The sequence below is a fragment of the Salvelinus alpinus genome, chromosome 38 (genome assembly GCF_045679555.1).
Source record: "Salvelinus alpinus chromosome 38, SLU_Salpinus.1, whole genome shotgun sequence".
Lineage (NCBI taxonomy): Eukaryota > Metazoa > Chordata > Actinopteri > Salmoniformes > Salmonidae > Salvelinus > Salvelinus alpinus.
Genome location: NC_092123.1, coordinates 7,882,077 through 7,953,550, shown reverse-complemented (window position 1 = coordinate 7,953,550; position 71,474 = coordinate 7,882,077). Strand labels below are relative to the sequence as shown.

At 43.5% G+C, this 71,474-nt stretch overlaps 3 protein-coding genes across 5 annotated transcripts; 2 read left to right on the top strand and 1 right to left on the bottom strand.

Moving 5' to 3' along the window:
- The first annotated feature begins 16,344 nt into the window (after positions 1–16,344).
- On the top strand, positions 16,345–18,459 carry LOC139566181 (growth/differentiation factor 8-like). The gene is made up of 3 exons (XM_071387185.1): positions 16,345–16,752; positions 16,911–17,281; positions 17,512–18,459. The coding sequence occupies exons 1-3, from the start codon at positions 16,410–16,412 to the stop codon at positions 17,890–17,892; spliced, it is 1,095 nt and encodes a 364-aa protein (XP_071243286.1). The 5' UTR covers positions 16,345–16,409; the 3' UTR covers positions 17,893–18,459.
- Positions 18,460–34,719: 16,260 nt separating this feature from the next.
- LOC139566372 (signal transducer and activator of transcription 1-alpha/beta-like) lies at positions 34,720–57,731 on the top strand. 2 transcript variants are annotated; one of them, XM_071387497.1, is made up of 24 exons: positions 34,720–34,874; positions 38,934–39,061; positions 39,266–39,410; positions 39,583–39,678; positions 39,830–39,916; positions 40,053–40,131; positions 40,233–40,324; positions 41,255–41,406; positions 41,528–41,686; positions 45,028–45,120; positions 45,226–45,285; positions 45,401–45,512; positions 45,633–45,674; positions 45,958–46,041; positions 51,935–52,033; positions 52,608–52,743; positions 52,851–52,906; positions 53,019–53,110; positions 55,578–55,717; positions 55,805–55,993; positions 56,427–56,502; positions 56,651–56,771; positions 56,936–56,974; positions 57,360–57,731. In XM_071387497.1, the coding sequence occupies exons 2-24, from the start codon at positions 38,934–38,936 to the stop codon at positions 57,384–57,386; spliced, it is 2,304 nt and encodes a 767-aa protein (XP_071243598.1). In that variant the 5' UTR covers positions 34,720–34,874; the 3' UTR covers positions 57,387–57,731. The 2 variants fall into 2 exon arrangements, with proteins under 2 accessions (XP_071243598.1, XP_071243599.1); XM_071387498.1 differs by lacking the exon at positions 56,936–56,974.
- A 3,019-nt stretch (positions 57,732–60,750) lies between these two features.
- Positions 60,751–71,226, bottom strand: LOC139566374 (formimidoyltransferase-cyclodeaminase-like). Of its 2 annotated transcripts, XM_071387501.1 has the most exons (13): positions 69,680–71,222; positions 69,145–69,328; positions 67,604–67,732; positions 67,332–67,420; positions 64,695–64,874; positions 64,343–64,480; positions 63,980–64,173; positions 63,762–63,891; positions 63,466–63,627; positions 62,557–62,600; positions 61,883–62,021; positions 61,080–61,175; positions 60,751–60,937 (listed from the first exon to the last, which is right to left on the bottom strand). In XM_071387501.1, exons 1-13 carry the CDS (start codon positions 69,731–69,733, stop codon positions 60,854–60,856), a joined length of 1,623 nt encoding a protein of 540 aa, XP_071243602.1. In that variant the 5' UTR covers positions 69,734–71,222; the 3' UTR covers positions 60,751–60,853. The 2 variants fall into 2 exon arrangements, 1 of the variants encoding a protein (XP_071243602.1); XR_011673093.1 differs by lacking the exons at positions 60,751–60,937; positions 61,080–61,175 and adding an exon at positions 62,234–62,350 and having other exon boundaries at positions 61,882–62,021; positions 69,680–71,226.
- Positions 71,227–71,474: the final 248 nt, after the last annotated feature.

Genomic DNA, 71,474 nt, shown 5'->3' with positions numbered 1-71,474 from the left:
CCTCGGATGATCGGAGGTGGTCCTGCCTACACGGTGCGCCGCATCATGGACTCCAGACGGCGGGGTCGAGGGTTCCAGTATCTCGTGGATTGGGAAGGATATGGTCCAGAGGAGAGGAGTTGGATTCCTCGGCGTCAGATCCTTGATGCTGACCTGCTTCGTGACTTCTACCGCCTCCACCCTGCTCTCCTTGTCCTGGTCTGCTTCTGGGTTCTATTTTGGAAAAACGTGACATCCTCAGGAATTCCCCAGAGTTTTATGCAGCATTCACATACTTGTCGGAACTAGTAAAATCCTGGTTTACTAAATTATTGAACAACGGCATGTGTATAACTACAACTTCCGAGTTTCCACGTTCCGGATAGCACATGAACAGTTTTCCACAGTTTTTATGCGAGTGCAGCCATGCGTATAAAACAATTATAATGACAGCTGTGATGGAAACAGGAATTCTCGGGACAATTTTATAAATCGCGACAGATATTTTGTTCGATTGCATGGTGGGATCTTTTGAGTCAGTAAAATTAATGATTCGATAAATGTCGGTGGAACCGCTTAATGCGCAAATATTGATATATTAACGTATTAAATATTAAAGTAAACTTGGAGACCGAGGTAAAGACAGTTTCAGTTTGGATACTCGACGGATATTCGCCTGTAATCTTCCTTACGTCCACAAACAGCAGTTAGGGGCCGTCAACATAGTGACAAATCAAAATTTTCAAATTTCAATAGCTATTTAACATTACTTCTAAAACGTTCAAAACTGGTTCTAGCTAACCCAATGGCATAGACACACTGGCATTGACACACATTGCGCATTTATTTTTTGTTGATTTACATCTAGCACTAGTTCAAATTATTTATTTACATTTTTGAATTTCAATAGCTCATTGGTCATATGACCTACTGAACTCAAACAAGGTTCAGAATGTCCACTGACTACCCTTCTATATTGCACACCCTTTAGTTAGTCAATTTTCATCTCACACATTTTTACATGAATTTTTCTAAATTTAAAATGTCAATAGCTCCTTGGTCATGTGACCTAGGGACTTCAAATAAGGTTCAGAATGTCCACTGACTACCCTACTATATTGCACACCCTTTAGTTTGTCCATCTCACAAGATTTTACATGAATTTTTCAACATGTAACATTTCAATAGCTCCTTGGTCATGTGACCTACTGACCTCAAACAAGGTTCAGAATGTCCACTGACTATACCTTCATATCGCACACTCTGATGTTTGTCTACTTTCATATCATGCTATTAGACTTAAATCTGTACGCTTTGCAGAACTTCATTTCACATGGGTGGTCTTTTTTTTTTAGTTAACAAATTTTCCAGCCTCGCAATAACCATCTTTCACATGGACACTGAAAAGATTCACAAATGGCTGTATGTGGAATGGATCAAGGACAGGAGAGGTGTTCAGAGGTGCTTAAAGGAAGGTGCACAGGTAGGCCTCATGAAAAACAATGTTTCATATGCTCTTTTTAATCACAGTAATAGGCAGTGATTTGTCAGTCACAGTGAGCTTGATAACATGAAAGAATCCTTTTCATAGCATCGCTTTCAAATACTGTACATTAAGACAAATCCTTCTACGTTGAGTGTTAGAACGCAGTTTACATAACCTGATAATGACTTGATATTTGAGTGCATTCACAACAAGCCACCTGCAGACAACTTACAAAATGCAATAGTGCATTTGAGGGTTCGTTCTTCTGATGTAAATAGTTATTTCTAACTGGAAAAATACATTCCTACGTCTTTTGTGACTAAAATCCTTTTTCCAAAATTGATTTAGGTACATTTTTGTGAAGAGGTATGAGCATTGTGATATGGGTCATTTAATAGTAAAATCATTTAAGGGATCAATACATTTCTATATTGCTTCCCCAGTATCTGCATGAACCATCAGGTCAAGTGTTTTTGGTTGAACAGAAAGAGAAGGAGGAATCGGAACACGCTGCATTCAAATTCAGGTCATAGTTATTCCATTGTACTGGATCTAAAACATATTAGCATTTTATCTACATTCATAAGTGTAATAATTTATGACATACTGTGAAACTCTCTTGGCTCTGTCACTTTCAGACATGCGCAGAGCAGACTGAAAGGGGAAGGGTAACTCTTGACTTGAACCACAGGGGTTCTCTGTAAAGAGAGTAATCCAAAGGACACAGACACACACCTTGACTTTCAATTGGCACCCTTGACTTGTATGTATTCTCTCCTGATTGGTCTCTGTGGTGCTTAGTCAATGGGAACTCCGTTGCCGGCCCCATTATAAAGTTTTTACACAGTCTGGCAGTCTGACTAAAGTGCCAAAGGTATGAGGAGAGACATCCTCCTTTGTATTTATGGGAGCAAATATTTCCTAACACTTTGGATCTTATTCTTGGACAGTTAGAAGACACAATGCATCAATGCAAAAAATATATATATACTAATTACTGTCCATGAGTAACCTCAACCTTGTGGGTGTTTGGGCCAATAAAGTGTCAACTCAATTCTACCAGTGATGATTCTCTCATGCCCCTATGAACGGGGACACAGGACAATAGTTTTTAATCTAAACCAGCCCTTTTTTACCGGAGTTCACTAACCCCTAATTGGGGCTCTTTTCTTGACACACAGTAGCAGTTTACCAGATAAGAAGTCAAGTAGATCAAAAAGTAGATTGTTGTAAGGGTGTATTACGTCCTGTGCTGGCCTCATTGTCATATCCATTCTGGATTCTGAGTGGTAAAATCATAGCTGAAAAATGCCTCTTTGTATGTGTATACATTTTCCCCCAAGACAGAACTGCCAAAGGGGGTGGAGTTGCAATCTACTGCAGAGTTCTGTCATGTTATCCAGGTCTGTGCCCAAACAGTTCGAGCTTCTACTTTTAAAAATCCACCTTTCCAGAAATAGTCTAGATATCATCCTGACCAACCTGTCCTCTAAAAACACCTCTGCTGTCTTCAACCAGGATCTCGGCGATCACTGCCTCATTGCCTGCGTCAGTAATGGGTCCGCGGTCAAACGACCACCCCTCATCACAGTCAAACGCTCCCTAAAACACTTCAACAAGTAGGCCTTTCTAATCGACCTGGCCCGGGTATCCTGGAAAGATATTGACCTCGTTTCGTCAGTAGAGGATGCCTGGTTATTCTTTAAGAGTGCTCTCCTCACAATCTTAAATAAGCATGCCCAATTCAAAAATGTTTTAACCAGGAACAGATATAGCCCTTGGTTCACTCCTGACCTGACTGCCCTTGACCAGCACAAAAACATCCTGTGGCGTATTGCATTAGCATCGAATAGCCCCCGCGATATGAAACTTTTCAGGGAAGTTAGGAACTTATCTGGAGCAACGAACCGCCCTTGCTGTCTCTGCCTGGCCGGTTCCCCTCTCTCCACTGGGATTCTCTGCCTCTAACCCTATTACAGGGGCTGAGTCACTGGCTTACTGGTGCTCTTTCATGCCGTCCCTAGGAGGGGTGCGTCCCTTGAGTGGGTTGAGTGACTGACGTGATCTTCCTGTCTGGGTTGGCTTCCCCCCTTGGGTTGTGCCGTGGCGGAGATCTTTGTGGGCTATACTCGGCCTTGTCTCAGGATGGTAAGTTGGTGGTTGAAGATATCCCTCTAGTGGTGTGGGGGCTGTGCTTTGGCAAAGTGGGTGGGGTTATATCCTTCCTGTTTGGCCCTCTCCAGGGGTATCATCGGATGGGGCCACAGTGTCCCCTGACCCCTCCTGTCTCAGCCTCCGGTATTTATGCTGCAGTAGTTTGTCGGGGGCTAGGGTCAGTTTGTTATATCTGGAGTACTTCTCCTGTCTTATCCGGTGTCCTGTGTGAATTTAAGTATGCTCTCTCTAATTCTCGCTTTCTCTCTTTCTTTATTTCTCTCGGAGGACCTGAGCCCTAGGACCATGCCTCAGGACTACCTGGCATGATGACTCCTTCCTGTCTCCAGTCCACCTGGCCGTGCTGCTGCTCCAGTTTCAACTGTTCTGCCTGCGGCTATGGAACCCTGACCTGTTCACCGGACGTGCTACCTGTCCCAGACATGCTGTTTTCAACTCTCTAGAGACAGCAGGAGCGGTAGAGATACTCTTAATGATCAGCTATGAAAAGCCAACTGACATTTACTCCTGAGGTGCTGACTTGCTGCACCCTCGACAACTACTGTGATTATTATTATTTGACCATGCTGGTCATTTATGAACATTTGAACATCTTGGCCATGTTCTGTTATAATCTCCACCCGGCACAGCCAGAAGAGGACTGGCCACCCCTCATAGCCTGGTTCCTCTCTAGGTTTCTTCCTAGCTTTTGGCCTTTCTAGGGAGTTTTTCCTAGCCACCGTGCTTCTACACCTGCAATGCTTGCTGTTTGGGGTTTTAGGCTGGGTTTCTGTACAGCACTTTGAGATATCAGCTGATGTAAGAAAGGTTATATAAATAAATTTGATTCGATTTATCGGCAGACTCAACAGCCTTGCTTTCTCAAATGACTGCCTCGCCTGGTTCACCAGCTACTTCTCAGATAGAGTTCAGTGTGTCAAATCGGAGGGCCTGTTGTACGGACCTCTGGCAGTCTCTATGGGGGTGCCACAGGGTTCAATTGTCGGGTCGTATCACGACTTCCGCCGAAGTCGGCTCCTCTCCTTGTTCGGGCGGCGTTCGACCGTCGATGTCACCGGCTTTCTAGCCATCGCCGCTCCATTTTTCATGTATCCATTTGTTTTGTCTTGTTCCCTGCACACCTGGTTTTCATTCCCCAATCAATATGTATTTATTCCTTTGTTCCCCATGTCTTTGTGTAAGATTGTTTGTGTTACGTGTATTTTGGAATTGTGGATATTGTTACGCGCATTACTTTTTGTCTATGTTCCATGTTTGGGCACATTTTATGTTACTTTGTGCTGTCATTTTGGACTGGAATAAAAAGTGTGCCTGTTCACTACATTCTGCTCTCCTGCACCTGACTTCGCCTCCAATACACACTCCTAACAGGTTGACTCTTTTCTCTGTATACATCAAGGATGTCGCTCTTGCAGCTGGTGATTCTCTGATCCACCTCTACGCAGACGATACCATTCTGTATACTTCTGGCCCTTCTTTGGACACTTAACTAACCATACAACTCTCTTTCCGTGGCCTCCAACTGCTCTTAAATGCAAGTAAAACTAAAAGCATGCTCTTCAACCGATCGCTGCCCGCACCTGCACGCCCGCCTAGCATCTCTACTCTGGACGGTTCTGACTTAGAATATGTGGACAACTATAAATACCTAGGTGTCTGGCTAGACTCTAAACTCTCCTTCCAGACTCATAGTAAGCATCTCCAATCCAAAGTTAAATCTAGAATTGGCTTCCTATTTCACAACAAAGCATCCTTCACTCATGCTGCCAAACATACCCTCGTAAAACTGACTATCCTACCGATCCTTGACTTCGGCGATGTCATTTACAAAATAGCCTCCAACACTCTACTCAGACTGCATCCAATTTGCTATCACAGTGCCATCCGTTTCGTCACCAAAGCCCCATATACTACCCACCACTGCGACCTGTATGCTCTCGTTGGCTGGCCCTCGCTACATATTCGTCGCCAAACCCACTGGCTCCAGGTCATCTATAAGTCCTTGCTAGGTAAAGCCCCGCCTTATCTCAGCTCACTGGTCACCATAGCAGCACCCACCCGTAGCACGCGCTCCAGCAGGTATATTTCAGTGGTCACCCCCAAAGCCAATTCCTACTTTGGCCGCCTTTCCTTCCAGTTCTCTGTTGCTAATGAATGGATTGAATTGCAAAAATCACTGAAGCTGGAGACATATCTCCCTCACTATCTTTAAGCATCAGCTATCAGAGCAGCTTACAGATCATTGCACCTCTACATAGCCCATTTGTAAATAGCCCATCCAACTACCTCATCCCCCATATTGTTATTTATTTATTATTCTTTTTTTTTATTTTCTCCTTTGCACCCCAGTATCTCTACTTGCACATTCATCTTCTGCACATCTATCACTCCAGTGTTTATTTGCGAAATTGTAATTATTTTGCCACAACGGTCTATTTATTGCCTTACCTCCCTAATCGTACTTAATTTGCACACACTGTATATATACTTTTCTATTGTGTTATTGACTGTACGTTTGTTTATTCCATGTGTAACTCTGTGTTGTTGTTTGTCTCACACTGCTTTGCTTTATCTTGGCCAGGACGCAGTTGTAAATGAGAACTTGTTCTCAACTGGCTTACCTGGTTGAATAAAGGTGAAATAAAAAATAAAATAAATAAACAAATTCTGTATGTGGGAATGTCTTATGTCTGTTCTACATGTAGTGTTTGTACATGGAATATTCCTCAACTGCATATATCATAAATTGCTATTGCAAATAGAAGTATTATGTTCAACAACTGACATTTTCAGATATTATTTGACAACATACTTTGGTGCTTACAATTCATTCTCTATTGTCATAGATTTGGTGGGCACTGTCATCTGTGATCTTTGTGATATGACTTTCTTTAAGCACGTACTGATGAAACAGTCACTTAATCTTTTTTTCTTAAAGTCTACAAACGCTCTACATTTATTCACTCTGATAGTTGGATCCTATATGCTACTTTTATTATTGTCTTGTAAATGGTTCAGTGCCTATAATTTAGGCTGTGTAGACTGGGGCATAAAGGAAATTACCTCCGCTAATAAATTACTACTAGATTATAGTGATAAGGAAAACAGCATACAAATTTGGCTTGTGTATTCATTTGCCTATAACTAATCAGAATTCCATTATGTTTACATTAAAAAGAGAATACTTCAAAATGAGAAGATCCTGCCATGGAAAAGACAACTGGGTGGACATAAAGTGGAAAGGAGGGGAAATAACTCACAACATGCAACAGGACACATTCAGCTGCGGGGTCTTTGTAATGCAGGTTTGATAGTTATATTTTCAATAATGAATGGTTAGCTGTTATGTGACAATTAGGTCAAAAACTCTATTTTATTTTTTGGTGTAGATGGTCAAGGAAGTTGCACAGAACTTCCCCAACATCCCCTCTCAAAGCGATATGGAACCTTCAAAAACACATGGAGCAACTGCGAAAAGAAATGTCTGAGGATATATAAAAAATGTCTGGTATGTAATGACATTTAATTCAAAGTAAATGTAAATTCTTTATTTTTATGTAGTTGTGTGGAACAGCCATATGTTCAGTTCATGCCTATGATTTCAGAGTTCAACAAAGCCAACAACTGCTTCATGTGGGCCCCTGATAAAGAACCTGGATGTGACCCAAAGACTGAATGGGTTAGTAATTTTATTTAACATGTTTATAATCTTTAGACAACACTGACGGCATGTAAGACAATTTATGATATAACACAATGGATGGCTAATTCATCATACCGCACGTAACGTGTTACGCCTTGTTTTGTTTTAGATTGAATGTTTTGCATGCCAACGGTGGTTTCATGTGCTGTGCCTAGGAACGAAGACAAACGAGTTCAACAGAGTGAAGAACACAAACTGGAAGTGCAGTCTTTGTTGTTGAAAATGTATGCTATACCCCATCCACACTGAAGAGGCTCTGAAATGTATATCAGCCAGGGATAAAGAGGAAGTTAACACTGTGAAATGTTTTGTACTTATTTGAAGTTAAGTGTCTGTTGACATGTTGGAAAAGATTAAAGGTCTACAATTTCTGTTTAATTTGTCAATATTCCATTTTTATTCATTGATTTTATGGCCACCATTACTGTGGTTACATGTTCAGTATATGTATTGACCAGCAAACCCACTGCAGCCTACCTCACTAGCTCACTCTCCATCCCTGCTTTGGAAAATTAATAGCATGACTCTTATACTTTGCCCTTTTCCTTTATGGTTGATATTAACGACGAAAGGAGATATTATCTGTCTCTCTCCTATTGTGTACCGCTGTTAAATACTGTGGAAAAATAAAAACAGGGGGAAAAAGTACTTAGAACTTAGTACTTAAAGTACTTCCAGCCCGGTTTCCGGTTTGGAGCGAGTAGTCGCATTCGCTCCACAGGTAGTATTACCATTTCATTTTCATTTTCATCACAGTACAACGGTTTGATTTGTTTGATCTTAGCTAGCTACATAGCCGTCTTTGTATCAAAGATAATTGTGTAGTTATTGAGGTTCGCTAGCCAGCTATTTTCGTCCTAATGTAACGTAACGTAGTCAACACTGCTAGCTAGCCAGCTAGCCACCGAATAGCAGCACTGCAGTAACGATTACATTACAACGGAACGACTTGATTAGTGTAGTGTTAGCTAGCTAGCTACATAGTTGTCTTTGCTATCTTTGTATCTAAGATAATTGTGTAGCTTAGAGTAGTTTAGAGTAATTATTCGGTTAGCTAGCCAGCTATTTTCGTCCGCCGCCCTGCCGTTCTCCTACCTAGTCAACACTGCTAGCTAACACTGCTAGCTAACACTGCTAGCTAGCCTGCTAGCTAGCCAACTTCTACCGAATAGCAGCACTGTAGAAACTCACATTACAACTTACATTACAACGGAACGACTTGATTAGCGTAGTGTGAGCTAGCTACATAGTTGTCTTTGCTGTCCTTGTATCCAAGATAATTGTGTAGTTTTGAGAAATTGTCGGGGTTACCTAGCCAGTTAGAGGTTACCTAGCCAGCTACACTTTCAAAGTCAACAACGCAGCCACTGCTAGCCAGCCTACTTCACCGCCAGCAGTACTATATAATTTTAGTCAATAAGATTTTATTTTATTTTTGCAACGTAAGCTTAAGTTTCTGAACATTCGAGACGTGTAGTCCACTTGTCATTCTAATCTCCTTTGCATTAGCGTAGCCTCTTCTGTAGCCTGTCAACTATGTGTCTGTCTATCCCTCTTCTCTCCTCTCTGCACAGACCATACAAACGCTTCACACCGCGTGGCCGCCGCTACCCTAACCTGGTGGTTCCAGCGCGCACGACCCACGTGGAGTTCCAGGTCTCCGGCAGCCTCTGGAACTGCCGATCTGCGGCCAACAAGGCAGAGTTCATCTCCGCCTATGCGTCCCTCCAGTCCCTCGACTTCTTGGCACTGACGGAAACATGGATTACCACTGATAACACTGCTACTCCTACTGCTCTCTCCTCGTCTGCCCACGTGTTCTCGCACACCCCGAGAGCTTCTGGTCAGCGGGGTGGTGGCACTGGGATCCTCATCTCTCCCAAGTGGACATTCTCTCTTTCTCCCCTGACCCATCTGTCTATCGCCTCCTTTGAATTCCATGCTGTCACAGTTACCAGCCCTTTCAAGCTTAACATCCTTATCATTTATCGCCCTCCAGGTTCCCTTGGAGAGTTCATCAATGAGCTTGACGCCCTGATAAGTTCCTTTCCTGAGGATGGCTCACCTCTCACAGTTCTGGGTGACTTTAACCTCCCCACGTCTACCTTTGACTCATTCCTCTCTGCCTCCTTCTTTCCACTCCTCTCCTCTTTTGACCTCACCCTCTCACCTTCCCCCCCTACTCACAAGGCAGGCAATACGCTTGACCTCATATTTACTAGATGCTGTTCTTCCACTAATCTCATTGCAACTCCCCTCCAAGTCTCCGACCACTACCTTGTATCCTTTTCCCTCTCGCTCTCATCCAACACTTCCCACACTGCCCCTACTCGGATGGTATCGCGCCGTCCCAACCTTCGCTCTCTCTCCCCCGCTACTCTCTCCTCTTCCATCCTATCATCTCTTCCCTCTGCTCAAACCTTCTCCAACCTATCTCCTGATTCTGCCTCCTCAACCCTCCTCTCCTCCCTTTCTGCATCCTTTGACTCTCTATGTCCCCTATCCTCCAGGCCGGCTCGGTCCTCCCCTCCTGCTCCGTGGCTCGACGACTCACTGCGAGCTCACAGAACAGGGCTCCGGGCAGCCGAGCGGAAATGGAGGAAAACTCGCCTCCCTGCGGACCTGGCATCCTTTCACTCCCTCCTCTCTACATTCTCCTCTTCTGTCTCTGCTGCTAAAGCCACTTTCTACCACTCTAAATTCCAAGCATCTGCCTCTAACCCTAGGAAGCTCTTTGCCACCTTCTCCTCCCTCCTGAATCCTCCTCCCTCTCCTCCCTCTCTGCGGATGACTTCGTCAACCATTTTGAAAAGAAGGTCGACGACATCCGATCCTCGTTTGCTAAGTCAAACGACACCGCTGGTTCTGCTCACACTGCCCTACCCTGTGCTTTGACCTCTTTCTCCCCTCTCTCTCCAGATGAAATCTCGCGTCTTGTGACGGCCGGCCGCCCAACAACCTGCCCGCTTGACCCTATCCCCTCCTCTCTTCTCCAGACCATTTCCGGAGACCTTCTCCCTTACCTCACCTCTCTCATCAACTCATCCTTGACCGCTGGCTTGAAGACGTCCCTTCCGTCTTCAAGAGAGCGAGAGTTGCACCCCTTCTGAAAAAACCTACACTCGATCCCTCCGATGTCAACAACTACAGACCAGTATCCCTTCTTTCTTTTCTCTCCAAAACTCTTGAACGTGCCGTCCTTGGCCAGCTCTCCTGCTATCTCTCTCAGAATGACCTTCTTGATCCAAATCAGTCAGGTTTCAAGACTAGTCATTCAACTCAGACTGCTCTTCTCTGTGTCACGGAGGCGCTCCGCACTGCTAAAGCTAACTCTCTCTCCTCTGCTCTCATCCTTCTAGACCTATCGGGTGCCTTTGATACTGTGAACCATCAGATCCTCCTCTCCACCCTCTCCGAGCTGGGCATCTCCGGCGCCGCCCACGCTTGGATTGCGTCCTACCTGACAGGTCGCTCCTACCAGGTGGCGTGGCGAGAATCTGTCTCCGCACCACGTGCTCTCACCACTGGTGTCCCCCAGGGCTCTGTTCTAGGCCCTCTCCTATTCTCGCTATACACCAAGTCACTTGGCTCTGTCATATCCTCACATGGTCTCTCCTATCATTGCTATGCTGACGACACACAATTAATCTTCTCCTTTGCCCCCTCTGATAACCAGGTGGCGAATCGCATCTCTGCATGTCTGGCAGACATATCAGTGTGGATGACGGATCACCACCTCAAGCTGAACCTCGGCAAGACGGAGCTGCTCTTCCTCCCGGGGAAGGACTGCCCGTTCCATGATCTCGCCATCATGGTTGACAACTCCATTGTGTCCTCCTCCCAGAGTGCTAAGAACCTTGGCGTGATCCTGGACAACACCCTGTCGTTCTCAACTCACATCAAGGCGGTGACCCGTTCCTGTAGGTTCATGCTCTACAACATTCGCAGAGTACGACCCTGCCTCACACAGGAAGCGGCGCAGGTCCTAATCCAGGCACTTGTCATCTCCCGTCTGGATTACTGCAACTCGCTGTTGGCTGGGCTCCCTGCCTGCGCCATTAAACCCCTACAACTCATCCAGAACGCCGCAGCCCGTCTGGTGTTCAACCTTCCCAAGTTCTCTCACGTCACCCCGCTCCTCCGCTCTCTCCACTGGCTTCCAGTTGAAGCTCGCATCCGCTACAAGACCATGGTGCTTGCCTACGGAGCTGTGAGGGGAACGGCACCTCCGTACCTTCAGGCTCTGATCAGGCCCTACACCCAAACAAGGGCACTGCGTTCATCCACCTCTGGCCTGCTCGCCTCCCTACCGCTGAGGAAGTACAGTTCCCGCTCAGCCCAGTCAAAACTGTTCGCTGCTCTGGCACCCCAATGGTGGAACAAACTCCCTGTCACGTTCCTGACCTGTTTTCTGTTAGTTTTATGTGTTAGTTGGTCAGGACGTGAGTTTGGGTGGGCATTCTATGTTGTCTGTTTCTATGTTGGTTTAGGGTTGCCTGGTATGGCTCTCAATTAGAGGCAGGTGTTTGACGTTTCCTCTGATTGAGAGTCATATTTAGGTAGGCTGTTCACAATGTTTGTTGGTGGGTGGTTGTCTCCTGTGTCAGTGTTTGTCGCACCATACGGGACTGTCTCGGTTTGTGTTGTACATCGTCATTTTATGTGTAGGCTATTTTTCCTGTTCGTGCGTTCTCGTGTTTAATGTAAGTTCGTCGTTCAGGTCTGTCTACTTTCGTTTTGTTATTTTGTATTTTATCAAGTATAGTTCGTTTTCGTCTTGTCTTTAATAAATATTATGTGTTCACAACCCGCTGCGCCTTGGTTCCCTCAATACTCCTCCTTTTCGGTTGAAGAGGAGGAGGACCACCGTTACACTCCCTCACGACGCCAGGTCAGCGGAGTCAATCACCACCTTCCGGAGACACCTGAAACCCCACCTCTTTAAGGAATACCTAGGATAGGATAATGTAATCCTTCTAACCCCCCCCCCCCTCCCCCTTAAAAGAGTTAGATGCACTATTGTAAAGTGGTTGTTCCACTGGATATCATAAGGTGAATGCACCAATTTGTAAGTCGCTCTGGATAAGAGCGTCTGCTAAATGACTTAAATGTAATGTAAATGTAGAACTACCAATTATTATAGATAAATATTAAAGAAAAGGGTAACACAACACTGGACTGAACCCCCTAATTGTCAAACTAATATTAATGTACAACATGACCAAGGAGCTATTGAAATTTAAAACTATGAAAAATTTACGTTACACCGCGTGATTTCATAGTACACAAACAAGAGTGTGCAATATAGAAGGGCACATTCTGCACCATGTTTGAAGTCAGAAGGTCACATGACAAAGGAGCTATTGAAATTTTACATTTTGAAATGTTCATGTAAAATCTTGTGAGATGAAAATGGACAAACTAAAGGGTGTGCAATGTGTAGGCCCACTGAGTGGACATTCTGAACCTTGTTTGAAGTCACTAGGTCACATGACCAAGGAGCTATTGAAATGTTAAATTTAGAAAAATGTATGTAAAAATGTGTGAGATGAAAATGGACAAACGAAAGGGTGTGCAATGTGTAGGCCCACTCAGTGGACATTCTGAACCTTGTTTTAAGTCCCTAGGTCACATGACCAAGGAGCTATTGAAATGTTAAATTTTGAAAAATTAATGTTAAATCTTGTGAGATGAAAATGGACAAACTAAAGGGTGTGCAATATACAAGGGTAGTCAGTGGACATTCTGAACCTTGTTTGAGTCAAGTAGGTCACATGACCAATAAGCTATTGAAATTCAAATGTAAAAAAAGTTTGTACTTTGTTTATGCTCCCTAATTAATTCAACTGGGAATACAAAATGCTGCTCACATTTCCACATGTTTATTAGCTTTGGAAAGCAAATTAATGTCCAAATCGTGAAAATAAGGCCTCTGCAATGTTGTGCGCAATTTTTCAAACATAATGACACTTATTTGGAGTCTGTGGCTGAAGTGGTTTGAAAGCTATTGAGGTTTGAAAGAGTGAATATCCGTCGAATATTCAATTTGAAACTGTCTTTACCTCGGTAACTTGGAGTCACTCTATATGGTGTGTGATGGTCCTCCCACTATGACTCGGGAAATCATGCAGTTTATTAGGCTACAGATGGAATAAGTTATGATAAACTTCCCAGGGTGGTTAAAGTGCACAGTCTTATTCTGGTGACATGATGATCAAGGCTTGACTGCTATTTTACAAATACAAATATTCTGCTCTTATCCACAATAATATAATGTGGACTAGCCTACCCGCACTTGTATCTGCGAGCGGTTTGCTAGAGGCGCCAAGACCTGAGTAAGCACACTTGCAGTGGCGACCCGTCATTCAGGGCAGGTGGAGCCCATATTTTTTGCAGAAAAATAATAAAATAACCTTCATTTTGGGGGCGGGCTTACCTGTTTGCATGTTATTTTGGCATTAATACATGTCACATATCAGTTTGCAAACAATGTAAAAAAAATAAAAAATAATCATTGAGTTAATAAAGCCACATACAAACGTGGTCTCTTTATTGCCTTCTTGAGGAAGGCAGCTCCAAAATGCAGGTGTTCAAGCTTAGCTCAGATCGTTCTGTGGTGGGGCATCCAGCGGAAAAATATGGAGGGTAGGTGTTGGTAATGTTCTCTAGTTGCGCCGTGATTAGCTCAGTGTGCTGTCACTCGTGGGGAAGTCTAAGGGTAGACCTCGAAAATTCAAATATAATCAAATCAAATTTCATTGGTCACATACACATGGTTAGCAGATGTTATTGTGAGTGTAGCGAAATGCTTGTGCTTTGACAATGCAGCAAGATCAACAAGTAATCTAACAATTCCACAACAACTACCTAATACACACAAACCTAAGTAAAGGGATGGCTGGGCACTTTAACCACTCTGTGAAGTCTATCATAACTTATTCCATCTGTAGCCTAATAAACTGCAAGCCCCTTGGGTGCTGCCATAGAGTTACATTAGAAGTGCCCATCCAAGAAGGCTCAAGGTCATTGGCATATAAAATGATGTCAAATCACGTTACATCTACAGTAGCTTTTATTGGACTGATCATGTCAACATCATACTTTCAAAATATTAGCTAGCAGTCATCATCATGAATCAAGTCAACAATCTACTGGCAAATCCTTTTTAATCCTTGTCATATGAAGAGAAATAATGAAGAGAAATTATAGATAAAACATATCAGAGCTCATCGGCCATTGGACATAAACATTACACAACAAGTTGGAAATCGCAAATTCAACAATGAGTGATTTGGAATGAATCAGTGACAGTGGCTAACTGCAAGCATTGCAAAGCAATCACTAGTCTGCTATTCAGTGGAATGTGTGTGTGGTCCCACATCTGGGATCAAGTGTCTCTTTCCAAGTTTAAAATGATAAACATTCAACATTGGCCATGCTGTCAATGAAGCATGATTTGTGCCGCGCTCAAAACAACTATTAACTCAGAACTGCAAAAACTTGACTTCAGTGAGTTCAAGACAACTGGGAATTCTGGAAAAAACGAGCTCCGACTAGGAAATCCGTTTTGAACGGTCATCCAACTCGGAATTGTAAGTTGGGAACTCGGGCCTCTTTCTAAAGGTACAACCTAAAGATCAATGACGTGATCTTGATGATTGATTCAAACTTGTTATTTTCAGAGTTCCCAGTTGTCTTGAATGCACCATAAATTCAGAGAATGCCAGACTTTGATGACAAAATTTGCCCGTGAAGGACCGCCGTGCCACCTTCCTGTTCAAGTGAGCACAGCACAACAAGGTGAGTGCAAAAATGTCTTGTATGCTGCTGGTATAAATTATGTAATATGCCAGGGAGATATGTACACTGTAGCTAAGAAAGTAATACTAAGTGTATGTTGTGTAGTAAGAAGTTAGTAGCCCATGTGCCTCACCCTAATAATTTGGTCTATTTACCCCTCTTCATTTCGCCTACTGTTCTGACTTGGTGGTACACATGTAGCCTATAACCTGTTTTAGAGAAATGTAATCATCAAATTTTGTAAGAGCTTTCATTGTCTGCTTATATGGCCCCTTTATTTATCCCACGGTTCTGACTTGGTGTACAGGGAGAACACTGTAAGAACGGCTCATGTTCTGAATTCTGTCGCTGTACATTTTAAAAGTGCTAAACAAATAGTTAAATTGACTACGTCCATCCTAGCTCGCTCATTAATGTCTTAATCAAAATTATGGATTGCCTCTTATCCACTTGTCATCCCTTTATGCCATAGTTTGTACATCTCATTTGTCATTAGAAACCACATTTGTTTAAGCAAGTCAGCCATATCAGTTATGTTTTTTAAAAGGCATTAAATGAGGCTAAATGAACTGTTTCCCTGCCAGATGAGGCTCTGCTTATAGCCAGGTGTAGCAGTGGTAAGATGTTAGGACTGCCGTTGGGACAGCTTTATGTAGGCCCTAACAGTTTGTGGGGACAGTTTGTCACCGTTATCGTGCAATTAATGTATTGTTTAGTGTTGTGTTGTGTAGTGGCTTTGCTGGCATGCATCCCACATTTATTAAACATTTTTGCCCCACCAAGATTTACATGCTAAAATCGCCACTGCACATTTGCTATTTAATGCAACAGTTTTTGTGACAAAATTACGCTAGTGTTGAAAATGCAATGGAATAAAAAAACATACGTGGAAAAAGTAGGCGTACATTTTGTGTGCACTACGTCATCAGGCACTGATTTGTATCCACAACCAGTCATTTTGGTGGAAACACACCACAGGTGGAACATTTTTATATTTTCTTTAAGTGGAGTCTAGAATATTCGCATGAAAATCTGTTGCCAATAGGATGGAAACATAGCTACAGATAGTACATGCTTCCAGTAATTGGCCTATAGCATTTTAAAGCTGCCTATCTCTTTAAAACTGAAACAAAACGTTCATCTCTAATGCGGCCAATCAGAAAAGGGAGATTATAAAAAATTGTAACTAAAATATTTGTCACTGTGTTATATAGGCCTGGAATAGGCTATTCTGTCCAAAGTGGGATTAAAAAGACAAGTGACAGGATGCAATTTATGCTTTACCTGACACTCTTAGGCGTACTTGGCACGACCATGGGGATGAATGAAACCATGAGGCGCCAAGCCAACGTAACAACAGAAGAGGGAGAAGTACAGCAATGCTCAAGCTGCGAGTTCAGAGAACAGAGCAGACAAATGAGACTCCACAACATCAGATCCCAAATTCTCAGTATTCTGAGGCTCGAGCAGGCTCCAAACATCAGCCGAGAAATGATCAGGCAGCTCTTACCGAAAGCGCCTCCCTTGACACAACTTATAGACCAGTATGAGCATCGTGTGGAGGATGAGGAGCGTGCCACCACTGAAACGATCATAACCATGGCAAAACGTAAGTAATTAAGTATTTGCTCATACAAAAGTGGGTAGTTTATGCCTGCCATGCGCCATGGAACCAGAAACATCTGTGCGTAAATTCACCGGTGTGCTGTGCGTAATTGGGTTCCAAATAGACAAAACTGGGACTTATTCTAACTCTTCTCTTTTTAGTTGGACCAATGTCACAACAAGACGGAATACCATCTTGTTGTTTCTTCAATCTCAGTCCGAAGATTCAACCTAACAACATTTTACATGCACAACTTTGGGTGCACCTGCGACCAGCCGACACAGTCACAACTGTCTTCTTGCAAATCTCCCGCATAAAAGCAACTACTGAGGGAAACTCGCGCATAAGGATCCTCTCGCTGAAGATCGATGTGGCTTCTGGTGCAAGCTCTTGGCAAAGTGTAGACATCAATCAATTACTCAAAACCTGGCTTCGTCAGCCAGAAACTCATTATGGTCTCGAGATCAAAGCTTATGATTCGAAAGGGCAGGACTTGGCTGTCACGGTAGCGGAGCTGGGAGAAGAGGGACTGGTAAGTACTACCATCTGGAATGTAATTATATCATAATGATTTGGAATGTGATTTTGCCTATAGGCATCATAATAGGTTGGTTACAAGGTTTAATCAAATATATTGTTATTGATAACCATGTATACACGTAATCCATCCACAGTGGACATTTCATTCCATCAGTTATGCCACCAGATGTTTGCAGTGCTGTTTTGTTTTGGATTTCATTCTTATTGTCATTCCATTCACAGCAACCCTTCGTGGAGGTGAAGATATTGGAGAACCTAAAACGTTCCCGGAGGGCCTCAGGCCTGGACTGTGATGAAGAGTCCTCAGAGACACGGTGCTGCCGCTACCCCCTCACCGTTGACTTTGAGGCCTTTGGGTGGGACTGGATCATTGCTCCCAAACGCTACAAGGCCAACTACTGTTCTGGAGAGTGTGAGTACATGCACCTCCAGAAGTACCCCCACACTCACCTGGTGAACAAGGCTAACCCCCGGGGTACGACAGGGCCCTGTTGTACTCCAACTAAGATGTCCCCCATCAACATGCTCTACTTCAACCGCATGGAGCAGATCATTTATGGGAAGATACCATCTATGGTGGTGGACCACTGTGGCTGCTCCTGAGAGGGAGGATGAGAGGACAGGACAACACACACACACACACACACACACACACACAGACACTGTGTTGTGTAATGAGTTAAAAAGTTATCCCAAAGTGAACCCTCTTACAAGAATCCATAATATTTTTGCATAAAAGGCTACAAGAGACATGTGGAGTTTGAAAAACATGAACCCTTTGCTCTGAGTGAGGACATGAACTGCCCATACTCTCCCCCCTGAGGTTCGTTCCGCAATGTGGCTGGAACTGCTATAAACATTTAAGGACACATAACACAATTGTCATTGGAGTGCAAAATCTGCACTGAAACAGATGTCCCCGATATCGTGGATCACAGGATTTTGGAACAGCTTGGTGGTCCTCAGAACACAGTGTCACATACAGAGCTATTCTATTAGCCTACATGAATTTAAACCAAAAATGATATGTTCCTTATGTAGCTAAATGTTTTAGGCCTATAGTCATATTATATTGTGATCAGTTTAGCCTACAGATTATGATAGGAATATTATGTTTTGCATTAGAGCTTCCCTAGTGCTATATCAACTCAAATACATTTTTATTTGTCACATGCGCCGAATATTACTGTACTGTTGGAGCTAGGAAAACAAGCATTTCGCTAAATATGTGTATGTGACCAATATTTGTATTTTATTTACTACTGGTGTAAACTGTAACATGAAATGCTTGCTTACAAGCCCTTCCCAATGATGCATGAGTTTCCAAATAATAATAAAAATAAAATAGTAACACAAGAAATAAAATAAAATACACAAGAATGGAGCTATTTACGCCTCCCGGGTGGCGCAGTGGTCTAGAGCACTGCATCGCAGTGCTATGCTGCGCCACCAGAGTCTGGGTTCGCGCCCAGGCTCTGTCGCAGCCGGCCGCGACCGGGAGGTCCGTGGGGCGACGCACAATTGGCTTAGCGTCGTCCGGGTTAGGGAGGGTTTGGCCGGTAGGGATATCCTTGTCTCAGCGACTCCTGTGGCGGGCCGGGCGCAGTGCGCGCTAACTGAGGGGGGCGGGTGCACGGTGTTTCCTCCGACACATTGGTGCGGCTGGCTTCCGGGTTGGAGGCGCGCTGTGTTAAGAAGCAGTGCGGCTTGGTTGGGTTGTGCTTCGGAGGACGCATGACTTTCGACCTTCGTCTCTCCCGAGCCCGTACGGGAGTTGTAGCGATGAGACAAGATAGTAATTACTAGCGATTGGATACCACGAAAATTGGGGAGAAAAGGGGATAAAAAAAAAATAAATAAAAAAAAAGAATGGAGCTATTTACAGAGAGTACCAGTACCAGATTAATGTGCAGCGGTACAAAGTATTTCAGGTAGATATGGAAACTCAGCAAAAACAGAAATGTCCTCTCACTGTCAACTGTGTTTATTTTCAGCAAACTTAACATGTATAAATATTTGTATGAACATGACAAGATTCAACAACTGAGACATAAACTGAACAAGTTCCACAGACATGTGACTAACAGAAATGGAAAAAAATGTGTTTGTGAACAAAAGGGGGGTCAAAATCAAAAGTAACAGTCAGTATCTGGTGTGGCCACCAGCTGCATTAAGTACTGCAATGCATCTCCTCCTCATGGACTGCACCAGATTTGCCAGTTCTTGCTGTGAGATGTTACCCCACTCTTCCACCAAGGCACCTGCAAGTTCCCTGACATTTCTGGGGAGAATAGCCCAAGCCCTCAACCTCCGATCCAACAGGTCCCAGACGTGCTCAATGGGATTGAGATCCGGGCTCTTCGCTGGCCATGGCAGAACACTGACATTCCTGTCTTGCAGGAAATCACGCACAGCAGTATGGCTGGTGGCATTGTCATGCTGGAGGGTCATGTCAGGATGAGTTTGCAGGAAGGGTACCACATGAGGGAGGAGGATGTCTTCCCTGTAACGCACAGCGTTGAGATTGCCTGCAATGACAACAATCTCAGTCCGATGATGCTGTGACACACCGCCCCAGACCATGATGTATCCTCCACCTCCAAATCGATCCCGCTCCAGAGTACAGGCCTTGGTGTAACGCTCAATCCTTCGACGATAAATGCGAATCCGACCATCACCCCTGGTGAGACAAAACCGCAACCCGTCTGTGGAGGGCACTTTTTGCCAGTCCTGTCTGGCCCAGCGACGGTGGGTTTGTGCCCATAGGCGACGTTGTTGCCGGTGATGTCTGGTGAGGCCCTGCCTTACAACAAGCCTACAAGCTCTCAGTCCATCCTCTCTCAGCCTATTGCGGACAGTCTGAGCACTGATGGAGGGATTGTGCGTTCCTGGTGTAACTCGGGCAGTTGTTGTTGCCATCCTGTACCTGTCCCGCAGGTGTGATGTTCGGATGTACCGATCCTGTGCATGTGTTGTTACATGTGGTCTGCCACTGCGAGGACGATCAGCTATCCGTCCTGTCTCCCTGTAGCGCTGCCTTAGGCGTCTCACAGTAAGGACATTGCAATTTATTGCCCTGGCCACATCTGCAGTCCTCATGCCTCCTTGCAGCATTCCTAAGGCACGTTCACACAGATGAGCAGGGACCCTGGTTATCTTTCTTTTGGTGTTTTTCAGAGTCAGTAGAAAGGCCTCTTTAGTGGCCACTTAAGTTTTCATAACTGTGACCTTAATTGCCTACCGTCTGTAAGCTGTTAGTGTCTTAACGACCATTCCACAGGTGCATGTTCATTAATTGCTTATGGTTCATTGAACAAGCATGGGAAACAGTGTTTAAACCCTTTACAATGAAGATCTGTGTCTTTGAAAGACAGGGTCCTGAAAAAGGGATGCTTCTTTTTTTGCTGAGTTTACGTGAAGGCAGGGTAAAGTGACTAGGCATCAGGATAGATAATAATGTTTGTGTGTTTGTGTTGATTTGGTATGTGTGTGTGTGTTATGTCTATGTGTGCATATGTAGTGAATGTGTATGTGTATGGGTTTTGAGTGTCAATGTATTGTGTGTGAGTGAATGAGTGTGTACATGCTGTGTATATTTTGTCAAGTGAGTGTGCGTAGGGTCAATGCAAGATAGGGTCAATGCAGATAGATTGGGTACCATTAATTGACTATTTAAATCAAACTGTATTTGTCACATGCAAGTGTAGACCTTACAGTGAAATGCTTACTTACAAGCCCTTACCCAGCAATGCAGTTAAGAAAATAACCAAAAACATAAGAAATAAAAGTAACAAATAATTAAAGAGCAGCAGTAAAATAACAATAGCGAGGCTATATACAGGGGGTACCGGTACAGAGTCAATGTTCGGGGCACCGGTTAGTCAGGCTATATACAGGGGGTACCGGTACAGAGTCAATGTTCGGGGGCACCGGTTAGTTGAGGTAATTGAGGTAATATATACATCAAATCAAAGTGTAAGACCCATCACATACACGTGATTAGCAGATGTTATTGCGGGTGTAGCGAAATGCTTGTGCTTCTAGCTCCGACAGTGCAGTGAAATCTAACAAGTAATATCTAATAAATGACACAACATACACACAAATCTAAGTAGGAATGAATGAAGACTATATACATATGGACGAGCAATGTCAGAATGGACTAAGATACAGTAGAATAGTATAGAATAGAGTATATACATATGAGATGAGTAATGCAAGATATGTAAACATTATTAAGTGACTAAGATACCGTAGAATAGTATAGAATAGAGTATATACATATGAGACGAGTAATTCCAGATATGTAAACATTATTAAAGTGACTAGTGTTCCATTCCTTAAAGTGGCCAGTGATTTCTAGTCTATGCCTATAGGCAGCAGCCTTTAATGTGCTAGTGATGGCTGTTTAACAGTCTGATGGCCTTGAGATAGAAGCTGTTTTTCAGTCTCTCGGTCCCAGCTTTGATGCACCTGTACTGACTTCGCTTTCTGGATGATAGCGGGGTGAACAGGCAGTGGCTTGGGTGGTTGATGTCCTTGATGATCTTTTTGGCCTTCCTGTGACAGCAGGTGCTGAAGGTGTCCTGGAGGGCAGGTAGTTTGCCCCGCGTTGAGCGTTGGGCAGACTGCACCACCCTCTGGAGAGCCTTGCGGTTGCGGGCGGTGCAGTTGCCTTAACAGGCAGTGATACACCTTGACAGGATGCTTTCAATTGTGCATCTGTAAAAGTTTGTGAGGGTTTTAGGTGCCAAGCCAAATTTCTTTAGCCTCCTGAGGTTGAAGAGGCTCTGTTGTGCCTTCTTCACCACATCGTCTGTGTGGGTGGTCCATTTCAGTTTGTCAGTGAAATGTATGCTAAGGAGCTTGAAGCATTCAACCTTCTCCACTGCACTCCCGTCGATGTAGATAGGGGGGTGCACCCTCTGCTGTTTCCTGAAGTCCACAATCATCTCCTTAGTCTTGATCACGTTGAGGGAGAGGTTGTTGTCCTGGCACCACATGGCCAGGTCTCTGACCTTCTCCCTATATGCTGTCTCGTCGTTATTGGTGATCAGGCCTACCACTGTTGGGTCATCGGCAAACTTAATGATGGTGTTGGAGTTGTGCCTGACCATGCAGTCATGAGTGAACAGGGAGTACAGGAGGGGACTGAGCACGCACCCCTGAGGGGCCCCTATGTTGAGGATCATTTTGGTGGATGTGTTGTTACCAACCCTTACCGCCTTGGGGCGCCCCGTCAGGAAGTCCAGAATCCAGTTGCAGAGGGAGGTGTTTAGTCCCAGGGTCCTTAGCTAAGGGATGAGCTTTGAGGGCACTATGGTGTTGTACGCTGAGCTGTAGTCAATGAATAGCATTCTCACATAGATGTTCCTTTTGTCCAGGTGTGAAAGGGCAGTGTGGAGTGCAATAGAGATTGCATTATCTGTGGATCAGTTGGGGCAGTATGCAAATTGGAGTGGATCTAGGGTTTTTGGGATAATGGTGTTGATGTGAGCCATGACCAGGTTTTCAAAGCACTTCATGGCTACAGACATGAGTGCTACGGGTCGATAGTCATTTAGGCAGGTTACCTTGGTGTTCTTGGGCACAGGGACTATGGTGGTCTGCTTGAAACATGTTGATATTACAGATTCAGACAGGGAGAGGTTGAACATGTCAATGAAGACACTTGCCAGTTGGTCAGTGCATGCTCGGAGTTCACGTCCTGATAATCCTTCTGGCCCTGCGGCCTTGTGAATGTTGACCTTTTTAAAGGTTTTACTCACATCGGCTGCGGAGTGCGTGATCACACAGTCATCCGGAACAGCTGATGCTCTCATGCATGTTTCAGTGTTACTTGCCTCGAATTGAGCATAGAAGTAATTTAGCTCATCTGGTAGGCTCATGTCACTGTGCAGCTCTCGGCTGTGCTTCCCTTTGTAGTCTGTAATAGTTTGCAAGCCCTGCCACATCCGACGAGCATCGTAGTACAATTCGATCTTAGTCTTTGGCTGTTTGATGGTTTGTCGGAAGCTTCCGGGTTTGAGTCCCACTCCTTGAAAGCGGCAGCTCTACCCTTTAGCTCAGTGCGGATGTTGCCTGTAACCCATGGCTTCTGGTTGGGGTATGTACATTATGTACAGTCACTGTGGGGATGACATCAGATGCACTTATTGATGAAGCCAGTGACTGATGTGGTGTACTCCTCAATGCCATCGGAAGAATCCCGTAACATATTCCAGTCTGTGCTAGCAAAACAGTCCTGTAGCTTAGCATCTGCTTCATCTGACCACTTTTTTATAGACTGAGTCACTGGTGCTTCCTGCTTACATTTTTTGCTTGTAAGCAGTAATCAGGAGGATAGAATTATGGTCAGATTTGCCAAATGAAGGGCGAGGGCGAGCTTTGTACGCGTCTCTGTGTGTGGAGTAAAGGTGGTCTAGAAATGCTGGTAGAAATGAAATGGATTTAAGTTTCCCTGCATTAAAGTCCCAGGCCACTAGGAGCGCTGCCTCTGGATGAGCGTTTTCCTGTTTGCTTATGACGGTGTACAGCTCATTGACTGCGGTCTTAGTGCCAGCATCGGTCTGTGGTGGTCCATAGACAGCTACGAAAAATACAGATGAAAACTCTCTTGGTAGATAGTGTGGTCTACAGCTTATCGTGAGATACTCTACCTCAGGCGAGCAAAACTTTGAGACTTCCTTAGATATCGTGCACCAGCGGTTGTTTACAAATATAGATAGACCGCCACCCCTTGTCTTACCAGAGGCTGCTGTTCTATCCTGCCGATACAGTGTAAAAGCCGCCAGCTGTATCTTATTCTTGTCGTCGTTCAGCCATGACTTGGTGAAACATAAGATATTACAGTTTTTAATGTCCCGTTGGTAGAATATACATGCTTTTAGTTCGTCTCATTTATTATCCTGAGATTGCCATCGGTACTATTGGCCAACGTACAAAGGCAGATTAGCCACTCGTCGGCGGATCCTCACAAGGCACCCTGATCTCCTTCCGCAATACCTTTTCCGTCTCTTTCTCCTGCGAATGACGGGATGAGGGCCTGTTCAGTTGTCTGGAGTAAATCCCTCTCGTCCAACTAATTAAAGAGAAATTCTTTGTCAAGTTCAAGATGAGTAATCGCTGTTCTGATTTCCAGAAGCTCTTTTCGGTCATAAAGAGAGGGTAGTAGCAACATTATGTACAAAATTTAAAAAATGAAACAAAATTGCATGGTTGGTTAAGAGCCCATAAAACGGCAGCCAACCCCTCCGGCGCCATTCAGTCTGACTATTTAGCAGTCTTATAGCTTGGACGTGGAAACTATCCCGGAGCCTCTTGGTCTGAGAGCTGATTCTCCGGTACCGTTTGCCGAACAGTAGCAGAGTGAACAGTCTATGGCTTGGGTGGCTGGAGTCTTTGGCAATTTTTCAGGCCTTTCAGGCCTGACCGCCTGATATAGAGGTCCTGGATGGCAGGGAGCTCAGCCCCTGTGATGTACTGGGCTGTCTGCACCACCCTCTGCAGTGCTTTAAGGGTCGAGGGCGGTGCATATCCCATACTAAGCGGTGATGCAGCCAGTCAAGATGCTCTCGATGGTGCAGCTGTAGAACTTTTTGAGGATACGAGGGCCCATGCCAAATCTTTTCAGCCTCCTAAGGGAAAAGAGGCGCTGCCATTACCTCTAACGACTGTGTGGGTGTGTGTGGACCATGTTACGTCCTTATTGATATGGACGCCAAGGAACTTGAACCTCTAGACCCGCTCCACAAAAGCCCCGTCGATGTGGATGGGGGCATGCTCGCCCCTCTTTCTCCTATAGTCCACGATCAGCTCCTTGGTCTTTCTGATGTGGAAGGAGAGGTTGTTTTTCTGACACCACACTGCTAAGTCTGACCTCCTTCCTCTCATCACCGTCGGTGATCAGGCCTACCATCGTTGTGTCCTCAGCAAACTTGATGAACAGGGAGTACAGGAAGGGTCTAAGCACACACCCCTGAGGGGCCCCCGTATTGAGGGTCAGCGTGTTGGAGGTGTGGTTTCCTATCCTCACCACCTGGGGCCGGCGCGTCATGAAGATCAGGATCCAGTTGTAGAGGGAGGGGTTCAGTCCCAGGGTCCCTAGCCTGGTGATGAAGGGACTATGCTATTGAACGCTGGGCTGTAGTCTATGAACAGAATTCTCACATAGTTATATCCCCTCTTGTCCAGGTGGGAAAGGGCAGTGTGAAGTGCAATTGAGATTGTGTCATCTATGGATCTGTTGGGGCGGTGCGTGGGTCTAGGGTGTCTGGGATAATGGTGTTGATGTGTGTCATGTCCAGCCTTTCAAAGCACTTCATAATTACACATGTGAGTGCTACAGGGAAATAGTACTTCATGCAGGTTACCTTAAAGATTTTGGGAACAGGTACAATGGTGGTCAGCTTGAAACATGTTGGGATTACAGACTGGCATAGCTGCAAGAAGTAGGGCTGCTGCAGCACCCCCTGAAAAATCTGAATGAAAAAATATATTAATACAAATATATATATTTAAAATGTTAATTATACCCGCCCCCCTGGTTGGCGAAAACAATCGCAGCACCCCCACCCCCAATCTACTTCCTATGCAGACTGGGACGAGGAGAGTTTGAAAATGTCAGTGAAAATACTTGCCAGCGGATTTGTGCATGCTTTGAGAAAGCACCCTGGTATTCTGTCTGGTCCGGCTGCCTTGTGATTGTTAACCTGTTTAAACGTTTTGCTCACATCGGCCATGGAAAGATCACACAGTCATCTGGAAAAACAGGGTCTTTCACACAAGGCACAGTCTTATATTCCTCGAAAAAAGGCATTTAGCTCATTTGGGAGTTCTGCATTGCTGGGCAATTTATAGCTGGGTTTCGCTTTGTAATCCATTATCGTCTGCAAGCCCTGCCACATGTGACGATCGTCGGAAACAGTGTAATAGGATTCCACCTCCCTCCTTGTCCTTTTGCATGTTTGATGTCTTGTCGGAGGTCGTAGCATACATACAATTGGAATCCAAGATGGCGTAGCAGTCAGACGTCCTTTGTCCTCGTCTTGTCGTGTCCTGTGTATATATATTTTTATATCCTTTTCTTCGCATATCTTTAAAAAATTTTTTTCTAAAACTCAACTTCAAAACACTCTCCTGCAACCCGCCTCACCCAATGTGGTGCGGATCTGTTTTTTTCTCTAAAGTATTATTCACCTCGAATCTGGAATCCCCCAACAGAAGCTAGCCAGCTCACTAGCTACTAGCTAGCAGTCAGCTAATTACTGCTAGCGGTCATCAGCTAACCTTTAGCTCGGAAAGCTCTCGCCAGTTTGTACAACGCGTCTCAAACCAGAGCATACCGGACCTATTTTCTCTCCATATCCCCGGATTCCTACCGCAGACTCTGAACATTTTCATCTGGTTCTTCGCAACTAGCTAACCGTAATCCCGGGTGACTACTCCTGGCTAGCGTTTCCATCCCGGAGCAAGCACCAATTAGCTTGAAGCTAGCCTGGCTAGGGCTCCTGGGCTACCACCGAAGCCCACTCCTGGGTTACAACATCCGGACCCCTTCTACTGCCGGTACGGGGCACGGAACCCCACCGATCCTCTACGACTGGAATACTGACATAACCTGCCCGAGGATTCCAACAGGCCCCTCAGGCGTGACGTCCGCTGAAGGCCCATTCTGCTAACCCCGGCCTACTAGCTACCTGGAGCAACTTGGAATCCTACTAATCCACGACTGGTTTATCAACGTCACCGCACGAAGAGCAGAATTACTCACCAATTTACCAGCATCGGACTGTCTCTCGACAACAACGCCGGATTCCTGCCGTAATCCCTGAGACACTACTTCTGATCCTCACAGCTAGCTTGCAGCTAGCGCAGCTAGCGCCACCGCCACGAAGCTAACACCAGTTAGCAAACACAATTCTACAATTCACAACCTCTCTTTCGCCATCGCCATTCGGCTTGGATTCTCTGTCGACACGACCACGTCTGGTCTGCAGTCGAATACCCCATCCGCTGTGCCCTCAGCCGGCCTCCGTCTGAGCAGACCCCCTCCGTCTGAGCAGACCACCCCCCGGGCTACTAACTTTAAAACGCCGCGTGCTAGCTTAGCGGAGGCCTCCCTGCTCCATCTACGGCTGCCCCCTGGACACTATGATCACTGGGCTACATAGCTGATGCCTGCTTGACTGTCCTTTAATTCACGGTATTCCATTCTGTTTATTTGTGTTTTATCTGTCGGCTCTGTGCTTTAACTCAGGATCTGTGTGTAGTTAATCCGACCCTCTCTGCCTAGTCGTCGCCATTTTTACCTGCTGTTGCTGTGTTAGCTGACTAGCTGCTGTTATCTCACCTGTTGTCTTAGCTAGCTCTCCCAATCAAGACCTGCAATCACTTTATGCCTGTTGCTGTGTTAGCTGACTAGCTGCTGTTATCTCACCTGTTGTCTTAGCTAGCTCTCCCAATCAAGACCTGCAATCTCTCAAATATCAATATGCCTTGCATACTGTTGTTCAGGCTAGTTATCATTGTTTTGGTTTGCAATGGACCCCGTAGTTCCACTCTCCGTACCTCTGATACCTCCTTCTTCCCACCCCCCACACATGCGGTGACCTCACCCATTGAGACCAGCATGTCCAGAGATACAACCTCTCTTATCATCACCCAGTGCCTGGGCTTGCCTCCGCTGTACCCGTGCCCCACCATACCCTGGTCTGCACATTATGCCCAGAATCTTTTCTACCACGCCCATAAATCTGCTCCTTTTATTCTTTGTCCCCAACGCTCTAGGCGACCAGTTTTGATAGCCTTTAGCCGCACCCTCATCCTACTACTCCTCTGTTCCTCGGGTGATGTGGAGGTAAACCCAGGCCCTGCATGTCCCCAGTCACCCTCATTTGTTGACTTCTGTGATCGAAAAAGCCTTGGCCTCATGCATGTCAACATCAGAAGCCTCCTCCCTAAGTTTGCCTTACTCACCGCTTTAGCACACTCTGCCAACCCTGATGTCCTTGCCGTGTCCGAATCCTGGCTTAGGAAGGCCACCAAAAATTCTGAGATTTCCATACCCAACTTTAACACTTTCCGTCAAGATAGAACTGCCAAAGGGGGAGGAGTTGCAATCTACTGCAGAGATAGCCTGCAAAGTTCTGTCATACTTTCCAGGTCTATGCCCAAACAGTTCGAACTTCTAATTTTAAAAATTAATCTCTCCAGAAATAAGTCTCTCACTGTTGCCGCCTGCTACCGACCCCCCTCAGCTCCCAGCTGTGCCCTGGACACCATCTGTGAATTGATCGCTCCCCATCTAGCTTCAGAGTTTGTTCTGTTAGGTGACCTAAACTGGGATATGCTTAACACCCCGGCAGTCCTACAATCTAAGCTTGATGCCCTCAATCTCACACAAATCATCAAGGAACCCACCAGGTACAACCCTAAATCCGTAAACATGGGCACCCTAATAGACATTATCCTGACCAACTTGCCCTCCAAATACACCTCTGCTGTCTTCAATCAAGATCTCAGCGATCACTGCCTCATTGCCTGTATCCGCCACGGGTCCGCGGCCAAACGACCACCCCTCATCACTGTCAAACGCTCCCTAAAACACTTCTGCGAGCAGGCCTTTCTAATCGACCTGGCCCGGGTACCCTGGAAGGATATTGACCTCATCCCGTCAGTTGAGGATGCCTGGTCATTCTTTAAAAGTTACTTCCTCACCATATTAGACAAGCATGCTCCGTTCAAAAAATGCAGAACCAAGAACAGATATAGCCCTTGGTTCACTCCAGACCTGACTGCCCTCGACCAGCACAAAAACATCCTGTGGCGAACTGCAATAGCATCGAAGAGCCCCCGCGATATGCAACTGTTCAGGGAAGTCAGGAACCAATACACGCAGTCAGTCAGGAAAGCAAAGGCCAGCTTTTTCAAGCAGAAATTTGCATCCTGTAGCTCTAACTCCAAAAAGTTCTGGGATACTGTAAAGTCCATGGAAAACAAGAGCACCTCCTCCCAGCTGCCCACTTCACTGAGGCTAGGTAACACGGTCACCACTGATAAGTCCATGATAATCGAAAACTTCAACAAACATTTCTCAATGGCTGGCCATGCCTTCCTCCTGGCGACTCCAACCTTGGCCAACAGCCCCGCCCCCCCCGCTGCTACTCGCCCAAGCCTCCCCAGCTTCTCCTTTACCCATATCCAGATAGCAGATGTTCTGAAAGAGCTGGAAAACCTGGACCCATACAAATCAGCTGGGCTTGACAATCTGGACCCCCTATTTCTGAAACTGTCCGCCGCCATTGTCGCACCCCCTATTACCAGCCTGTTCAACCTCTCCTTCGTATCATCTGAGATCCCCAAGGATTGGAAAGCTGCCGCGGTCATCCCCCTCTTCAAAGGGGGAGACACCCTGGACCCAAACTGTTACAGACCTATATCCATCCTGCCCTGCCTATCTAAGGTCTTCGAAAGCCAAGTCAACAAACAGATCACTGACCATCTCGAATCCCACCGTACCTTCTCCGATGTGCAATCCGGTTTCCGAGCCGGTCACGGGTGCACCTCAGCCACGCTCAAGGTACTAAACGATGTCATAACCGCCATCGATAAAAGACATTACTGTGCAGCCGTCTTCATCGACCTGGCCAAGGCTTTCGACTCTGTCAATCACCATATTCTTATCGGCAGACTCAGTAGCCTCGGTTTTTCTAATGACTGCCTTGCCTGGTTCACCAACTACTTTGCAGACAGAGTTCAGTGTGTCAAATCGGAGGGCATGTTGTCCGGTCCTCTGGCAGTCTCTGTGGGGGTACCACAGGGTTCAATTCTCGGGCCGACTCTTTTCTCTGTATACATCAATGATGTTGCTCTTGCTGCGGGCGATTCCCTGATCCACCTCTATGCAGACGACACCATTCTGTATACTTCCGGCCCTTCCTTGGACACTGTGCTATCTAACCTCCAAACGAGCTTCAATGCCATACAACACTCCTTCCGTGGCCTCCAACTGCTCTTAAACGCTAGTAAAACCAAATGCATGCTTTTCAACCGTTCGCTGCCTGCACCCGCACGCCCGACTAGCATCACCACCCTGGACGGTTCCGACCTAGAATATGTGGACATCTATAAGTACCTAGGTGTCTGGCTAGACTGCAAACTCTCCTTCCAGACTCATATCAAACATCTCCAATCCAAAATCAAATCTAGAGTCGGCTTTCTATTCCGCAACAAAGCCTCCTTCACTCACGCCGCCAAACTCACCCTAGTAAAACTGACTATCCTACCGATCCTCGACTTCGGCGATGTCATCTACAAAATAGCCTCCAATACTCTACTCAGCAAACTGGATGCAGTTTATCACAGTGCCATCCGTTTTGTTACTAAAGCACCTTATACGACCCACCACTGCGACCTGTATGCCCTAGTCGGCTGGCCCTCGCTACATGTTCGTCGTCAGACCCACTGGCTCCAGGTCATCTACAAGGCTATGCTAGGTAAAGTGCCGCCTTATCTCAGTTCACTGGTCACGATGGCTACACCCACCCGTAGCACACGCTCCAGCAGGTGTATCTCACTGATCATCCCTAAAGCCAAAACCTCATTTGGACGCCTTTCCTTCCAGTTCTCTGCTGCCTGCGACTGGAACGAATTGCAAAAATCTCTGAAGTTGGAGACTTTTATCTCCCTCAACAACTTTAAAAATCTGCTATCCGAGCAGCTAACCGATCGCTGCAGCTGTACATAGTCCATCTGTAAACTACCCTCCCAATTTACCTACCTCACCCCCCATACTGCTTTTATTTATTTACTTTTCTGCTCTTTTGCACACCAGTATCTCTTCTTGCACATGATCATCTGATGATTTATCACTCCAGTGTTAATCTGCTAAATTGTAATTACTCGATTTATTGCCTACCTCATGCCTTTTGCACACATTGTATATAGATTCTCTTTTTTTCCTCCCATGTTATTGACTTGTTTATTGTTTACTCCATGTGTAACTCTGTGTTGTTGTCTGTTCACACTGCTATGCTTTATCTTGGCCAGGTCGCAGTTGCAAATGAGAACTTGTTCTCAACTAGCCTACCTGGTTAAATAAAGGTGAAATAAAATAAAAAATAAAAAACTTTACTGTATGTGTCCATGTCTGTGTCCTGTTCCTTGTAGGCGGTAGCCTGTAATCCATGGTTTTTGGTTTGGATAAGCTATGTTAGTATAGTCACTGTGGGGAAGACATCGTCTATGCGCTTATTGCTTCATCAATATTCGGATGAAATTTGTTATTTTTATTAATTTAATTTAGCTTGTTTAAATAAAAATATTTAAAGGGAATTAAAAGTGCATAAAGTAGCTACCCCATATACAGGGCCGGATAAATGCAGGGTTTTACAGAGAAGCCCCTGGGCCCAAGTCCGTAAGGGACCAGAGGCAAAAAATAAGGAAAAAAACACAGGAGCCCGCTCTCAATGTTCAAAATACACCAGAAAGCATAATTTACCCACAGAGGATCAATCGTTTCTAAAAAATAACTGTGGATTAAGTTTGATCAAAAGCACATACATGTAACTGCCAAAATAAAAGAAACACCAACATAAAGTATATATATATATATCTTTTTTTATTTCACTTTTATTTAACCAGGTAGGCCAGTTGAGAACAAGTTCTCATTTACAACTGCGACCTGGCCAAGAAAAAGCAAAGCGATGACACAAAAACAACACAGAGTTACACATGGGATAAACAATCGTACACTCAATAACACAATAGAGACATCTGTATTCAGTGTGTAGTCAATAACACAATAGAGACATCTGTATACAGTGTGTGTAAATGAAGTAAGGAGGTAAGGCAATAAATAGGCCAATAGTGGCGAAGTAATTACAATTTAGCAATTTACACTGGAGTTTGCAGATGATGATGTGCAAGTAGAAATACTGGTGTGAAAAAGAGCAGAAAAACAAAAACAAATATGGGGATGAGGTAGGTAGTTGGTTGGATAGGTTATTTACAGATGGGCTGTGTACAGCTGCAGCGATCGGTAAGCTGCTCTGACAACTGATGCTTAAAATTAGAGAGGGAGATATGTCTCCAACCTCAGTGATTTTTGCAATTCGTTCTAATCATTGGCAGCAGAGAAGTAGAAGGAAATGTGGCCAAAGGAGGTGTTGGCTTTGGGGATGACTAGTGAAATATACCTGCTGAAGCGCGTGCTACAGGTGGGTGTTGCTATGGTGACCAGTGAGCTGAGATAAGGCGGGGCTTTACCTAGCAAAGACTTATAGATGACCTGGAGCCAGTGTGTTTGGCGACGAATATGTAGCAAGGACCAGCCAACGAGAGCATACAGGTCGCAGTGGTGGGTAGTATATGGGGCTTTGGAGACAAAACGGATGGGACTGTGATAGACTGCATCCAATTTGCTGAGTCAAGTGTTGGAGGCTATTTTGTAAATGACATCGCAGAAGTCAAGGATCGGTAGGATAGTCAGTTTTACGAGGGTATGTTTGGCAGCGTCGAAGCTCATTTGGAGGTTTGTTAACACAGTGTCCAAAGAAGGGCCAGATGTATACAGAATGGTGTTGTCTGCGTAGAGGGGGATCAAATAATCACCCGCAGCAAGAGCGACATCATTGATATATACAGAGAAGAGTTGGCCCGAGAATTGAACCCTGTGGCACCCCCATAGAGACTGCCATAGGTCCAGACAACAGGCCCTCCGATTTGACACACTGAACTCTATCTGAGAAGTAGTTAGTTAACCAGGCGAGGCAGTCATTAGAGAAACCAAGGCTGTTGAGTCTGCCGATAAGAATACGGTGATTGACAGAGTCAAAAAGCCTTGGCCAGGTCGATAAAGACGGCTGTCTTTTATCGATGGCGGTTATGATATTGTTTAGGACCTTGAGCAAATGAAAGCAAATGCAAACTGCTAAAAATAGAAGACTAATTTGTCTGTAGAACCAATATACATTATTTTTCTCAAACAAATCTCAATTTTGACTGAACAGCAGCACTGTTTTTCAAAGTATAGGCCTACTTACAGTATCTTCATCATTGGGTGAGTCAGTGTGCCACTTGAAAGTTTATTTAGTAGCCTACTGTAAACTATAATATATATACATTAAACAAAAATATAAACGGAATGTCGCATTTTTCGTGAGCTGAAATAAAAGATCTCATAAATTGTCCATAAATTTTCCAAAAAGCTTATTTCTCTCAAATTTTGTGCACAAATATGTGTCCCTGTTAGAGAGCATTTCTCCTTTGCCAATATAATCCATCCACCTGACAGGTGTGGCATATCAAGAAGCTGATTAAACAGCATGCTCATTACACAGAAGCACCTTGTGCTGAGGACAATAATAGGCCACTCTAAAATGTGCAGTTTTGTCACCCAACACAATGCTATAGATGTGTCAAGTTTTGAGGGATTGTGCAATTGGCATGCTGACCAAAGGAAGAGCTGTTGCCAGAGAATTGGATGTTAATTTCTCTATCACAATGTCATTTTAGAGAATTTGGCAGTACATCCAACTGGCCTCACAACCGCAGACCATGTGCAACCATGCCAGCCCAGGACCTCCACATCCGGCTTCTTCACCTGCGGAATTGTCTTGAGGAGGGATTTCTGTCTTTAATAAATCCCTTTTGTGTGCAAAAACTTATTCTGATTGGCTGGGCCTGGCACCCTAGTAGGTGGACGGCTCCCTGTCCTACCCATGGCTGTGGCCCCGCCCAATCATGTGAAATCCATAGATTAGGGACTAATTTATTTATTTAAATTGACAGATTTCGTTCTATGAACTGTAACTCAGTAAAATCTTTGAAAATGTTGCGTTTATATTTTTGTTCACTGTATATATTTCCTCCTAATATTGTACAATATGTGTTCTCGATTCATTGGAGTGGGCTATTCTTTGAATTCAGACCAGATCGTTTTTATTGATCTCAGTTCGTCAGTGTCAAAGTAGCCACTCAGTTATATTATATATATATGTATATATAAACTATGATTTATAAATCATTTTTAGCAGAGGCTCTAGCTACTTTCACTTTCCTTGACAACACGAGGTAAACACTTGGCTGTTCTGATGGGTGTTCTCCCTTCTGCTTCTGAACGGCAGCAGATAATACAGTATTTGCTTTGCTCATGTTATGGATAGATTTGCGACGCGTCAACAAATACAAACCCGTAATCTATCATTAATTACAGTTAATGAAAACTGAATTGTACCATTGTCTTATCCACGAAAATACTTCAAATGGACGGCGAAGGATATCATGGGAGGTCGACTATCTGTTGGAACAGCCCAGTCCGGATTTGTCTGGAAGCAAACTCTGCGTCTTGATTGGCTATCGAAAAGGGTTCTGAGTAACCCTGATAAATCAGAAACTCCTATTGGATAAGACATTCTTCCGCTTGTGGGCGTCATCATCAGATTTACGCTACAGATATACGATTAGTTAAAACAAGTTTTTTGGTGATGCTGTTTGATGTTGTGAATACTTTTCAGCGGATCTGCAACAGCAAACCATACTTTATTCAAGTCTTTCGTTCGTGATTTGTTGTCCATAGTCAAAAGGTAAGGCGATCTATAATTTATAACAGTGTTGATGACAGTCTATACCAGCTCATTATATAGGAGAAGGAAATTGGTGTAGCCAGACCTCACCTTCTTGCCCTAGCCTCGCTTAATCCAGTTGACTCTCCAATAGGGAAAATATGTTTCTCCTTGCTCCCTCAGAACAACAGATCTATACGTGCTTTATTTAAAAGGGATATTGTCTCCATTCCTTATGTCACAAGTTACAGGAATACATTGGTCACTAATATCTGTTGGGAAAAAGTCTGGTTATTACCACACAAATACTTGCTTGTTAACAAGGTCAAAGAGGTCTCTTTCAGAATGATCCATAAGTATTACCCTGTGAATCATTACCTGAAGAAACTCAAAAAATACATTAACATTGATTGTACTTTTTGTGTTGAGCATCCAGAAACAGTTGCGCATTTATTTTGGCATTGTCTACATGTAAAACAATTATGGAAAGATATTCACAGTTTTATAACTGTTCATATTCTTGATGACTTTTGTTTGTTATGGGATAATGTGCTGCTCGGTTTCCTTAACCATAATAAAGATAAAGAAAAACAATTTTACCTCATCAATCTAATTGTGCTAATGGGAAATGTTCATATTCATAAATGTAAATTCACTAATAAAAAAACACTCTTCCGTGTGTTCTAGAAGGAATTCGATCAATACATTAACACTATTATACATTCTTCTAATAAGAAAGCTGTTAAAACAATCAATTTGTGTGTTTCTTTTAAGGTCTTTGTATAATCTGTCATTTTTTTGTACCCCCTAGCATATGTTATCATTGTCTATTTATGTACTTATTGTATGTATACAGACTTTTCTACATTGGTAATAAAAAAATAAAATAAAATTTAAAAGAGAAGGAAATTAACTAGTTCAAAGCACTTGCAATCTGTTTGGAGATGGGAAATTAGGTGGTGGTCTGAAAGCTGAAAAACGTGAAGGTGATCGATCCCCGTCTAGGGAAGAGTGGAAGTTTTGTATATGATGGTAAAACATGCTTATGATGACTATAAAATGACACCTTCAATTCTTGCACATTTTCGCATTAAAAAAACTATATTTCAACAGTCTGCGCATGCAAATTTCCCGAACTGCTAAACTTGGAACCAGTCACAACTCACGTACATACCCCTCGTGATGAAGGCAGCCAATGGACTGCTTCTATCTTCGACGTAAACACAGCCTCTTGTGAAAACACAATCTGCTGCCTGGAACAGATATAGCTATCTCCCATTGACTGAAATAAGATAAATACACTAAATCACCAAAGTATGTGGATACCACTTCAAATGAGTGGTTTCGGATATTTCAGCCACACCCATTGGTGTATAAAATCTAGCACACAGACATGCAATCTCCATAGACAAACATTGGCAGTAGAATGGCCTAACTATAGTGAAGAGCTCAGTGACTTTAAACGTGGCACCGTCATAGGATCCCACCTTTCGCAATGATGTGTAGTGACAGGTATCGAGGTAAAGACAGATTCAGGTTGGATATCCGACTGATATTCACCTGTAGTTTTCCTTACGTAAACCAACAGCAGTTAGGGACCGTCAACATAGTGCCAAATCAAAATGTTCAAATTTCAATAGCTCTTTAACCAGTACTCCTAAACTGTTCAAAACGGGTTCTAGTTAACCCGATGGCATAGACACACATTGCACACACTTTTTTTGTTGATTTACATCTTGCACTATTTTCAATTATTCATCTTAATTTTTGAATGTCAATAGCACCTTGGTCATGTGACCTACTGACTTCAAACAAGGTTCAGAATGTACACTGTGTACATTATGTACTTATTAGCAAGCTAGCTACATTACTAAGGTTGCTGTGTTCTATGTTGGGAGTCGTTTTACAGCTGGCATTGATGGTGTCATGTTTCTATAACTAAATAGTTAAAAATAAATAAAGATTGTTTTACCTGATAGCAGTTTGTCGGATGAAGATTGCTCTCGAGATGTCACCAGCTGTCTACTACCTTAGATACGGAGAACGTGATTGGCAGACGTGATCAGCAGAGATAGTACTATGGATAGTACACAAGTTTTGAGTTTAGTATTCTGCGGTTTGCCGGTCCAGCTAGCGACCGTAAACGTATGTATTTAAATGTTTGTGTACAGAATAAATAAATACACACTATGTAAAAACCAGCTCCTTCCTCGAAAGCGATCGATTATCTCGAAAACTTAAGCGGATCCTGTAGCTTGCTACGTCCCATCACTTAAAGAGGTCCGGAAGGACCTTTAACTAGAAGAGCAAGCTGATACAGGCCATATTGTAACCCAAATACACGTCTCAAATCTAACGGTTATTGCTACTAGGTGCATTGATCCATGTTATAGCAGTTCTTGTCTCAATCTTAGACAATATTAATATCTGACAGTGGCAAGAAAAAGTATGTGAACCCTTTGGAATTACCTGGATTTCTGCATAAGTTAGTCAGAAAATTTGATCTGATCTTCATCTTAGTCACAACAATAGACAAACACAGTGTGCTTAAACTAATAACACACAAATGATTGTATTTTTCTTGTCAATATTGAATACATCATTTAAACATTCACAGTGTAGATTGGAAAAAGTATGTAAACCCCTAGGCTAATGACTTCTCCAAAAGCTAATTGGAGTCAGGAGTCAGCTAGCCTGGAGTACAATCAATGAGATGAGATTGGAGATGTTGGTTAGAGCTGCCCTGCCCTATAGAAAACACTCACAAAATTTGAGTTTGCTATTCACAAGAAGCATTGACTGATGTGAACCATGCCTCGAATAAAAGAGATCTCAGAAGAAGATTAAGAATTGTTGACTTGAATAAAGCTGGAAAGGGTTACAAAAGTATCTCTAAAAGCCTTAATCATCAGTCCACGGTAAAACAAATTGTCTATAAATGGAGAAAGTTAAGCACTGTTGCTACTCTCTCTAGGAGTGGCCGTTCTGCAAAGATGACTGCAAGAGCACAGTGCAGAATGCTCAATGAGGTTAAGAAGAATCCTAGAGTCTCAGCTAAAGACTTACAGAAATCTCTGGAACATGTTAAGAGCTCTGTTGACAAGTCTACGATACGCAAAACACTAAACAAGAATGGTGTTCATGGGAGGACACCACAGAAGAAGCCACTGCTGTCCAAAAAAAACATTGCTGCACATCTGAAGTTTGCAAAAGAGCACCTGGATGTTCCACAGCGCTTCTGGCAAAATATTATGTGGACAGATTAAACTAAAGTTGAGTTGTTTGGAAGGAACACAACACTATGTGTGGAGAAAAAAAGGCACAGCCCAACAACATCAAAACCTCATCCCAACTGTAAAGTATGGTGGAGGGAATATCATGGTTTGGGGCTGCTTTGCAGCCTCAGGGACTGGACATCTTGCTACCATCGATGGAAAAATGAATTCCCAAGTTTATTTAGACATTTTGCAGGAGAATGTAAGGCTATCTGTCCGCCAAATGAAGCTCAAACGAAGTTGGGTGATGCAACAGGACAACGACCCAAAACACAGAAGTAAATCAACAACAGAATGGCTTCAACAGAAGAAAATACACCTTCTGGAGTGGCCCAGTCAGTGTCCTGACCTCAATCCGATTTAAAATGCTGTGGCATGACCTCGAGACTGGTTCACACCAGAGATCCTAAGAATATTACTGAACTGAAACAGTTCTGTAAAGATGAATGGTCCAAAATTCCTTCTGACTTTTGTGCAGGTCTGATCCGCAACTACAAAAAAAAATTGTTACGTTTATTGCAGCCAAAGGAGGGTCAACCAGTTATTAAATCCAAGGGTTCACATACTTTTCCCACCCTACACTGTGAATGTTTACACGGTGGGTTCAATAAAAACATGAAAAAGTATAATCGTTTGTGTGTTATTAGTTCAAGCAGACTGTGTTTGTCTACTGTTGTGACTTAAAATTTGATCTGATCTTCATCTATGACCAATTTATGCAGAAACGGTTCACATACTTTTTCTTGCCACTGTTATTTATTTAATTGCCTCATTTAATAACTCTCTGTTACTCCTCCTTGATCAGATGGCCCAGTGGTGCCAGCTGCAACTACTGGAGTCTAAATACCTGGAGCAGGTCGACCAGATCTATGATGACTCCTTCCCCATGGACATCAGACAGTACCTCAGCAAGTGGATTGAGAGCATCGATTGGTAAGCAGTGATGGGAGGAGAGAGTCTGCTGTATTTAATGGATAAATATACATTCTATTCTACTATATTCGGTTCTATTCCATTCTATTCTATTTTAGTGATGCTGAGAAGCTGCTGTATAATGGATAAATAAAGATCTACTTTCTACTGTAGTCTATTCATATCCTTCATCTGATCTCTTCCCCTGTGATTGAAACCCTGTAGGGATAATGTGGCTGTTCAGGACTCCTTAGCAACAGTACGTTTCCATGACCTCCTAGCCCAGCTGGATGACCAACACAGCCGCTTCGCCCTGGAAAACAACTTCCTGCTACAACACAACATCCGCAAGATCAAGAGAAACCTCCAGGTGTAGTATTATCTCAGTTACATCTGTACCAGCGGCCTTCCAAACTGTATTGCTTGTATGTTACAGTAATGATCTAGAAGAACTTTTTTTTTTGGTTTAATTCTGGAAGTTATGACCCCAGTGTCTGCATGGTTTTTTGGGGTTTGTAGTAATAAAGTACCCACTTTTACAGGACCGCTTTCAGGAAGACCCCGTTCACATGGCCATGATCATCTCCAGAAACCTGAAGGAGGAGCAGAGGATTCTGGCTGCTGCCAAAAGCATAGAGGTGCCCTACATGAACTTGTTTTGACATACATTGTAATGAATAAAATCACCACACTTCTTTCTCTATCCGTGCTGTCAGATATTGTGGATGATACATAACTGTATATTGGAGCTTTAACTGTAGAGAAAAATGAACAGTATTTTCTTCTCAGACCGACAGAGAAAACACACAGACTAGCATGGTTCTGGAGAAGCAAAAGCTGGACAACAAAGTGAAAGACATGAAAAACAAGGTTCAGGTGAGTTATCATTTCCATCATATACTATATGTTGATTGTTTCCTGGTGGAACAGTTCCATCAGTGATTTGCAGTACATGTTCGTGCATGTCAGGTTTGCCATCTATCTGATCCAACGTGTTTATGTCACTTGCTAGGAAGCGGATCAGAATGTAAAGTCTCTGGAATACCTTCAAGACGAGCATGACTTTAAGGAAAATACTCTTAAGAACAGAGGTGAGGTGTTTTATTCTCTCTGTCTGTAATATATAATCTATTTACAGGTCTGTGTTTCAAATACAGTCAGTAAGTGAATGTTTTTCCTTCTCCCACTTTAGAACATGAAATGAACGGGCTGACACCCAAACAGCTGGAACACGAGAAGCTGCTGATTGTAGAGATGTGTTTCAAGCTGAAGTTCAAGAGAGTGGTAAGAGGGGTCATGATGAGGTTAAAAAGTGACATTTTATCGTGACATTGTACTGTGAATGTTAACCGATTGTTTACGCTTAAAGCACCACTAAAACTAGATGTGCTCTAGTCATTCAGAACATATGAGTTGAGACTAAGGGGGCTTTCACACCAAATTGGTTTGGTGTGTTTTTTCCAAACAAATTGGTTTGGTGCGTTTACCCCCTTAGTTCGGTTTGTTTGGACTGGTGTGAACACTATATCCGCGCTTGGGAGGGCACTAAACAATGCACAGTGGTTCGCTCAAAAAGGGTGGTCTCGGTCCAATTCAAATCGTACTGTGGTGCGGTTCGCTGCAGATGAGAACGCAGTCAGCCGAAACACAGGAAAATAAGTTACGCATTATTTTTGGTTGTTTGACTTGCAAGCATTTGATTTAATGCACGCAGCATCATCAGTGAGATCTCTGAAACATTTTGTGAGTAGCAGCGCATTTATGAGTGCATCCAATGCAGGTTAGGGGAGCCGGGGGGCTATACCGGGGGTATAGCTGAATATAGCCTATTCCCGCTGCAGTTATAGCAGCTATTGCGCTCCGTTTCCCCCTGCATGTTGTTGGAAGACCAAATCGAAAATAATATGACGATTGGACACGCAATTGATGATTCATAATAATCATAGATGGATTTAACGTGAGCATTTAAGAAAATTACTTTTACGGACACATGGTTTTGTTGAGGAATTTTTGTTTGTTTGACATTTGGCAATGTGAAACCAATCGGATCAAATGGGGGGGAAAGACAATGTAACAAATATAGTCGAACTATAGCTCAAAACTATATGTGAAAACGCCCTTAGAGTGTATTATCCAGTAATAACCAGCCTGCTCACATTGAAGAGTAAATAACTGTTCTTTGTGTGCATGGACTTTACTTAATTTCCTCCACAGGAAGTGGTTGGCCAGTTGGCGGAGGTGCTCAACATGGCCGAGGCGGTCCAGTCAGACCTGATCTCAGAGGAGCTGCCTGAGTGGAAGAAGAGGCAGCAGAGCTCCTGTATTGGAGGACCACCCAACGCATGTCTGGACCAACTGCAGAACTGGTGAGGAGACTAGTTCATTCTTTTGGGCATCTCTTATCTGATCAAGCAAAAATATGAATTTAGGAACCCAACAAAATAAAGTATTGTTCTTATTCTGCTTCATCTTCTTCTTCTCCTGTAGGTTCACAGCGGTGGCAGAAAGCCTGCAGCAGGTGAGGCAGCAGCTGAAGGAGCTCCAGGAACTAGAGCAGAAGTACACATACGACAACGACCCAATCAAACAGCAGAAAGGCTTCCTGGAGGGGCGGGCCCTGGCACTGTTCCGGAACCTCCTTGAACAGTGAGTGACACCACACTTGTATTCCACTGTTAAAGGCCCACTCTTTGTTTTTTGCTGCTGTTTTTGATCATTTAAATTAATTATATACATTCAAGGGTTTTTCTTTGTTTTGAATTTTTTTTACATTGTAGTATAATAGTGAACACATCAAAATATGGAATCGTAGTAACCCAAAAATATATTTTATATTTTCAAAATATATTTTAGATTTGAGATTCTTCAAAGTAGCCCCCCTTTGCCTTGATGTTAAAAGGCCCACTCTGTGTTTTTCACTGGTGTTTTTTTATTATTTTATAGTTTTTATCCAATTGGAAGTTTACAGTTTTGTCCCATCACTGCAACTCCCATACGGACTCGGGAGAGGCGAAGGTCGAGAGTCATGCGTCCTCCGAAACACGACCCTGCCAAGGCGCACTGCTTCTTGACACACTGCTCGCTTAACCCAGCCGCACCAATGTGTCGGAGGAAACACCATACAACTGGTGACCGCAGTCAGCGTGCATGCACCCGGCCCGCCACAAGGAGTCACTAGAGCGAGATGGGACAAGGACATCCCGGCCGGCCAAACCCTCCCTTAACCCGGACGACACTGGGCCAATTGTGCGCCGCCTCATGGGTCTCCCAGTCGCGGCCGGCTGTGACACAGCCCAGGGTCGAACCCAGGTCTACAGTGGCGCCTCGAGCACTGCAATGCAGTGCCTTAGGGAGTGCGCGACTTGGGAGGCCCTGTTTTTGATCATTTTAATTATATATATATATATATATACACACACAGTGCCTTCGGAAAGTATTCAGACCCCTTGACTTTTTCCACATTTTTTTTATATTACAGCCTTATTCTAAATTGGATTACATAAAAATAAATCCTCAGCAATGTACACACAATACTCCATAATGACAAAGCAATTTTTGAGAATTTATAAAAATTGTAAAACAGAAATACCTTATCTACATAAGTATTCAGACCCTTTGCTATGAGACTTGAAATCTTGTTTCCATTGATCATCCTTGAGATGTTTGTACAACTTGGAGTCCACCTGTTGTAAATTTAATTGATTGTACATAATTTGGAAAGGCACACACCTGTCTATATAAGGTTCCACAGTTGACAGTGCATGTCAGAGCAAAAACCAAGCCACGAGGTCGAAGGAATTGTCCGTAGAGCTCCGAGATAGGATTATATCGAGGGACAGATCTGGGGATTATGTCGAGGCACAGACCAAAAAATGTCTGCAGCATTGAAGGTCCCCAAGAACACAGTGGCCTCCATCATTCTTAAATGGAAGAAGTTTGGAACCACTAAGACTCTTCCTAGAGCTGGCTGCCCGTCCAAACTGAGCAATGGGGGAGAAGGGCCTTGGTCAGGGAGGTGACCAAGAACCCGATGGTTACTCTGACAGAGCTCCAAAGTTCCTCTATAGAGCTAAGAGAACCTTCCAGAAGGACAACCATCTCTGCAGCACTCCACCAATCAGGCCTTTATGGAAGAGGGGCCAGACAGAAGCCACTCCTCAGTAAAAGGCACATGACAGCCCGCTTGGAGTTTGCCAAAAGGCACCTAAAGACTCTCAGACCATGAGAAACAAGATTCTCTGGTCTGATGAAACCAAGATTTAACACTTTGGCCTGAATGCCAAGCGTCACGTATAGAGGAAACCTTGCACATTTGTGGCCTGCTGGAGGTCATTTTGCAGGGCTCTGGCAGTGCTCCTCCTGCTCCTCCTTGCACAAAGGCGGAGGTAGCGGTCCTGCTGCTGGGTTGTTGCCCTCCTACGGCCTCCTCCACGTCTCCTGATGTACTGGCCTGTACTGGCCTCCATGCTCTGGACACTACGCTGACAGACACAGCAAACCTTCTTGCCACAGCTCGCATTGATGTGCCATCCTGGATGAGCTGCACTACCTGAGCCACTTGTGTGGGTTGTAGACTCCGTCTCATGCTACCACTAGAGTGAAAGCACCGGCAGCATTCAAAAGTGACCAAAACATCAGCCAGGAAGCATAGGAACTGAGAAGTGGTCTGTGGTCACCACCTGCAGAACCACTCCTTTATTGGGGGTGTCTTGCTAATTGCCTATAATTTCCACCTGTTGTCTATTCCATTTGCACAACAGCATGTGAAATTTATTGTCAATCAGTGTTGCTTCCTAAGTGGACAGTTTGATTTCACAGAAGTGTGATTGACTTGGAGTTACATTGTGTTGTTTAAGTGTTCCCTTTATTTTTTTGAGCAGTATATATATATATATATATATATTTACATTTAAGTCATTTAGCAGACGCTCTTATCCAGAGCGACTTACAAATTGGTGCATTCACCTTATGATATCCAGTGGAACAACCACTTTACAATAGTGCATCTAACTCTTTTAAGGGGGGGGTTAGAAGGATTACTTTATCCTATCCTAGGTATTCCTTAAAGAGGTGGGGTTTCAGGTGTCTCCGGAAGGTGGTGATTGACTCCGCTGACCTGGCGTCATGAGGGAGTTTGTTCCACCATTGGGGTGCCAGAGCAGCGAACAGTTTTGACTGGGCTGAGCGGGAACTGTACTTCCTCAGAGGTAGGGAGGCGAGCAGGCCAGAGGTGGATGAACGCAGTGCCCTTGTTTGGGTGTAGGGCCTGATCAGAGCCTGAAGGTACGGAGGTGCCGTTCCCCTCACAGCTCCGTAGGCAAGCACCATGGTCTTGTAGCGGATGCGAGCTTCAACTGGAAGCCAGTGGAGAGAGCGGAGGAGCGGGGTGACGTGAGAGAACTATAAATATATAATTGTTAGGTTATAATTTTCAGAGTAAATAACTCAACAGACACTAGAAAGCTGAACCAAGTTTAATTCTTCCCAAAGGGTCGATACAGCTGGATTCAGACAAGACATGTTTCCACCACCACAAGTATATATACTCAAATTTAGGCACTCCTCCTTCTCTCCAATCCTTACATCTATTATGGTTCAAGAGGAAGAGGGTATTATGGTAATAAACCATCATTTCTCCCTTCAGGGGATCTGACCTGACCTCAACTACTCATTCGCCTAATCCACAGATGTCCTTCCGCTTCCCCTATAGCAATCCTGTGACTTCCTCCCGTCCACCCAACACATTCCAAAGCCATCTGGCTCCTACAAATAACCATTAACTTCTGACATAAAAAACAGTCTCTTTCCCTCCTTAGACTATACTTCTGAGTACAACAATTTTCCAAGTTTAACCCAGAATGTAACAATATATCATATATATATATATATACACTGTATACTCTACCCATTTGTTCTTGAAGAATATCTAAATGCCTCTATACAGTATATAACCTCAAAATTCCTTGTGTCTCTGTGGTGTGTCTTAGTTCCTTGGTGGTAGAGAGACAGCCCTGTATGCCCACACATCCACAGAGAACTCTGGTGCTGAAGACACAGGTGCAGTTCACTGTCAAGCTCAGGTAAGCACAAACACAACAGCACCTCCTGTCTGTAGTGCCTCCCGTCAGTAGTTCCTATGGATCTGTTCAGACCTGGTTGAGTTTTGATTTGTATTTCCTCTCTAGATTTCTTGTGAAGCTCCCGGAATTCAACTATCAACTCAAAGTGAAAGCTTTGTTTGACAAGTAAGTGGATGAGTGTGGTAGAATATATGTGTTTGTGCATTGTTATGCCCTGCTCTTGAATTTGTGATGTGAATACATAACTAAAGGGGGAATGCACATTGCATTTTCTCTCCAGGGACGTTACAGAAAAGAAAGGGTTTCGTAAGTTCAACATATTGGGTACCAACACAAAAGTTATGAATATGGAGGAGTCAAATGGAAGCTTGGCTGCAGAGTTTCGCCATTTGGTAAGCTAGCATCATTTCAAATGGCATACAGGGCACTAAATCTGAATGAGTTGTCCCGATTGTCCATTTGGACCTGCACTGTCATCACTCCTTACAGTTTATTCTCTGGTCTCAACACAGCAACTGAAAGAGCAGAAAGTAGCTGGCAACAGAACAAATGAGGTAAGAGATTACCTGCAGATTGATAGCTGGGTTATATGACTGGCCTATAATGACACGGTAATCGGTTACAGTCAGTTCATTCCGATAGATATGGGTGCGTCACAATGATATCTTCTTTCTCCTGAAGTGTGCACTATTTCACTACTTCCCACAAATCTCAAAGCATTGAATTGGTATGGTTCGGAGGGAGTTTCCATCATATTTCTTATACCAGTCATTTCTTTCAATTCAGGGAAATTGCGACATAGCCCTAATGTGTTACTGTCTGACTGTGTTATTCCAGGGGCCTCTCATTGTGACAGAGGAGCTGCACTGCATCTGCTTTGAGTCTGAACTCAACCAGTGTGGTCTGGAGCTCAAGCTAGAGGTAAGTGGTCCGAAATATAGTTCAGAAAGGAAACGCCAAGTAGAAAACGTTTTTTTTTTAACCATTTATTAAAGATTAAATAATGCAAGTCTTGGTGAAATAGGCTCCTTCAGGGTAGCTCACTGCCCATGCAAAGCGTCAATATATAAAATGACCTACAAGCAGGAAAACAGAACCTAACAGGTGGAGGCTGGGGTGGTGGTGGGATTAAAGAAGCAAACGGATACTAGCAGTAGCAGCAAGCGGCAGCAGGATGTGTTAGCAGAATCGGTCAGCTTAAATAGAACGCCAAATAAGGTAGAGGGGATTGTTACTAGCATCTAATTGGTGCCACCTCAGCTGAAGCGGGCACTCAGGTTCCCTTTCTGAACTGGCTTTTCTTTATTTAAGAACAGAAACACGACATAGAAATATGTTTAACCACTTATTAAATACTTCGTATTTCAAGTCTTGGCGATATAGGCTCTGTTACATCAGGGTAGCTCACTGCCCCAGCAAAGCATCAACATATAAAATGACCTACAAGCTATACCAATCCCCCAAAAAATGGCAGAACCATACACCAGACGACTATGTGTCGCTACTGCAGAAAGCGCCGTTGAGACATGATCAAATAGACCAGCTAAGTCATCCTACCATTTCAAGACTATACTATGTGTGAATATCAACGTGTAGAATGCACTGTGCAACACACGCCTTACAGTTCTCACATGACACTGGGTACCCTCGCTTGAGGCAAGATGAGCTGTCATCTTAGTATCTACGTCCTATCTAACTCGCAACCGTAAGCAGTACGAATCCAACCGCCTTGGAGACGCACCGCCGGGTGCTCTCACTGAAACTAAATGAGTAATCATCTGACGGGTCTACATAAAAATATGTCCTTATCGAACAAGCAAACTTAAGCAATATGAGCCAGTCAACAACCTGCAGCTACAATGCCTTCAGAAACTATTCAGACCCCTTGACTTTATTCGTTACGTTACAGCCTTATTCTAAAATTGATTAAATTAAAGAACTGATATCACATTTACATAAGTATTCAGACCCTTTTCTCAGTACTTTTTTGAAGCACCTTTGGCAGCGATTACAGCATTGAGTCTTCTTGGGTATGACGCTACAAACTTGGCACACCTGTATTTGGGGAGTTTCTCCCATTCTCTGCAGAACCTCGCAAACTCTTGTCAGGTTGGATGGGGAACGTTGCTGCACAGCTATTTTCAGGTCTCTCCAGAGATGTTACAATCGGGCTCTGGCTGGGCCTCTCAAGGACATTGAGACTTGTCTTGAAGCCACTCCTGCGTTGTCTTGGCTGTGTGCTTAGGGTCGTTGTCTTGTTGGAAGCTGAGCCTTTGCCCCAGTCTGGGGTCCTGAGTTTTCTGGAGCAGGTTTTTAATCAAGGATCTCTCTGTACTTTGCTCCTTTCATCTTTGCCTCGATCCTGACTAGTCTCAGTCCCTGCTGCTGAAAAACATCCCCACAGCATGATGTTGCCACCACCATGCTTCAACGTAGGGATGGTGCCAGGTTTCCTCCAGATGTGACGCTTGGCATTCAGGCCAAAGAGTTCAATCTTGCCTTTTGGCAAACTCCAAGTGGGCTGTCATGTGCCTTTTACTGAAGAGTGGCTTCCGTCTGGCCACGCTACTATAAAGGCCTGATTGGTGGAGGACTGCAGAGATGGTTGTCCTTCTGGAAGTTTTCCCTAGCTCTACACAGGAACTCCATCGGATTCTTGGTCACCTCCCTGACCAAGGCCCTTCTTCCCTGATTGCTCAGTTTGGCCAGCTCTAGCAAGACTCTTGGTGGTTCCAAACTTCTTCTATTTAAGAATGATGGAGGTCACTGTGTTCTTGGGGACCTTCAATGCTGCAGAAATGTTTTGGTACCCTTCCCCAGATCTGTGCCTCAACACAATTCCTTCGACCTCATGGCTTGGTTTTTGCTCTGACATGCACTATCAACTGTGGGACCTTATATAGACAGGTGTGTGCCTTTCCAAATTATGTACAATCAATTGAATTTACCACATGTTGACTCCAATCAAGTTGTAGAAACATCTCAAGGATGATCAATGGAAACTGGATGCACCTGAGCTCAATTTTGAGTATCATATCAAAGGGTCTGAATACTTCTGTAAATAAGGGATTTCTGTTTTTATTTTTAATACTTTTGCAAAAAATCTAAAACTGTTTTCGCTTTGTCATTACGGGGTATAGTCTGTAGATTGATGAGAGGAAAAAATATATTTTATCAATTTTAGAATAAGGCTTTAACGTAACAATGGGGAAAAAGTCAAGGGGTCTGAATACTTTCCGAAGGCACTGCATATGGGATGTTCTTTATATCAAGTAGCCAGTAAATACGGAAACATGTAGGCTATTGACCACGGCTGACTCCGTCACAGCAAACTTAATGAGGCATGGTACTGGCAGTTAAACTCATCCCAGTTTAGGAGCTCTCAATAGACCAGTGAAGGTCATTCTACCATTACATGAATGTCTAATAGGCCTATGTGTGAATACTAACTGTGTAGCATGAGCTAATGCAGCCATACGTCTATTTCTCATATGAAGCACCGCCGGGTACACTCGATGAAGCAAGATGAGCTGTCATCTTGGTACATGGGAAATATTCTACCTATCTAACGAGGCAGAATTGGCCAGCCCATAGCTCAGAGCTAGCCCGCAGCGCTGACGAAGGGACCAGAGCCATGATTAGTTCCAGTATCTTGTCATTCGTTGCCAGCATCAATGTTGAACAGAGGTTTTCCAGGTCCCGCCCGTGCTCAGTATCCAGGTAGCATAACATGAAAGATTTAGCATGGAACATCAGTCGTCGTCAGTAGAACTAACAGTGCTTTGTCGTCTCTTTCATCTAGGGGTGCCTTGCAAAAGTATTCATCCCCCTTGGCGTTTTTCCTATTTTGTTGCATTACAACCTAATTTAAATGGATTTTTATTTGGATTTCATGTAATGGACAAAATAGTCCAAATTGGTGAAGTGAAATTTTTCAAAGTTTCAAAAAAAAAAAAAAAAAAAAACACATCGGAAAAGTGCTGTGTGCGTATATGTATTCACCCCCTTTGCTATGAAGCCCCTAAATAAGATCTGGTGCAACCAATTACATTCAGAAGTCACATAATTAGTGAGACTGCACACAGGTGGACTTTATTTAAGTGTCACATGATCTCAGTATATATACACCTGTTCTGAAAGGCCACAGAGTCTGCAACACCACTAAGCAAGGGGCACCACCAAGCAAGCGGCACCATGAAGACCAAGGAGCTCTCCAAACAGGGCAGGGACAAAGTTGTGGAGAAGTACAGATCAGGGTTGGGTTATAAATCCGTTATTAAAAAATAGAAAGAATATGGCACCACAACAAACCTGCCAAGAGAGGGCCGCCCACCAAAACTCACAGACCAGGCAAGGAGGGCATTAGTCAGAGAGGCAACAAAGAGACCAAAGATAAACCTGAAGGAGTTGCAAAGCTCCACAGTGGAGATTTGAGTATCTGTCCATAGGACCACTTTAAGCCGTACACTCCACAGAGCTGGGCTTTACGGAACAGTGGCCAGAAAAAAGCCATTGCTGAAAGAAAAAAACAAGCTAACACGTTTGCTGTTCGCCAAAAGGCATGTGGGAGACTCCCCAAACATATGGAAGAAGGTAATCTGGTCAGATGAGACTAAAATTGAGCTTTTTGGCCATTTAGGAAAACGCTATGTCTGGTGCAAACCCAACACCTCTCATCACCCCGAGAACACAGTGAAGCCTGATGGTGGCAGCATCATGCTGTGGGGATGTTTTTCATCGGCAGGGACTGGGAAACAGGTCAGAATTGAAGGAATGATGGATGGCTCTAAATACAGGGAAATTCTTGAGGGAAACCTGTCTCAGTCTTCCAGAGATTTGAGACTGGGACAGAGGTTCACCTTCCAGCAGGACAATGACCCTAACCATACTGCTACAGTAACACTTGAGTGGTTTAAGGGGAAACATTTAAATGTCTTGGAATGGCCTAGTCAATGCCCAGACCTCAATCCAATTGAGAATCTGTGTTATGACTTAAAGATTGCTGTACACCAGCGGAACCCATCCAACTTGAAGGAGCTAGAGCAGTTTTGCCTTGAAGAATGGGCAAAAATACCAGTGGTTAGATGTGCCAAACGTATGGAGACATACCTCAAGAGACTTGCAGCTGTAATTGCTGCAAAAGATGGCTCTACAAAGTATTGACTTGGGGGGGGGTGAATAGTTATGCACGCTCAAGTTCAGTTTTTTTGTCTTATTTCTTGCTTGTTTCACAATAAAAAATATTTTGCATCTTCAAAGTGGTAGGCGTGTTATGTAAATCAAATGATACAATGATACAACCCCCCCAAAATATATTTTAATTCCAGGTTGTAACAACAAAATAGGACAAATGCCAAAGGGGTGAATACTTTCTCAAGTCACTGTATGAGAGTACGGTTAACATGTGAGGGTCCATAATGCAAACGATACTTAAGAGAGCATGCAAGATTAAAGGGAAGGAACATTTTAGTGTATTTCAGACTGAAGAACCATTTAAGCCATCATACGGACCGCCTCTGGAAAAGGTCAATGCAACTACAACACCTTCGCCTTGGACTCAAACTTGTGCTACTGAGAGAGGAGAGATACGCTTTTCCGTAGGCCATGACAGTAGCGGTAAGATTGATCCTGATTAGGCTACGCACATAGCATAAAACATGTAGTATACTAACAACGCCCCAAAACCACAACTAAACGGTAGCTATGTGTAACCACGTGTACTATCTAATTTGCCCAATATCACTAGTGCTAAATCTAGCAGTAGCTGATGTATCTTGTGCATGCACAGAAGTGCAAAGTGAGAGTGACACGATCATCTAAAACTTAGGTCTACAATAAGTTCTACCTGAGCTGATGGCTATGTCTAACGTATATTCCGGGAAGCTCTGAGAGAAGATCGATGATGACCTGATAACAAGAAGAGATAGACCAAATAGATATTGAAATATATGCATGTATATTAGTTAGCTCGGAACAGAAGCGGCAAGTATAGCTATAATTGCACAGTATTTCAGACCTGCACGTTAAATTGAGTGTTTTTAGCTAAATGTATAAAGGAAGGTTCCAGAATGATAAACCTACAGTCAGAATATGTACGAAATTGTAAGTGTGACTGCCGGTGCAAGTCACACTAGCTAATGTGACTGGAAGACACCATAAATGTTTAGCTAATACTATAGTGTCTTGCAGCGGTCTGGTGTCCCGCTCGACACATAATAGGCTACTGATATTGATTGCTGCACTAAACAAATTAGCGGCCGCTTGAGACCAAATACTATCAAATCGCCGTGATGAGCACCATCTTGCTCATGTCACCAAGAAAACATTGGTACTCACTGTATATCGACCCATAAAGGCTAGTGTAGGCTACTTCCTCCTCTACGGGCGAGCAGATTTCTCTGTGATGGGGTGTGTTAACCGAGCGCACGGACTCTGCCCGAAGCTGGCATTGGAAACAAACAAAGTATACAATACTTTAGCTAGTTGTAGCCACTATTGACAACAGTAGAGCGGCGACGTGGATTGCTCCTCGCAGTCAGTGACATCCCCTCAGCAGCCAGACATGCCACTTGAGCATATTGAGCATTCGTAAAAAAAATTCATATCAGAAAACCGCAGTATAGCGAGAAACGTCTAGTTACAGCAGCAATGCAGCAAACGCGTACTAGCAAAAAGCTGAGGCGGGAACTCAGGTTCACTATCTGAACTGGCTAAGCTTTATACTAGGTCTACACTCCCATTTTCATGAGATCCAACAGCACTCTGACCTTATTTAATTTTACTTTGACTTTCTCTGGCCTCTGGTCCTTTTTAGACCATCTCCCTGCCCATCGTGGTCATCTCCAACGTCAGCCAGCTGCCCAGTGGCTGGGCCTCCATCCTGTGGTACAACATGCTGACCAGCGAGCCCAAGGTAGAGTACAGTGCATTCATTCTATTTAACCTTTGTGTCACGCCCTGACCTTAGTTATCTATGTTTTCTTTATTATTTTGGTTAGATCAGGGTGTGACTAGGGTGGGTATGCTAGTTTTGTATTGTCTAGGGGTTTTAGTAGGTCTAGGTATTTGTAAGTCTATGGTGGCCTGATTATGGTTCCCAATCAGAGGCAGCTGTTTATCGTTGTCTCTGATTGGGGACCATATTTAGGTAGCCATTTTCCCTTGGGTATTTGTGGGTTCTTGTCTATGTGTAGTTGCCTGTTCAGCACTCATTTGTATAGCTTCATGTTTCGTTATTTTGTTAGTTGTGTTCATTCTTATATTAAAGAAGAATGTACGCATACCACGCTGCGCTTTGGTCTCCTCCTTTTGACGGCCGTGACACTTTGTTTAAACTTTATTTATTTGCATTGAGATCAAATCTCATTGCAAGAGAGACCTGTTCAGAAGGCCCACCCATTAGCCAGTCTAAATCAGATCAAAAATTGACAGTACACAAACGCACTGCTCTCCTTTTCTGTCTCGCTCGTGTCCCTGGTCTGTCCCAGAACCTGAAGTTCTTCCTGAGCCCTCCTGTAGCGTCCTGGGGTCAGCTGTCTGAGGTGCTGAGCTGGCAGTTCTCCTCTGTCACCAAGAGGGGGCTCAATGAAGAGCAGCTAGGCATGCTGGCTGACAAACTACTGGGTGAGTCATGATGGGGGATTGGCTTTTGTTATCATACTTCTAATAATGTTATTGTAAATCAACCAAACTCCCTATATTTGGATGATGAGGTAAACATTTTCTAACAGGCCAGAAAGCACAGCGGAATCCTGAGGGCCTTATCCCCTGGACTAAGTTCTGTAAGGTAGGTGACTACAATATATACAGAATACAACATCTTTACAGTTCACAGACACAACAATATAGAAGGACCTAGTAATCCATCTAGACATCTGAAGACACATTGTCTACTGTAGAGTCTCAGTGAGAAGAGCTTTCCCTTCTGGCTGTGGATCGAAGCTATCCTGGACCTCATCAAGAGACATCTGCTGTCCCTATGGAACGATGGGTGAGTTATTTCATTATCAGTCGATTGAACATTATCGTTATCGGAGAGTTAGCAGAATGGTATCTATAGCTTGCCACAACAGACTTCATTCTGTTAGAGCTGCATCTGCAAAATTTCTTAGTACAAAAGCTAACAATTACACTTAAGCTCTAATTAGTTGAGGAACGCTCAATTCAGTTCTCTTATATCGAGGCAGAGTTACTTTGATGACTGGTCGAAGGATTTGGTAGCAACAACATTGAGTCACCATCAGTCGGTTCTTGTAAAAATGGAAGAAGTCCGTGTTTGTATTCAATAAAAGTTTGTATTAAAAGAGTGAATTTCAGCAACCCGCTGAAGGACCAACGTTGTTTTGGACAAAAATACGTGATCAACAAAGGAGATGATTGTGGACAACAGGAAAAGGAGGACCGAGCACGCCCCCATTCTCATCGATGGGCTGTAGTGGAGCAGGTTGAGAGCTTCAAGTTCCTTGGCGTCCACATCACCACAAACTAACATGGTCCAAGCACACTAAGACAGTCGTGAAGAGGGCACAACAAAACCCATTCCCCCTCAGGAGACTGAAAAGATTTGGCATGGATCCTCAAAAGGTTCAACAACTGCACCATCGAGAGCATCCTGACGGGTTGCATCACTGCCTGGTATGGTAACTGCTCGGCCTCCGACCGCAAGGCACTACAGAGGGTAGTGTGTACGGCCCAGTACATCACCGGTGCTAAGCTTCTTGCCATCCAGAACCTCTATACCAGGCTGTGACTATAATCGAAGAGAATTGTCTTGGTAGATAATGTGGTCTGCATTTGATTGTAAGGAATTCTAGGTCAGGTGAACAAAAGGACTTAAGTTCCTGTATGTTGTTATGGTCACACCATGAGTCGTTAATCATAAGGCATACACCACCGCCCTTCTTACCAGAGAGTTGTTTGTTTCTGTTGGCATGATGCATGAAGAAACCGGGTGGCTGTACCGACTCTGACAACGTATCCCGAGTGAGCCATGTTTCCATAAAACAGAGAATGTTACAATCTCTGATGACTCTCCGGAAGGCAACTCGTGCCCGAATTTCGTCCACCTTGTTGTCTAGAGATTGGACATTCGCAAGTAATATGCTCGGAAGCGGTGTATGGTGTGCTCGCCTTCTCAGTCTGACCAGTAGGCCGCTCCGTCTGCCTCTCCTGCGGCGACCGCATTGTTTTGGGTTGGCCTCTGGGAGAAGATCCCATGTCCAGGGTGGAGGTCCGAACAAAGGATCTGCTTCGGGAAAGTCGTATTCCTAGTCGTAATGTTGGTAAGTTGACGTCGCTTTTATATCCAATAGTTCTTCCCGGCTGTATGAAATAACACTTGAGATTTTCTGGGCTAACAAAACAATGTAATACATAAAAAAACAAATTACTGCATAGTTTCCTAAGGACCTGAAGCAAGCCGACTATCTCTGTCCGCGCCATCAGCCCTTGTATGATGGCACCAACAGAGATGGCCGGCTTGCTTCAGAGGGCTTGTAAGTAAGCATTTCACTGTAAGGTCTTCACCTGTTGTACTCTGCGCATGTGACAAACAAAATTTGATTTGATAAAACCAAGATTGAACTCTTTGGCCTGAATGCCAAGCGTCACGTCTGGAGGAAACCTGGCACCGGTGAAGCATGGTGGTGGCAGCATCATGCTGTGGGGATGTTTTTCAGTGGCAGGGACTGGGAGACTAGTCAGGATCGAGGGAAAGATGGTCAGAGCAAAGTACAGAGAGATTCTTGATGAAAACCTTATCCAGAGCGCTCAGGACCTGAACTGGAGAGACTTGAAAATGGCTGTGCAATGGCACTCCCCATCCAACCTGACAGAGCTTGAGAGGATCTGCAGAGAAGAATGGGAGAAACTCCCCAAATACAGGTGTGCCAAGCTTGTAGCATCATACCCAAGAAGATTCGAGGCTGTAATCGCTTCCAAAGGTGCTTCAGCAAAGTACTGAGTAAAGGGTCTGAATACAGTTTATTTGTAATTATTTCTAATAACCTGTTTCTGCTTTGTCATTATTATAAAAATAAAAATAAATTATTCAACTTTATTTAACCTGGCAAGTCAGTTAAGAACACATTCTTATTTACAATGACTGCCTACCGGGGAACAGTGGGTTAACTGCCTTGTTCAGGGGCAGAACGACAGATTTTTACCTTGTCAGCTTGGGGATTCGATCCAGCAACCTTTCGGTTACTTGCCCAACGCTCTGACCACAATGCTACCTGCCGCCCCATTTTGGGGTAGATTGATGAGGGAAAAAAACTATTTAATCCATTATAGTATAAGGCTGTAACGTAACAAAATGTGGAAAAAGTCAAGGGGTCTGAATACTTTCCAAATGCACTGTACATTTACCGAATTGTTGAACAATGTGAATTTCCCCTGTCAAATAAACATAATAAAAAGTGAAGAAATGTTGTTTATTCTCTTGTTCTCTCCCACTACAGTTGCATCCTGGGCTTTGTGAGTAAGGAGAGGGAGAAGGCCATGCTGACTGGGAAGTGTCCAGGCACGTTCCTGCTGCGCTTCAGTGAGAGTAGCAGAGACGGAGCCATCACATTCACTTGGGTGGAACACGACCTATACGGTGAGTCTGTGAAAACACACACACACAGCGGCCCTGTAGGCAATTACAATTAAAAGGTTGATATATTTTGATGTGTGTGTTTCGCAGATAAGCCTGTATTCCATGCAGTGGAGCCCTACACCAAGAAGGAGCTGTCTGCCGTCTCTCTGCCTGACATCATCCGAACCTACAAGGTGATGGCAGCTGAGAACATCCCAGAGAACCCACTCCGCTTCCTCTACCCAGACATCCCCAAAGACAAGTCCTTCGGAAAGTACTACACCAGGGCCTCCGAGGGTAAGCAGCCAGCGACCTCTTTGTTTCAATCCTCTGAATATTAAAATAAATAATATATGCCATTTAGCAGACGCTTTTATCCAAAGCGACTTAGTCATACGTGTATACATTGTATGTATGGGTGGTCCCGGAATAAAGAAGCATTACTGAAATCTACTTCCATTGTCCCACAAAGAGTGGCGGAAAATTCTTCTCTCTTCAGTTTGCTCCTGAATCATTTACCTTGGTAGCAATAGTGTTATTTTTGATTTACACAAAGCGCCGGAAGGACCCGGATGTCTGTTTGGTAGTCCATTGTGGTTGCGTTTTATGACCAACCTCTGAATCACTTTTCTCTGTATAGCATTGAACGACCATAGGAGTTGGCTATAAATCACGAACTGATCCGGGACAAGTGGTCTTATATCGCTGGTCCACCATTTTTATTTTTCAGCATCGGAGCCCATGGATGTGGAGGGTTCCAGCGTCACAGGATACATGAAGACAGAACTCATATCAGTGTCAGAAGTGTAAGTCTAGAGTATCCCTCATCATGCTCATTATTAATTTCGTTAAAGGTAAAGATGCCATAAATACTGTATTTGTATTTTCGACTGTAGTCTGGTTTGAGTATGATTGATAATCTGACTTAACTGTTATTTTCACAATGCGTTTTAGTCACCCATCTAGACTGCAAGACAACATGATGCCCATGTCGCCAGACGTGTTCGGAGAGCTGAAGAGGACTGTTGCACCAGTGCTCCAGTGCTGGAGTAGTCCTAAGGACATTGACGCTGTGGTGAGTAAAACTTCCCCTCTGGTGTTTAAAAAAATGTTTATTCAATTCAATTCAATTGCGGTCTGATGCCAAACACTAAGAATTGATGAACAATGCCATCATTTGCGAATATGTCTCTTGCATTTCTCGTCCATTATTGTTCTTTATCATACTACTTGCCTCAGGCGTCTGATCTCAGAGAGTTTTTACCTGAAGACTTTCAGGTATTGTCAATGGTGCCCCTTTCTCCGAATAAGCATGTCTTTGCTAGTAATAACAGGCTGTGGGTGACGTTTCAATTTTGCAAAATAATCACCGCTGCTGGCAAACCGTACCTACTGTAGTAGCTTATAGTAGTACCTGCAGTACAACTGTTTTGTGTTTTCAGCTAGAGGCTCATGTATGCATGATTGTCTGTAGTCTGCTACATTTCCTGACCGGTAGGCAACATCCTCTAAAAATGCTTCAATCCCTTGAGATTGAATTTGTAATACGCACATTCATTCCAATGTCATCACAATGGCATTTATTTTGTCCCTCTGACCAATGGTAGCTTTGTATCCATTAAAGACATTTTGCTCATGTTGACGTTTTTATCATCCTCTGTAGATGACACCTGACTTGGACTGCAACTGAGCCAACAGACATGTGTGACCTGATCTTTTAGTCCAGGAAATGCTTCAGTATAAAACATTTCATTTTTATCCTTTACTCTCCTTGAGCTTCGGTAGTCACGTTTCAGAACAAATACTTTTGTACCGAGTCAGTTTAGAAATATACATTATATATTACACTTTACTGAACTGGAAACAATTCATAATTTTGTGATTTGTATAAACTTAAAGCACTTAACAACATTGCCTTTAGAAGGTATTCCCACATTTTGTTACAGCCTGAACATAAAATGTATTAAAGCTTTACACACCCTATAATCTCAAAGTGGAATTGTTTTTACAATGAATAAAAAATGTAAAACTGAAATGTCTTGAGTCAATAAGGATTCAACCCTTTTGTTTTGGCAAGCCTAAATAAGTTCAGGAGTAAAAATGTGCATAATAAGTTGCATGGACTCACTGTGTTTAACTGTGTTAAAGTAGTGTTTAACATTCATTTTGAATGACTACTGCATGTCTGTGTCTGTAAGGTCTTTCAGTTGAGAGGTGAATATCAAACAGATTCAACCACAAATGTAACGATGTACGCTGAGAGTCGGGGAAGCAAGTTCAGGGAGTGAATACATTTTAATAAATAAATGAACAAAACAAGGAACACGAACAGCGCACCGACATGAAACAAACAACGACGACTGGGGAAGAAACCGAAGGGAGTGACATATAAAGGGCAGGTAATCAAGGAGGTGATGGAGTCCAGGTGAGTGTCGTTATGCATGTAACACTGGTGACAGGTGTGCGCCATAACGAGCAGCCTGGTGACCTAGAGGCCGGAAAGGGAGCACACGTGACAACGAAGACCAGAGAGATTTTCCAATGCCTTGCAAAGAAGGGCAACCTATTGGTAGATAAGTTTTTTTTTTAAAGACATTTGAATATCCCTTTGAGCATATTAATTACACTTTGGATGGCATATCAATACACCCAGTCACTACAAAGATACAGAAGTCCTTCCTAACTCGGAGAGGAAGGAAACTGCTCAGGGATTTCATTGTGAGGGCAATGGGGATTTTAAAACAGAATTTAATGGCTGTGATAGGAGAACTGAATATGGATCGACACCATTGTAGTTACTATACTATACTAATCTAAATGACAGCCAAAAGAAGGAAGCTTGTACAGAATAAAAAATATTCCTGTTTGCAATAAAGTAAAACTGCAAAGAAAATGGCAAAGAAATGAACTTTTTGTCCTGAATACAAAGTGTTATGTTTGGGGCAAATCCAACACAACACATCACTGAGTACCACTCTTCATATTTTCATACATGGTGATGGCTGCATCATGTGATGGGTGTGCTTGTCATCGGCAAGGAGTAGGGAGTTTTACCAAGACAGCATTGAATGTTCCTGAGTGACCTAGTTACAGTTTAGACTGAAAATAATTAGGTTGACCTGCACCTACACAGATAAACAATATAAACACTCATACATATTATGCTTCTTGTGCAACAGGGACTGGGGAGACAAATCCAATGAAAGCAACACGGAACACTTGAGATTAGTTATTCAATAGCAATATCATATTCATTCATCAAATCACAAGTATGTTGCCTTTAATACTGGAAGCATTAACTAACAATGACCAAGAATGCAACTAGAGGGAGGCACAGATCACAAGTGGTACCAATTGCTTATGTCCCTATACAACAAGCCAGAGCAGTGGTCACCATTGAAAGTGTCTGCCAATTCTGTAGTTCTAGTTTAAACCAAACACCATGTAACTGTATCAAACCCAATTTTTGGGGGAAATGGTTTAATTTCCTTTTTCCACAAACCAATAAACTACCTCAATATGATTTCCTTTCTTCCAATCTTTCATGTTTGGCCCCTAGGACAGACGTAGTCGGCGGCTCTCATATCTTTTTCATTGACTGTGAGAGAAAGTTTTGTCTTCTCACCTGTATAACGGGGATCACCTTGTCATTGTGGGTGTTTACTGTGCTATGAAACCTGGCCTTTGTTGCCATCAAAACAAGTCCCTCAGGGTATTGTTTGGACTGCGGGTTATGTCAATGTTAGCTCCATGGCTACTGAGTAAATAAGGGTAGCGCACAATATTTTGACCATAAGATAAAGTTCCTTGTTTGTGTTACCATAATTTTTTGTAAATCTTCAAAGGAAAACCTATGGCCTTCTCCATGACCACTACCACTACCATGACCATGGTGGTCTCTACCACCAGGGCTGTGTCTGCCTCCATGGTCACCACTGACTCTGTGGTCTGGGGGGGTAGCAAGCCTCTGGAAGACCATGGTCTCGTCCCCCCCCCCCAGAGTGGTGGTCTTTATCCCCAGGAGGACAGCCCCCTGGTCCCTTGGTCCCCCTGATCTACTTCATACCCTGGGGGGTGACGACCACCTAGGAGAGAGAATCAGTCAAAAGGAGAATTATCATTTAAACACTGCTAGGCAAAATATGTTCATAAAATGTTGTATGCAGTGCAGACAAAACAATGAGGATATTTTACCTGAGCTGCTGCCAAACATTTTCAAGTCCCGGCGATGAAATTTGTTACTTTGGTAAGAAAATTGCAACAAAGGATTCCGTTTTATAATCACTGTTTGATCATATTAATATAAGGCTATAAAACAGATTAACCTGCCCAAAAGTTCCTTGTTCAAAATCTAAAGTTATTCCAATACATTACATGTAATCAAAAGAATAATGAATACTCATTTGAGATATACAAATACTGAATATATGCCAGAAAGCAAAAATAAATAATGCATGTATTTTAGTTTTAACATAGAACGTAGATTAAATGAAGAGTGTACACGCCTGTAACTGGTTGGTAAGCAGCTCTCGATTCTGTCCTTTGTCTTGTGTGAAGGATGTTCTTATTTATAGGAACTGGATAAACTACACCCTTTTATTGCCGTCATGTCATCCTGGCTGTTGTACTACACAGGTGGAGCTGAGGTATGGACGGGGTTCATATCCCGAAACGCATCACTTTGTCATTCAGAAGCAAATAATACTACTCTATCATTTTAGCTTCATGTCGAAGTGGAAGAGAGAAGAAGAAACCTTGTAGTACTATTCTATTTCGTGTGATTCAGGGCGGCAGGTAGCCTAGAGATTAAGAGGTTGGGCCAGTAACCGAAAGGATGCTGGTTTGAATCCCCGAGCTAAGTAGGTGAACAATCTGCCGATGTGCCCTTGAGCAAGGCACTTAACCCTAATTGCGCCTGTAAGTCGCTGTGGATAAGAACACTGTGACATCCTGGCTTGGTGTAGGCTGCTGCTATACAGTACATTACGTAAGTATTTAGTGAATTCCTAACAAAGCAAAGGAGCACCATTGAGGAGTAGTTGATAAAGCATGTATTTATGTGAACCCAGTTTATTTGCAATAGAATTGATGGTTGTGAAAGCCTGGTTTGAGGCCTAGGCAGGCAGCGGGTGATGCTTTGGTAATGTGGTAACTTCTTCACTTTTTTCTCTCTGCAGTATCCAGGACTGCATTAGCACTCTCCCTGGCCTCAGTAAGCAGAGCTGATGCTCTCTGTTGAGTCTGCAAAACACAAAACACGATTGTATGAGTATAACTATGTAATAAGCCACTGACTCTCACCAAAATCTGGTTTTCCAGTATTGAAAGATGACCTACGTAATCCTTTGAGTCAGAAAGACCTACAGGCTACATTGTAACTTACAGTCACTTTGAAGGACTCATCTGTGATATCCTTGAGGTTGATCACAACGTTGTAGTAGGCTCCAAACACTGCTGTTTCCAGGGCTTTAGCTGCTACCTGCAACGCCACGAAAAATAACCATATAAGGAAGATGTTTTTGTAGGCTGTCTACAGTATAATGCATGTCATAGCTCTGGGGCATCTGTCAGAAAACGTTTTGCAACCATACTTCATGGAGACACTTATGGGTGTCCTGGTGTTTTGAAATGCTGTTTTACAGTATGCCAGTAGGGTGGTATGTGAGTATAAGCAGTTGGCACTTTCACGTCTGCTCCCGCTCTCCCCCCCCCCCCCTGGCGCTTGAGGGCGCCAGGCTGCCCTGCATCACGCACTCCTTCCATTTACTACGCACACCTGCGTCCCCTCGTCACGCGCATCAGCGATATTGGACTCACCTGGACTCAGTCATCACCTGTTTATTTCCTCCCTTATATTTGTCAGTTCCCCAGCTCTGTTCCCCGCTGCAGCATTAATAGTTTTTTGTCAGGGTTACCTGTTTGCTGACGCTGTTACTGTCTCGTTCCATGTCCATTCTATATTAAATGTTTTACTCCCCGTACCTGCTTCGTCTCTCCAGCGTCATCCATGTGACAGGCACAAAACAAAATGTTCCACAGTCATTTATGCATGTCGGTGTCTGCCCTCAAGCAAATAAGCAACTGCATAGAAGTCACTCAGGTATGCTTGCAGTTGCAATGCAAAGTCCATAGACAGGGACTCTGTTCATGGTTTCAGTCACTGTAAAAGCGTCTCTCATACAGTACCTGGAGGTCAGACTTGCAGGCCACGTTTCCGTAGATCACCATTTCCTTTAGACAAGGCCACAGCAGGTTGACTCGTTCAGCCAGAGACAGTGGGACCGCCACGGCCTGCTTCAGACCCTCCTGCATGGCAGCTTCCCTCCTGCGGCAGGAACAGGGGTAGGGTTAATGGGAAGGCAGGAGTAGGTAGGAATAGGGGAAGAGGCAGGTCAGAAGCAAGACCAGGGTAGGGTCAGAGGCAGGATTAGGCGTAGGGATAGGTATAAGGTATAGGAAAGAGGAAGAGCAGAGAGGTGAGATAGATTTGGAGCATGACAAGACTACACCATGACTACAAGACTACACCTTACTTACTGTTAGACCAGATGAGCTGACCGTAAAAGAACTACAGTAAACCATTCTTCTTTGGGAAAGCCTGCTTTATGTGTTTACAGGGATGGGCCAGGTTGCTTGCCAGGTAAAAGGAGGTGACTTGTGAAGACAGGTGAGGACGGGATACAGGAGAATGTACAGTAATGAGTTTCCATAGATGTCAATCTGAAGTAAAGATGGTTTGAAATAGTTCCAACGTGCTGTGCTGTTTGTGTGTGTGCGTAATTACACATCTACTTTAATGACATGCTTCTCTGACATCTTGGATTCGACAGAACTGCCATATATTGTAGCATGGCAATCACCTTTTAACTTCATCTGTTGTGTTCCTTGGCATCTTCAATGCAGCCTGAAAAAGAGAAAGTTAAACCTTATAAAACAGGACTAAAAGAGAACTGCATACAGTGTCAGCAAAGCCTATACAAGCCACATTTATTCTCACATCACAATTAAACGCGTTGTGTAATACCATCAGCTTTCAACTAAATTCAACAATGGCACCACCACACCCTGTGGTGAAAATGCAACAGCCGTTTGACATGGGACCGGCTATAAACTATGACTAGTATGCTAGATGGAAGTGATTCATTGACAGGTTCATTGACAGAGTCAAAAAGATCTAGATAGTTGTACTAAACTCTTCCCTGTTCCCTGAAGCTTATATCAACACTCCTTTTCCACTGAAAGATTACATTCCACTACATTTTCATAGCAAAGCCACAAGACAGCAAACATTAAGATCATACCTTGGTTCGAACCTTCAAAGTAAGCATTTACAAGAAACAAAAACAGCTTTTATCACTCGTTCTTCACCTGAACTTTTATCATCAGAAGAAATATTCATCATATTTTGTATGACTCTCTGCTTAGCTAAAAGGCTGAGCAGGGTTGCATCAGCCTTAACCCTAATTTGTTCCAGGGGCTCCGTACTACTATGGCTGACCCTGAAAAACAACACATTTCACTGCACCGGATAATAAAACATATTTTTTTTCAAAAAAAAATTCAAAGCATAAGTTTAGATAAGTTTTTTTTTCTTAGCCTGGAATCCAATCTGAATATGCTCTGAAACCGAATAAAGTGAAACAATAGTGAAAAATATTCAGTTAGGATTTCAGTCTAGTTTTTCCCGGTATAGTTCCTGCTTTCCCTAGCCCGGTTAACCCAGACTGAAGTCTTCAATCTGGTTTAACCATGATATGTTTTCCTCTCACCATATAGCGACTGAATGCCTTGGAGTCTGCGTCCACCATGACGAGCAGTTCATTCATGGCCTGATGGAAGGGAGGGATGAGTCTCCTCATGATGCTGTCCAGGCTATCAAACTGCCTCTTCCCATAGGTCATCTGACCCACCATGGCTCCCAGAGCAGCCCCCTGAAATGCACACACACACACACACCTTTGACTCCTCCTTGTATTGTACATACTTTATATTGGTTTATTCCTATGTCCTGGGCAAGGTCATACAGGGAATATAGTCATCTACATGATATTAAAGATGGTTGTACCATTGCAGCGACAGCAGCAGAGACTGACCCTCCTCCTGGAGCAGCGGTTCTGGCTCCCACGCTGCGGACAAACTGCTGCAGAGACAGAGACACCAAACGCTTGTCCTCCTCAGTCCTCTCCACCATGTACCTAGAGTCACAACCATAGAAATTGATTTGAATGACTAGAATGGAAAAGTCCCATAGGCCATGGAAATAGTGCACTCATTGGTACTCACTCTATGATTCTCTCTTTGGGGACGAAAGGCCCAAGTGAATCAAGCCCAAGTTTACTGATGACCAGACGGACTTTGTGCTCCTCCTCCACAATGAAGAGCCTGTCTCTCTGGATGTAGAAGTCAGCACAGTCCAGCACGGCTCTCAGAGGCATGAGGCCTACAATCTGAGAGCCCACCACTGGCAGGTTCAGGTCCTGGGGAGAAGAGGAAGGAAGGAGAGGTGTCAAATTGGCTCAACTTTTTGACATTATTAGCTGCCCTTATGTCACTGGTTCAAACCACCAGATCAATGAGAGGGTTTTGCACAATAATGCTGTACTGTTTTCAGCTGCGGTTGTTGTTGTGGTTGTGGTAGCTCCTTACCTTGGCCGCACTGCAGATCTCTTCGTAAACAGTGTGGACGGGCGTCAGCTCAAAGTCCAGGATGTTGGTGGACACCTGGGCTATGTTCGCCTCTTCCAGGTACCATCCCATTCCCTGCACCTTCTTCATCAGACCCGGCTACAATACAAATCAATAAAGTTACTGTCTTTGGAAGCAGACAAGGCATATGACTCAAAAATAGACTTTTATTAGTTCAGTGTCAGTTATAAAGAAGAGGAAAACAATAATGTCTTGTAAAAATTTGAGGAATCTCTTCCAAAGCCAAAGTAGCTGTGTGTCATTCATCTCTGACATTGGGCGATCAAGATGTACAGTAGCGAGCCTACCCTACCTGGTCTTTGCTTCTGCCTTGTTCCCGGATATCTAGTGCGATCCGATGGGCTTGTTCCTTGGTGCTGAGGAGGTTTATGTTGTAGGCAACCAGGAATTTGCGAGCCCCTGCTACTGTAGCTCCCCAGGAGGCCACGAAGGTGGCAGGGCCATAGTCAGGAGCCCACTCTGTCCTCTTCAACTGAGGACAATAGACACATCGGCATCATTTTGTGATTCCAACCCCTCTTAAACATTGTGTGTTTGAGCTACAGACTTTGTTTTTTTTACATTGGATTTGTCTGTTTCTTCTGCATCAGCCGATACCTGACATTAGCCTGGGGGTTGAACCATTAGCCTGGGGTTGAACCATTAGCCTGGGGGTTGAGCAGTGTTAATGAGACAAAGGCGGATCCAGAAAATGGTTATTCTCACAAAAACATCTGTAAAGTCTGAACGGTTTGAGCTAGAAACTATTATAACCCCAGTATGAAAAGCTAAGACTCTCATGAGCTTTGCTCTATGGCGCTCACAAGCCACACTAGAGAAATTAGAAAGGTAAGGGATCTTCTACATAGAAAATCATACACAATTATTGCACATTGTGTGTGATACTGTAATAAGCTCACATAGTTGCTGTCACAAACACCAAACTCCACATAGTTGTCACTGACTAATTATTAATTTCCCACTGAGCAAACAATCTATTTACAGCATTCTTATAAATAACATTTGTATCACGTTTTTGCTTGGCGGACCTTATTTTTTATTGACATTTATTGACAATAAAACTCATGAATGCAACTGTTTATGTCAACCTGTTTTGTGTTCCACGTGTATCCCTGGTTGTCTTGAAAACAAAATGGTAAAACACTTCAATGTGAGGATATAGAGTTGAAGTCGGAAGTTTACATACAGTTAGGTTGGAGTCATTGAAACTCGTTTTTCAACCACTCCACACATTTCTTGTTAACAAACTGTCGTTTTGGCAAGTCGGTTAGAACATCTACTTTGTGCATGACACAAGTAATTTTTACAACAATTGTTTACAGACAGATTATTTCACGTATAGTTCACTGTATCACAATTCCAGTGGGTCAGAAGTTTACATACACTAAGTTGACTGTGCCTTTAAACAGCTTGAAAAATTCCAGACAATGATGTCATGGCTTTAGAAGCTTCTGATAGGCTAATTGACATAATTTGAGTCAATTGGAGGTGTACCTGTGGATGTATTTCAAGGCCTACCTTCAAACTCAATGCCTCTTTGCTTGACATAATGGGAAAATATAAAGAAATCAGCCAAGACCTCAGAAAAACAATTGTAGACCTCCACAAGTCTGGTTCATCCTTGGGAGCAATTTCCAAACGCCTGAAGGTACCACGTTCATCTGTACAAACAATAGTACGCAAGTATAAACACCATGGGACCACGCAGCTGTCATACCGCTCAGGAAGGAGACGCGTTCTGTCTCCTAGAGATGAATGTACTTTGGTGCGAAAAGTGCAAATCAATCCCAGAACAACAGCAAAGAACCTTGTGAAGATGCTGGAGGAAACAGGTACAAAAGTATCTATAGCCACAGTAAAATGAGTCCTATATCGACATAACCTGAAAGGCCACTCAGCAAGGAAGAAGCCACTGTTCCAAAACCGCCATAAAAAAGACAGACTACGGTTTGCAACTGCACATGGGGACAAAGATCATACTTTTTGGAAAAATGTCCTCTGGTCTGCTGAAACAAAAATAGAACTGTTTGGCCATAATGACCATCGTTATGTTTGAAGGAAAAAGTGCGAGGCTTGCAAGCCGAAGAACACCATTCCAACTGTGACACACGGGGGTGGCAGCATCATGTTGTGGGGGTGCTTTGCTGCAGGAGGTACTTGTGCACTTCAGAAATAGATGGCATCATGAGGAAAGAAAATGATGTGGATATATTGAAGCAACATCTCAAGACATCAGTCAGGAAGTTAAAGCTTGGTCGCAAATGCGTCTTCCAAATGGACAATGCCTCCAAGAATACTTCCAAAGTTGTGGCAAAAGGTATTAAAGACAACAAAGTCAAGGTATTGGAGTGGCCATCAGAAAGCCCTGACCTCAATCCTATAGAAAATGTGTGGGCAGAACTGAAAAAGCGTGTGTGAGCAAGGAGGCCTACAAACCTGACTCAGTTACACATGCACTGTCAAGAGGAATGGGCCAAAATTCACCCAACTTATTGTGGCAAACTTGTGGAAGGCATTTGACCCAAGTTAAACAATTTAAAGGCAATGGTACCAAATACTAATTGAGTGTATGTAAACTTCTGACCCACTGGGAATGTGATGAAATAAATAAAAGCTGAAATAAATCTTTCAGTCTACTATTATTCTGACATTTCACATTCTTAAAATAAAGTGGTGAGTGACCTAAGATAGGGATTTTTACTAGGATTACATGTCAGGAATTGTGAAAAACTGAGTTTAAATGTATTTGGCTAAGGTGTATGTAAACTTCTGACTTCAACTGTATATGAGGGCAGAGCAATCAGATCACTGAAAGTAGTGAAAGTACTGCCTTTGATTTTTAGCTTATTTTTCGCTGATCTATGCTCTTCTACAATGAGGGAAATGTTGCCCATTGGGTATGAATACAATGAAGTTAGGTCAAACTCACTTTCTCAGACAAGGCCTCATACTCCCCTGCCCGGACAGAGGGAAGAGATCTCCTGTTCTCCTTCCTCGCTGCTTCTCCATAAAGATACACTATGGAGAAACGACAACGTGTCTCATTCACCTGTTTGTGGCTTTTTGAGAGCAATACCATATGGGAAAGAATACACAGAACCAAGGGGCACTGCACTGAAACTGACCTTGTGGCTTTGTCTACAGCAAAGTAAATGGCCAATATGTTAACTATAGGTCAATGGGTCAGAGAGGAAAACCTACCAGGTACATGCAGCACATCTGTTAGGTGCTGGGCAAAAATGTTGGCACAGTTGACACAGTCCTCCATAGTGACATTCTGGACAGGGATGAAGGGACACACGTCCATGGCGCCCATCCGTGGATGCTCCCCTACAACAAACGCACATATTGTTCCACTAAACACATTAAACAACTTATCAACAGTACTTAGCCACACCTTATTTGCACTTAAAGTGAGGTGGAGAGGAGTCGTGGTATTTCTAAACTATGGCCTTTGAACATACACTGCCCTTCAAAATTTTGGGGTCACTTTGAAATGTCCTTGTTTTTGAAAGTAAAGCACATTTTTTTGTCCATTAAAATAACATCAAATTGCTCAGAAATACAGTGTAGACATTGTTAATGTTGTTAATGACTATTGTAGCTGGAAACGGCAGATTTTTTTATGGAATATCTACATAGGCGTACTGAGGCCCATTATCAGCAACCATCACTCTTGTGTTCCAATGGCACGTTGTGTTAGCTAGTCCAAGTTTATAATTTTAAAAGGCTAATTGATCATTGGAAAACCCTTTTGCAATTATGTTAGCACAGCTGAAAACTGTTGTGCTAATTAAAGAAGCCATACAACTGGCCTTCTTTAGACTAGTTGGCAGAGTTGCAAAGAAAAAGCCTATCTCAGACTGGCCAATAAGAAGAAAAGATTAAGATGGGCAAAATAACACAGACGGCCAGCATCCCAGAGTTGCCTCTTCACTGTTTAAGTTGAGACTGTTGTTTTGCGGGTACTATTTAATGAAGCTGCCAGTTGAGGACTTGTGAGGCGTCTGTTTCTCAAACTAGACACTCTAATGTACTTGTCCTCTTGCTCAGTTGTGCACCGGGGCCTCCCACTCCTCTTTCTATTCTGGTTAGAGACAGTTTGCGCTGTTCTGTGAAGGGAGTAGTACACAGAGTTGTACAAGATCTTCAGTTTCTTGGCAATTTCTCGCATGGAATATCCTTCATTTTTCAGAACAAGAATAGGCTGACAGGTTTCAGAAGAAAGTTCTTTGTTTCTGGCCATTTTGAGCTTGTAATTGAACCCACAAATGCTGATGCTCCAGATACTCAACTAGTCTAAAGAAGGCCAATTGTATTGCTTCTTTAATCAGCACAACAGTTTTCAGCTGTGCTAACATAATTGCAAAAGGGTTTTCCATTGATCAATTAGTGATAAACTTGGATTAGCTATGATAAAATTGGATTAGTTAACACAACCTGCCATTGGAACACAGGAGTGATGGTTGCTGATAATGGGCCTCAGTATGCCTATGTATATATTCCATAAAAAATCTGCCGTTTCCAGCTACAATAGTCATTTACAACATTATCAATGTCTACACTGTATTTCTGATCAATTTGATGTTATTTTAACGGACCAAAAAATTGCTTTTCTTTCAAAAACAAGGACATTTCTAAGTGACCCCAAACTTTGAACGGTAGTGTAACTGTTTGACTAAGTCATGTGAGGGGTCAGCAGTTTCTGTCTCTCTTTTTAGCTCTTACTCTCTATCTCCTACCTGAGTGTTTGGTCATATCAATGAGTGGGAAGGCAGTGCGTGCAGCGTTCAATGCACCCTCCACCACAGCCTGTGGCGAGCCTACGAAGGTGTAGACTGTACGGTTGGTGGAGGATCCAGGGTCCACGTCGAGCAGACTGCATCCCTCCGTGCTGGAAATGGCCTCTGCTATGGCATCAATCACCTGGAAGCAAGTCACATTGACTCTTAAAACATTTTCAGAAAACATTTTGTTGGTACCTCGAGATCATATTCAGGATTGAGATTATACTGTAAAATTGTTTGGAATTGGCTTGTTTGTTTGCTTAGGTATTCACAGTCTCCATGAGGCCCCCTTGATTCATAAATATAAATATGTAAATACAGAAACATGTAAAATAAAAATGTTCTTGGTAATCAGACAGAAAGTCTTCTTACATGACCAATATAAAGCGATCATGTGTATTGTGTTAATCACACCCCAGACTACTACTAACAGCTTCCTTCTGCTGTGCAAACAGGTAACCCACTTTCTTTATCTCCCATGCCTACTCACCTTTTTGTTCCGGCCCTCTGAGAAGTTTGGCACACACTCCACCAGCTTAGCCATGATGCGTAATAATCACAGAGTCGGGTAATCCGAGACAAGGAATCAGACCAATTTAAGGCACAAGTGTATTCCCCCTTTCTCTCTGCTCCACGAGCACACACCAACCCATCCAGTCTGTCTCTTCATCCCCAAACGGGACATTTAAGCAGTCTGTCCATCTGTAACGCTGGTTGAATCATTAACTTGCTCCATTGTCCTCTTATCTAGGGCAGCTGGCAGTGATTCCCAGGCTGCTCTAGTCTAATATTTACCAGGACCTGGCGCGGATGGTGCCAGCCTCACATGCAACATTCACAGACACAAATCCCTGTTTCGCCATAGGTTAGACTTAAATACTGGAGCACCAGATGCGAAGGGTGAAGGAATAAATTCAGTATGATCAAAGGAAGTATCCAGGCTGACAGACGGATAGCTGGTGAACTCTCCACTCTAGCTGTTACCTCTGCTTTCTCACCACAGCCATAGTAAACACTTGGCTAAGTCCTATTGGATGATATCTCAGGATCAGAGATGGCAATTTCAATAATTATGATTGAAATGTGAAGTGGTGCACAGATCTAGACCCACCGCTGCATTATCATATTGCATTAATTTCCTGTATTTATGGTATACAGAGTTTTTGAACTTTTTCGTACCAGTAACACTGTTTCCTAAATAGTACACAAAATATGCACCATCACCAATAGGATTTCTTAAATCTGAATCAAAGAGCTTTGTGTTGGTTATTATTAGCTATGGCAGTAGTGACTCTATTATGGCCTCTGTGACCTTTGATCCAAAGGATTAAACAGTGTATAATGGTCAAACATCCTCAGCAGTCAGCATTGATCTAGGTCAGGGGTCGGGAACCTTTTTGACTAAGAGAGCCATGAAAGCAAAAAAATTGGAAATTTATTTCAGTGAGAGCCATATAATATATTTTAAAAGTGAATTCAACTAAATGTCAGTATAATAAGCCTCTGAATTTATTCTTAAATAATGTTGTTATAATATTCGCTTGCACCCTGCTCAGTAGCTCTTGGCACGCTTTCTTTCTGCTGTCTCCCGCAGGGTATTTTGATGCAAAGGTAGCATGGCGCGTGTCGAAGTGCCGCTTTACATTCGACCGTTTCATCGATGTAATTTTGTCATTGCAAATTAGACACACCGCAGAACCTGCTCTCTCCACAAAGGCGAATTCTTCGGTCCATTCGTCCTGAAATGTACGATACTCGTCATCTTTTTTTCTTTTTGCCATCTTCTTCGTCGAAGGGTTAGCTTTGAGCTAATGACCGAGCAGACTGATTCAAAAAGGAGGCGTTTACCTGTTTTACCTAGCAACGGCCAACGTAGGCCAGTATCATTTAATTAAAATAATGGACAATTGCTCCTGCAGCCCTGAACAGGACATGAGCAGTGAAAAATCGATGGATGGATTAAAACAAGGAGTTGTAGCGATGAGACAAGATAGTAATTACTAGCGATTGGATACCACGAAAATTGGGGAGAAAAGGGGATAACATTTATTTAAAAAAAAAAAAAAAAAAAAAAGTGAGAATATTTTGTTTTATCTGCGAGCCAGATGCAATCATCAAAAGAGCCACACCTGGCTCGGGAGCCATAGGTTCCCGACCCCTGATCTAGGTGATCAAAGCATTACTCAGCTAAGTAGCAGTCAAGCAGGCCGATTCTTATTATCCACATTGACAGGTCAACTAGTTTGTTTTTATATAAAATGTATCCTACTGCTTTGGTCTTGTTA

Excerpts from the sequence above, each read along its gene's own strand:
- LOC139566181 (XM_071387185.1), top strand. The coding sequence starts at position 16,410 with ATGCAATTTATGCTTTACCTGACACTCTTAGGCGTACTTGGCACGACC. Across the intron at positions 16,753-16,910 it reads GATCATAACCATGGCAAAAC|TTGGACCAATGTCACAACAA; the intron begins GTAAGTAATTAA and ends TTCTCTTTTTAG. Across the intron at positions 17,282-17,511 it reads AGCTGGGAGAAGAGGGACTG|CAACCCTTCGTGGAGGTGAA; the intron begins GTAAGTACTACC and ends TTCCATTCACAG.
- LOC139566372 (XM_071387497.1), top strand. The coding sequence starts at position 38,934 with ATGGCCCAGTGGTGCCAGCTGCAACTACTGGAGTCTAAATACCTGGAG. Across the intron at positions 41,407-41,527 it reads CTGGACCAACTGCAGAACTG|GTTCACAGCGGTGGCAGAAA; the intron begins GTGAGGAGACTA and ends CTTCTCCTGTAG. Across the intron at positions 45,121-45,225 it reads CAGTTCACTGTCAAGCTCAG|ATTTCTTGTGAAGCTCCCGG; the intron begins GTAAGCACAAAC and ends TTTCCTCTCTAG.
- LOC139566374 (XM_071387501.1), bottom strand. The coding sequence starts at position 69,733 with ATGGCTAAGCTGGTGGAGTGTGTGCCAAACTTCTCAGAGGGCCGGAAC. Across the intron at positions 69,329-69,679 it reads CAGAGGGCCGGAACAAAAAG|GTGATTGATGCCATAGCAGA; the intron begins GTGAGTAGGCAT and ends ACTTGCTTCCAG. Across the intron at positions 64,481-64,694 it reads AAGGCAGAAGCAAAGACCAG|CCGGGTCTGATGAAGAAGGT; the intron begins GTAGGGTAGGCT and ends TTTGTATTGTAG.